Source organism: Rattus norvegicus, chromosome 3 (genome assembly GCF_036323735.1).
Source record: "Rattus norvegicus strain BN/NHsdMcwi chromosome 3, GRCr8, whole genome shotgun sequence".
Taxonomy (NCBI): Eukaryota; Metazoa; Chordata; class Mammalia; order Rodentia; family Muridae; genus Rattus; species Rattus norvegicus.
Window position 1 is genome coordinate 182280073 of NC_086021.1, and position 70506 is coordinate 182350578.

Here is a 70506-nt window from a genome sequence, read left to right on the forward strand (position 1 = left end):
AATAATTCTCTCCCCACCTCTCTTTCTCTCTGTTCTGGATAGATAACAGACACCTTATCTGACTACATAGTTCCTTTCCATCTGGTTCTCCACGTCGTCAACATTCACAGACACGCTGAATATTGAACGGCACAGCCCCCAGTTAGGGAAAGGACTTTACTCCGCCAAGAGCTTCAAAGGTCAAGGAGCCTCCAGGGAAGACCTAGGCCCCTCCCATTGCTTACTGGTTCTGGTTCTTATGGTCGCTGATGCTGGGGACGGGCTAAGCTAAGCAGGCACACTTTACCGTTGAGCTGTCCACACTCCCAGCCCCACTTTTCATAGTCCGGGCCTTAGAATATAATCACAGTTTGAGAAATCTTCATCCCGTGTGGATTGTTCTGCATGCTTATAGCCATTAACGAGAAATGACAAGCACAGCAGGCTACCCTCTAAGCCCAGGCTGCCCCTAAGAGAACTATTTTATTTTTGTTTTATGTGTGTGTCTTTCTTTTCCTTTCTTTTCTTTTCTTTTCTTTTCTTTTTTTTCGGAGCTGGGGACAGAACCCAGGGCCTTGTGCTTGCTAGGCAAGCACTCTACCACTGAGCCAAATCCCCAACCCCTTATGTGTGTGTCTTACTCGCCCTGATGTCTAGTCACTACACGGGTGCCTGGTGCTCGTGGAAGTCAGAGGAGGGCTTCAGATCCCATGGAACTGGGGTTACAGGCAGTTGTGAGCTGCTATGTGGGTGCTGAGAATTGAACTTGGGTCCTCTGCTCTTAACAATGGGGACATCGCTCCAGCCCCAAGGCAGCTATTTCACCAGAGCTGTTTTCATGACGTCTCTTGTTTCAGTTCCTCCTGCCCGCAGGAGACTTTTGTGGCCAGCGCAGTGAGCCCCCTGTTCTGCCCTCTGCCCAGGGTGGAAGTGGAGGCAGGGACACCGTTTGAAACACTAGGTTGTGCAGGGTTTCAGAGATGATCGGTGGTGACCATGTTTGTGACCGCCACGCCTTGGGAATGATGGGGCGGCTGGTGGGAGCATGTTTTGCTAGCAGTTAACAGTGGTCTTAGAGACAACAATGGGACCGCTGATAGGGCCAGTCTCGAGGCCTGTCATGGGCATCGGAAGAGCCGAATGTTTGCCCTGGAGACAAGACCTAGAAAAAAAAAGCCACTGTTCTTACCACTTTCCAAAAGTGAGCCATCACAGCGTAGATGCCCACAGCACCACCTGCCAGGCACAGAGGTTGTCACAATATAAGCATGCTTCCTGTAGCTCGCTCTCTCTGTGTGCCTCTCTGCCTCTCTGCCTCTCTGCCTCTCTGTCTCTCTCTCTCTCCCTGGCTCTCTCTCTCTCCCCCTCTCTGTCTCTCCCTGTCTCTCTCTGTTTCTCTCTCTCTCTCTCTCCCTGTCTCTCTCTCTCTCCCTCTCTCTGTCTCTCTCCCTCTCTCTGTCTCTCTCCCTGACTCTCTGTCTCTGTCTCTCTCTGTCTGTCTCTCTCTCCCTCTCTCTCTGTCTCTAACTGTCTCTCTCTCCCTCTCTCTCTCCCCCTCTCTCCCTCTTTCCCTCTCTCTCCTGTCTTTGTAGGAGAGAACTGCCATCAACCTAAGTCGAAACCCTCACCACGCAGAGATGACACCCTGTGTGTGCATGGCTCTGTACGTGCGTGAGTGTGGAGGTCGGAGGTTGACACTGAGTGCCTAACCCAACCTCTCCATACCTTATGTTTTCAACACAGGATCTAGTACTGAACCTGGGACCCACAGATTCACCAACAGAGGCAGAGGTGTCCTCCAGTCACCCTGCTGAATCTCCAAGTCTCTAAACTGTCTTAGGAGAAGTCCTTCCCAGGCAAGTCCCCCACCTACCACCTTCACCGGCAAGTTCTCCAAACGTCCTTAAGCTTAGCAGCCATATTCCTGTTTCTCTTTTGCTCTCTCTTTGGGTAAGGCACAAAGTAAGCTTCCAAGATTGAGTTAGGACTTTGTGCACTCCGTATCACCGGGACCAGCGTTTGAGAAGGAGACGGCTGCCCTCTGGCGGCCACTCGGTGCACTGCAGCAGTCTTAGAGCCCAGCGCTGGAATCCTCCGCCCTTCAGCCTGCGTGATCTCGCCTCCAGGATGGGGATTGGAACAGAGTCAACATTCCAGCCAAGCTTTGCTGACTGATCCAAGTCTGTTTATAGGGAGATTCTGACTGCTCTTTAGAGAACTAACAGGCTTGTTTTATTTTTTAAGACAAGGTCTTATACAGTTCAAGTTGGCTTTGAATTCACTATGTATTTATTTCTGTTTTATTGGTTCTTTTTTTTTTTTTTTTTTTTTTTTTTTGGACCTGGGGACCGAACCCAGGGCCTTGCGCTTCCTAGGTAAGCACTCTACCACTGAGCTAAATCCCCAGCCCCTTATTTCTGTTTTATGTGTGAGTGTTTTGCCTGCATGTATGTCTGTATACAACATCCCTGGTGGCAGGAAGAGGGGTGTCAGATCCCCTGGAACTGGAGTTCCTAACAGTTGTGAGCTGCCGTGTGCCTGCTGGAAACTGGACCTGGGTCCTCTGCATAAGCAGACAGTGCTCTGTAACCACTGAGCAAACTCTCCAGCCTTATTTGTTCTTAAACTGAGAAGATTAAACTGCTGGCAAGTACACAGGAGAGTTCCCACTGTGGTACCTCTCCTTTTTTAAAGATTGATTTATTTATTTAATGTGTGTGAATTCACTGTTGCTGTCTTCAGACACAGCAGAAGAGGGCATCAGACCCCATCACAGATGAGTGTGAGCCACCATGTGGTTGCTGGGAATTGAACTCAGGACCTCTGGAAGAGCAGTCGGTGCTCTACCCACTGAGCCATCTCTCCAGCTCCTACGGTACTTCTTTAAAATTACAATTATTTGTGCACACAAACACACACATTCATGTGTGTCGAGGTCTGCACATGGAGCCCAGTGGACAACTTGCAGAATGGTGTTAGTTCTCTCCTGGGATCGAACTTGTCATTGAGACTTGGCAGCAAGCACCTTTACCTGCTGAACCATCTTGCTGGCCCCACGATGGCTAAATACAGAGTTTAGAGACGTTCAGAGAGTCGCATGGTTGGGTAGCCTTCATGGCCATTCTAAAAGTCTTCATACTGAAAAACTGTTCAATGGCTGTTTAGATGCCCCATTAAACACCGTTTCCCTATGCTGGTGCCCCTGCTGACCACCATTCTCCTGTCCTTCCTTCCCCAGGATGCTGACTTCCCGGGAGCTCCCATCACACCACTCAGCAGAGCCCAGTGTTCGCCTAGGTTGGAGCATACTTGCTTTTTCAGGACTTCGTAGTGGGCCCTTGCACGTAGGGACCGCATTCTGTTTTTCTCTTCACCCACGGATGGGATCCTGCTTCAGTGTGGGCGTACGCATCTCTCTCGGAAAGCCCAGTCCAGTTCATTTGGTTGGGAGCGCAGCAGTGAGCTGTGGAACCACGCTGGAATTTAACGTTCTGGGAAAGCACCCATAGTCTTTATAAGGCAAAGCCTAGATGTTTCCACCCACAGAACGCAGGACATCTCTGAATCCCCCGAATCCTCACCACCCTGTGTATGCATGCCTTTGTTCACGCGTGAGTGTGGAGGTCAGAGGTCGACACTGAGTGCCTAACCCAACCTTATATTTCAACTCAGGATCTAGTACTGAACCTGGGACTCACAGAGTCAGCTATGTCAGATCTGCCCCGAGCTACAGATTACAGATGCCTGCTGCTGCACCTTGCCTTCCACTTGGGTACCGGGGAGCCAAGGTCCTCAGACTTGTGCAGCAGATACCTTACCTCCTGAGCCACCTCCACCCTCCTCACTCAAGATATTAAAGCAGATATTAAAGTTAAAAAAAACCCTGTAAACCTGTGTGTGTGAGTGTGTATGTGTACACGTGTGTGGTGTGTATGAATGTGTGTATGAGTGCATGTGTGTGGCATGTATGAGTGTGTGTGACTGCAAGTGTGTAGTGTGTATGAATATGTGTGTGAGTACACATGTATGAATGTGTGTGAGTGCATGTATGTCGTGTGTAGGAATGTTTATGGGAGGGGCTGGAGAGATGCTCAGAGGTTAAGAGCACTGACTGCTCTTCCAGAGGTCCTGAGTTCAAATCCCAGCAACCACATGATGACTCACAACTATCTGTCATGGGATCTGATGCCCTCTTCTGGTGTGTCTGAAGATGGCCACAGCGTACTTATGTACATAAAATAAATAAATCTTTAAAACAAATGAATGTGTATGTGAGTGCATATGTGTGTATGAGTGTGTGTGTGTGTCTGTGTGTGTGTGTGTAACACCACCATGAACTTATCAGAAGTTCATTATTTTCTTTCACAATGTGGGTTGTGGGGATTGAACTCAGGTTGTCTGGCTTGCCAGGAGAGCCTTCACTCACTGAGCCATCTTACCGGCCCAACAAGGCACTAAAAACAAAGGGTTTGTTTTGTTTTGTTTTATTGTTTTGCTTTGTTTTTGTTTTGTAATAGCTGGTCGTGATAGCACACATTTTTAATCTTGGCACTCAGGAAGCAGAGGCAGGTGGATCTCTTGAGTTTGAGGCTAACCTGGTGTACAGAGTGAGTTCCAGCACAGCCAGAGCTACCTAAATCCTGCCTTAAAAAGCAATAATAGTAATGATGATGATGATGATGATGATGTATGACAACAGCAATAATAAATTAAACTGTGTTTATGTGTATGTCTAGGTAGTGGGTTTACATGCAGCTGTGGTACCTGACGCCAGAAGAGGGTGTTGGATCTCCTGGACTTTGAGTTGGTTGTGAGCTGCTCAACACGTGTGCTGGGAACCTAATCAGGGTCCTCTGCAAGAGTGGTTTGTACTCTTAACTGCAGAGCTGTCTTGCCAGCCCCCCAGAACATTTTAAAGACCGTTATTAGCTGGGTTTCTGGTGCAGATGTAAGCGCAGTTACTCAAGGGGCTTAGGATTGACTTCCAGATCTGCCGGGCTACACAGAACGAGGTCTAGAGAACATTCTAGAAAGCAGAAAGTGTGAAGATGGCTCCTGGGTGGTGGTGCCCTGCCCCACATGCCTGAGGCCCTGAGTTTAATCTCTAGGACAGCAAGGATGAAAAACACTACCGTTTGCACGTCGTGAAGACAGGTCTTAAAAACCGTTCCACTTTTCCACTTTATTGAAATATGCGAAAGTTCTCCCAACAGTCAAAAATAAGAAAATATACAGTCGAGTCACAACGGCAACAGATGACAGACCACAGAGTGATCCTCTTTTGTGTCACTCGCGAATGGAATTCATTTTCAGCCGGAGAGAACACAGTAGCCTGTCTGCTGCTGCCGTGCCCACACCACAATGGCTTCCCGCGTGGGATGTTTTCAACACCGACATTTTAATAATTTGAGCTTGGGGCCTATGGGGGATTCAGAGACGTGGCCATGTGTGGCCCACTATGCGAAGATGGGGATTCTGGTTGCCGTAACCAGTCCTGGCTAGTCTCATCTGTACAGTGATACCTCGGGCGCCGAGTGCCAGAGCACTGGTGAGAATTACCGAAAACCCTCAAATTCTTCACAGACACATTTCATTTTCAGATTTCCAGGTCTCTTCTCGCAGCCAATCATTTAAAAAATGTAAATAAAAGACTTTTTTTTTTTTTTTAGCAAAACAAAAAGGCCAGAAACGGAAATACTGAGAAATCATATATTCTTCTTCTTTGACAGAGGCAATCTCATGTAGCCCAGGCTGGCCTGGAGTTTGCTATGTAGCTGAGGATGACCTCGAACTCCCCACCCTCCTGTCTCTGCCTTCTGAGTTCTGGGAAGACAGGTGTGACCCATGCACTTGGCTAAGGAACAAAGCCAATGCTAGTGACCGCATGAGGGCAAAGTCGCAGCTGGCAAAGACTGTAATCAACGAGAGGACAAGCCCAGCCTGGTGGCAAAGGCTAGTCATTCCAGCTACCTGCAAGTCTGAGGCAGGAGGATGAACAGTTCAAAATGCATCTGGGCTACAAAATGAGTTCAAATCCAGCCTGGACAATTTAATATATATATATTTTTAAAACAAAGTTGTGTGGGGTTTGGGGGTAGAGCCTGGTGGTAAGGAGCACTTGTCTAACTTGTGCCTGACCCTCCCTGGGTTCAACCCACAGGCCTTAAAAAGGGTGTGTGGGGGAGGGGCAAAAAACTAAATGTGAGCCTTGCTCTATGCCAAAGTAAAATCTATGATACACGCTTTTCTCAGGTTAAATGAGCGAATCGTCGTTTCTACTACTCCATCTTTCCGCGGCATTAAGACCCTCGGGTTGAGTTTAGAACTCATTAAAAAGCATCGCGGTAGCTTTAAATGTCATGGGAAAAATTCATTGGCAAGAAAAAAAAAAAGAGATGTGCAATTCATTTTAGTGTTTTACAATCATAGTATCAGAAATACCATGGGTGAGGGCTGGAGAGGTGGCTCAGCGGTTAAGAGCACCGACTGCTCTCCCAGAGGTCCTGAGTTCAAATCCCAGCAACCACATGGTGGCTCACAGCCATCAGTGATGGGACCCGATGCCTTCTTCTGGTGTGTCTGAAGACAGCGACAGTGTACTTACATATATAAGAAATGTCAAGGGTGGATACAACTAAAGGTTTTCTGTTCTAACCACCTAGGTCTTAACTGGTCTGAGCTCCTGTGGAAATAAGTGTTACCTAGAATCTGTCACTGGTTCACGTCGGGCTACCTGCTAGTGCCCAGAGAATACGCCCTGCCCAGAGAGTACGCCCACGTTGCAGAAGTGTGCCTTCACTCCGAGCTCTGACTCTAGTCTTTAGGAAAAACCTGCAGGGTCTTTTTTGTTTCTTCAAACATTTCTACACACTACCTCAAACTCTGGGAACACGCGATAGCCGCGGCTGGGAACTTCTTTCTAACTTGTTTCTCCCCCAGAGGCTGCAGCACGGATCAGCGGCTGCTCACTTATCCATCATGTTGAAGATCATCTCACAGGTAAGGCCTTGATCTGGGCTCGGGCTCCCAGCTGCGCTTTCTCCTTGGTGGCCCAGAGCCTGCTCTTCAGGGGGCCGAGGTTCTCCAGAGGTGGCGCTCTCCTGGGTGGCAACATCTTGGGGGAAAAGGGACACACACAGAGAGAGAATGTGGCAGGAAGCCAAGACAGATTGGGAGACCAGAAATTATATATCACAAACAGTTGCTGTGGTTTGCGCCGAGCTGCAGCCATGTCGGAAACGCAACCTGATTCTCAAACGCTGGCCACCATGTCTCCCTGATTCTAGGTAGGGCTCCTCAGCCTGGCAACTGGGGTGGGGCTCCTTTGGGGGGGGGCACTGCGGGTACTAAAGATCAGCAGCTTCTTATCTACGAGATGCCTGTGGCGCCCTTCTTTTCAGATGTGGCGAGCAAAAAATATCACCAGACACAACCCAGGAAGTGGCTAAGTCAGCGAGTACTTGATCAGAGTTTGAGGGGTGAGTATGTAACCGTCATGAAGCCATTTTGATTAAGGTGCCAGCCACCCCCACCCAATTCTCACTGATTCTCTGGCTGGGGTTAACACTGGGGAGTGGGGTGGGGGGATGGGGGATGGGGGGGCACACGGCCAGATTAAAGCAAAGTGTTCCGAAAGGACATACCTTTGTCATGTTCTGCTCCTTCCTCAGAGGCCTGAGCCCTTGTCACTGGTCTTCCATTTCTGGAGGGGGCTGACTTCTCATGCTCTGGGTCACACTTCTTTCTGTGTCTCTGCAGGTTGCTCTGTGGAAGATGATACAGGCCCCTCGTGAACACCAGTGTCTTCGTGTACAAGTTTGCACGGGGCAACTCAATAGGTGGAGAGAGGTAACTTGTCTGCTGGCCTGGGGACCCCTGTAAGTCCTGCTCTGAGCTCTGCATGTGCGCTCTGGTACATCACAGGACACATCAGAAATAATGTATATTTTAAAAGGTGGCCTTCAGAAAGATAACAGGCAGTGTGCACCTTTTAGATTTGGGTCCCAAAACAAAAGAGAAATCCAAACAGAATGACCTTTAAAGTGTGTGTGTGTGTGTGTGTGTGTGTGTGTGTGTGTGTATATGTGTGTGTATGTGTATGTGTGTGTATGTATGTATGTGTGTGTATGTGTATGTGTGTGTGTATGTGTATGTGTGTGTATGTGTGTGTGTATGTATGTATGTGTGTGTATGTATGTATGTGTGTGTGTATGTGTATGTGTGTGTATGTATGTATGTGTGTGTGTGTGTGTGTGTAGGTGTCTGCCCCTGGGTGAAGGTCTCTCTGGAGGCCCAAAGTAGGCATTGGATCACTTGGAGCTGGAGCTGGAGTAGTATATGGTTGCGGGCCATCTCAGGTGGCTACTGGGAACCAGAATTAGGTCCCTTAAAAAGTAACACACGCTCTTCACTGATCAGCTGTCTCTCCAGCCTCCCTGAGTGACTTTAAAAAAAAGATATTAGAATTTTTTTGTGTGTGTGCACTGGTGTTTTGCCTGCATGCACGTCTGTAAAAATGCCAGGGTGCCTGATCCCCTGGAATTGGAGGTCCAGTCCGCTGTGAGCTTCCACGGGGGTGCTGGGAATTGAACTTGGGTCCTCTGGAAGAATAGTCAGGGCTCCTAACCACTGGGTCATCCCCAAACACTCCACCTCCCCCAATGGTTTCTTTTTAAGAGGCCCTCCCTCTTATAATGAACTCTAGCTGGAAGCTGGCTTGTTTTAAGTTTTAGAAAAATAGCTGTCAAAGAGAAGACAGAATTTATCCTTGCACGATGCTTACACTCAGTAAAGTGAGGCCCAACAGTAAACTAGCCACTCAACGCCCCATCGATTTCTAGGCCATGGAGGACCCTCCCCTGGCTGCTTTCCTGAAACCTGGGTGCAGGACACAGGCACCACCAGGACACAGAAGGGGAGGCTGGGTGTGGTGATGGATCACGTCTGGAATCCCAGCTGAGGGGGAGCCAGAGCTAAGACAGTCAGGTATAAAAGACAGACCCCATTTTGGCGGAATGTACTCGCTAGCCCGGTTTGGGTTCAGGTTCATCCTTTGTACAAAAGAACGCACCCTGCCAAGCTCCGTCCAGTACGTGTGTCCCTTTGTGTGACACGGAGAACGATTTGCTGGCTCACCTAGGACTTGGGATCTACCTGGGAGAGTGTCTAGACCCCCACCTTGGGGAAGGTTCACCCCCAACAACACTCTTTCAGACAACGATCTCAGGACAGAAAATTAGCCAGCAACAGATGGAGGGCAGGAGGAAATACCATGGTGACCAGGACACTCTTATCCCCAAGACCCAGGTAGGAATCGAAAAGAGTGTCGAAGTGCTCCGTGGCGGCTGGGGTGGGTGGCCCTTGGGGTTGAGTAAGAGAGTGAATGGGATTCAGCGTTGACACACTGGAGTGGGAAAGTTGAGTTCTCAGCTCCACGGAAGCACCTAAGACAGGCGCTGCCCTGTCGGGGAGTTAGGTGAAGAAGATATCAAAAGAAGACGACAAGGGGCCTCCGTCACCAGGGGCTGATATGCAAGGAGCCTCTATCTGTGGGGTTGAAACAAGCTCAGGAACCCAGGAGGGGAAACAGTTAGGTTAAATAAGGCTTGGGCTGGAGAGATGGCTCAGTGGTTAAGAGCACTGGCTGCTCTTCCAGAGGTCCTGAGTTCAAATCCCAGCAACCACATGGCGGCTCACGACCATCTGTAAAGAGATCCGATGCCCTCTTCTGGTGTGTCTGAAGACAGCTACCGTGTACTTATATATAATAAATTTTAAAAGAAGGCTCTAAGGAAGCACATCCCCCAGAGGTTCCTCTGCTTGTTCAGTAGTCTCAGATCCATCTGATCCAGCTCATGCCAAGGTCACCTCTCTTTCCGTGTTTCTCCGTGTGCTTCCTATAGACTCTGGGGCACATGTCCCTTCTCCCCACTTCTTCACGAGCTCCTTTCCCACCACCAGCCGTGTCTAAGAGCTGGAGGAGGGTTAGAACAAGGTCCAAGGCCCGGAGAACACTAGCCTAGCATTCATTCAGTTACAGTTTGCGCCGAGACACACAGACTCCCGATTCTTGCTGTGAGAGCACGGAATGCCGTCTTTGCTTAATTGCTTTTTTTTCTCCCTCAATGCCGGGGCCCCATGTACTGCCACCCCCTAAATCCATGCTGTCCTAACTTGGTATCTGTCTTAGGGTTTCTATTGCTGTCGTAAATAACATGAACAAAAGCAACTTGTGGAACTTTGCTCAAATGTTCCTCTGCGGGGGAGGGGGGACAGCGCCAAGGATGCTCAGTGCAGCATATTTAGACACTTCACGACACAGAGACGGTGGCATGGGACAAATCCTTGAGCTGGGATAGGAGGAGTATCAGAGACGTCACCTGGGTCAGCCTTAGGTCCTCCACAGGAAGGAGAGACATGCTGCTGGCCGGTGACATTCAGATACAGAGACAAACTGGTGTGTGTGTGTGTGTGTGTGTGTGTGTGTGTGTGTGTGTGTGTGTTAGTGAGCAGACGCTTGTGAATAGAATTTGTGACTGAAGCTCGGGATGAGTCAGGACACGATTGCCTGCAGTCTCCCGCCCCGACCAGCTTCCTGCCAGACAGCACACGTGTGCCCCTGTAACAGGCTCCTGAGGCCAGGACTCTGGAAAGGAAACTTAGATCCCGGATCAGGCCGTGGCCTAAGTTGTCCACCTACAGTCTGGTCATCCTCTTAGTTGATCCTGAAACTCCTTGCTGCCACAGAGGCAGACACCCTACAGAGAGTCTGTAGGGTCCCCAGTGGTGGGGCAACACCTTGAAGACACACCCTTCCCTCTACTTTAGAGAAATCTGGTCACAGGCTCCTGCTGTGAAACCTCCCCTCCCTCTGAGACTATAAAGGGCCCCATTCTTCCTTATCGGATCCCAGACCAGGCTGCTGTCTGTCTGTCCATGGTATTGATGACTCTTTCAACAGAACTTCTTATCCCGAATCCATTCCTGCATCGCACACACCTGAGACTTTTCTCTTAACCTAAAAGTTAAATTGGATTCAAGCATCCGGCTGCACGTTAGATTTTAACAGCCAGAACCATCCAGCCACCCCGCCCCACAGTCCCAGGCTCACACACGTTGCGATGTGATGCACGTTTGGTTAAGCCCTGACATCCGGAAGGAATTTGTTATGCAGAAGTGGAAAATGAATGCACCAACCGACAGAATCTACAATGAGCTGGAATCCGTAGCCTGATCTCACACCCTCTGTGGAATCGTCCTGCGTTCAGCTCACAGGCAATTGTCAACTACTTTAAAAGCTAGGCTGCGCCCAGCATGGGACACACAAACCTTCAATCCCTACACACAGGAGGCAGAAGCAGGTGGCTCTCCATGAGTTTGAAGCTGGCCAAGTCTACACAGAAGCCAGCCAGGGCTACACAGGGAGGTCCTATTTCAAAAAAGAAAAAAAAAAGAAAGAAAGAAAGAAAGAAAGAAAGAAAGAAAGAAAGAAAGAAAGAAAGAAAGCAAGCAAGCTAAAGAACTCCGTTCTCTCAGGAGTCAGAGAGCTCCCTGGACTGTTTCCAGTCTGTGTGGACAATCTACCCCAGGCTCTCCCAGGCTCCCCCAGAGCTGAGCCTGGTGGAGCAGTAGTTTCGGCACAAGGAAAGAGGTTAGAAACAGAACACTAATAAGTAACCATGGGGGTGCGGACGTGGGCTGGAGGGATGGCTCACTGGTTAAGAGCATTGACTGCTCTTCCAGAGGTCCCGAGTTCAATTCCCAGCAGCCACATGGTGGTTCACAACCATCTGTAATGGGATCTGATGCCCTCTTCTGGTGTCTGAAGACAGCTACAGTATCCTCACATTCATTAAATAAATAATAAAAAAAAAAAGTAACCATGGGGTACTATCACTCCCCCCCAAAGAACATGACTAAAAAGACCATGTGTTCCTGGACTGGAGCTCCAGTCCTGCCATCCCAGCTCCTCAGGAGACTTATCTGTGAGGAACGGACGTTTAAGGCCAGAATAGACAATTTGGCTAGAGCCGGTCTCAAAAAATCGGGGGCCCGGTGGAGGCAGTGCTTGCCCGGTACGCACCTAGTTGGGGTCCCATCCCCTGAAGGCTGTGTGTATGGGGTTCCCTTTTGCCCTTGTGGGGAGAGTGTGTATTTCCAAAATGTGTGAGTTTTTGAATCCAAGGACTAGTGGAAGAGGAGGTGGTCCCCGAAGTCCTGGCAGCCTTTGACGCAGACGGATGCTTACCCAGCGGGAAAAACCTTTACCACACTTGAGGCACAGGTGGACACTGGGGACGAAGCTCGGGTCATGGTACTTCCTCAGGTGCACGGTGAGCAGTTGCTTCTGCCGGAAATGTTTGTTGCAGGTCAGGCAGGAGAAAGGCCTCTCTCCCGTGTGCGTGCGCATGTGCGCGGTCAAGCATCGCTCCTGAGGGAAGGCAGGGGACATAGCTGACACAGTGTGGAAGAGTTCCTTAGAACCGTTCGTCCTCACGCCATCCACCCTCAAGAGTGTCGTGGCCCTCATCAGAGCCAGGGCCTGCTATGTGCTAGGGGACCAGGGTCATCCCTTGCTACACATGCTGTTGGAAGCCAGCCTGGTTTACAAGAGACCTGCTCAGGAAACCAAAAGAAAAGCAAACAAAAATTCTCTAGGGTCCGCACTTTGAAGATTTATTTCCTAATTAATCAATTGTGCGTGTGTGTGTGTGTGTGTGTGTGTGTGTGTGTGTGCATGTGTGAGTGGGATTGTGTATGCATGTACACCTGCATGGGGCTACCGGAGGAGGCTAGAAGAAGTTGTCAGACCCCCCCACTCCCCGAAGCTAGAATTATGGGCAACTGTGAGTCTCGTAGCCTACACTTGGGAAGATGGTGACTGGGAAATCCCGCCGCTGGTGTCCCCTGGTGAGATAGTCACCAGGCATCGAGGCACACTGAGATCACCACACACTCCAAAGCGCTTTTGGGTATGTGGGCGGCTTGTAGCAGTGTTTACGGTGAGAAATCTGAAGCGAAGAGTTAACCAACATTCTGAAAACTCAAAAGAGAATCAGTACGCTTAAAAATAACTCTACATCCTAAAGTTCCGTTGTGGGCTGGAGTGTTTGGGGCTCTATACTCTCCCTGCTGGCTCTGAAACCCTCTTCAGGGAACTCAGGAGAAGCCTGCCTCTGTTCTCCCCGATCTGTGGGGCGTTTGTTCAGTATTTGAGGAGAACCCAGGAGTGCAGACATGTTTAAAAAAAAAAAAAACAAAAACAAAACAGAACCAGAGGCAGCTGGGGAGCTGGCTCAGTGGGTAAAATACTTTCTATCTAAGCATAAGACTCCGGTGTTCCTATCCCTGTTACACCTTTGTAAAAGCTGGGTGTGGTGGTGTAACGTCAGCTCTGGGAGGAGAGAGACAGGTGCTTGGGGCACCTCATCTAATCACAGAACTACAGGATCCATGAGTCTACCTCAGAATGTACAGTGGGAAAAGCCATGAGAAGGGGACCCGGTGCTGAGCTCTGGACATGGGTACGGTTCATCCCATGGTCAGATGAGACCCTGCTTCCTAAACATCGCCCGATGTGATTGGAAGCACCGAGGCTCAGGAGGCTGCAAAGTTCAGCGGGGTGATGATGACGTTCCCAAAATCTGAACTCTAGTCTTCTTTTGAGAGGTGAAGTTTTATCGGTGGCCACGTGTGCCCCCTGAACTTCCCACTGTGCCATCCAGTTGTCAAGAAAATGTCCCCCCAAACCCTGAGTGGTTATCACCGCATACAGAGTCTGTCTGCAGAACACTCCTTCAAATGAAAACGGCAACCACGAAAAAGTGGCTGAACCTGGGAATTCAAACTCTCCTACTCCCTGGGCTGCAGAGGGCAGGGGAGGCACCGTTGACAGCCTCATCCTCCTCCCACAGGACATTAAAGGCTGTTGGGTCAAGATTTACCAAGGTTTACCACCTTGACTGCAACGCTGAGGACATTCGAAGTTATTTATCACTGTGCGTGTATGGCGTGCGGGGGGGGGGGGAAGTGCGTGTGTGGACAGCTATCTCTGTAGAGCTGGCTCTCTCTCCCTTTCCACCTTCACAAGGGTTTGGGGGACGGAACACAAGACATCAAGCTTGCTGGCGTATCTCACTTGCTGAGCCTTCTCGAGGCCCTTCAGACATTCCTGAGTGACATCCCCTTTGATTTGGCTTCCGGGCAATGAAGATCCCATCCATACCCAGTCTGATCTTGTAGGGTGTCACCATCAGAGTTAGGGCAAAGCTGTACCACCGCCCTGACAACTGATGCTCATTGGGGAGGAAGTGGACCACTCTGGCACCTCTTTGATGCCGGCCTGGCTTGTGTGGGGCCCTCTGTGCAGTTCCAGCTGATGGCCGGTGGTGTGTGTGTGTGTGTGTGTGTGTGTGTGTGTGTGTGTGTGTGTGTGTGTAAGCTCACAGAGCTCTGAGGATACACTGGATCCTCTGAAGCTGGAGTTATGGATGGCTGACTGACACCCAACATGGGTGCTGACATCCAAAATGCTGCCCTCATGGTGGACTAGCAATCATTCTTAACTCCCGAGCCAGCTCGCCAGCCTTTACCTACCTTCCTTCCTTCCTTCCTTCCTTCCTTCCTTCCTTCCTTTTTAAAAATCCACACTACTTATATTTTACTTTAATACGTATGAGCATTTTGCTCGCTTGCACGTACGTGCACCGCGCGTGTACCTGGTACCCAAGGAAGTCAGATGAGAATATCAGGTACCCTAGAACTGGGGTGACCTCGAGTTATGGGGAGTTGTAAACCACCGTGTGGGTTCCGGGAGTCAAACTCGGGTCCTTTGCAAGAGCGACAGCTGCTCTTAAGAGCCGAGCATCTCTGCAGTCCCCCCAGCCTCTTTCTTACCGATGGCTGCTTCCTAGATCCCCTATCCACTCACACGCCTGCCTCCCACAGCTCACCCGCCCGTGTGAGCAGTCACGGTGACGCAGTACCTGCTTGCACGCGTAATCGCACTGTTTGCACTTGAACTTCTTCTCATTCTTGTGGGTCCTCTGGTGCTGAAGGAGGGCATAGCGTTCGTGGAAGGCGGCAGGGCAGTATCTGCACTTGATCTCCTCCGGGCTGTGGCCGTGCAGGTTGCGCAGATGGACACCTGTAAGAGGCGCAGGAGACACCGTGCTGGGCTGTGGCAGCGTGGGTATTCAGGGACTTACTTCTCTGGTGTGGCGGGAAGTTCTGGGCAGACTGTCTTCAGCACCTCAGACCCCACCACCCTAGCTCGCATCCCTCAGAGATGGCAGACCGCCTCCATGTCCAGGTGAATGTCCCCTAATGGCATGAATGCCCCCCCCCCCCCCCCCCGTGAGCACCACTGCTGGGAAGGAGCTAAGGAGAGGGCTTGGGCCCGAGATCTGTTCAACAGGGAGGTCAAAGCTACAGAAGGTTGGTCATGACTGATGAGAACCTTAGCACAGTGAAGGGGGCTCGGAGCATGGCTGAGGGGTTTTCTGTAACGGAACCGTGACTGTTGTCCTGCTGAGAGACTAAGCACCCTCGTCCCATGATCTGAGTAATACTGGGCACACCGTCTAGGAGGCTCTTTATGAGGCTAACACTCAGGCCTGGCGTGCGTGTGGCCCTATGTGGGGCTGATCAAAGGACTCTGGGATGCTGGTGGAGCAGCCTGTACCTCCTGGCTCAGAAGTGGCCGACCACCTTAGTCTTACAAAGAGTCAGGGTCTCCACAGCACCCCTGCAGGGGCTGCAGAGGCTGCCTCTGGCCTGGGACAAACAGGCAACTGGCTGACAGACCCCAGGGGACACTGCTTCGTGGTACCTCAGGAGCCACAGAGCCACTGATGGAATATTCCAGATGCTAGGAACAGGTCAGATACCTATTCTAAGATTGGTCAGATACCTTTACCCTTGCGGGAGTAATTGCAAAAGCTCTGGAATTTTCCAAGTGGACTGTTTGGACTTTTACTTTTGCTGACACTTTTACAGTCTCTCGCAACATAATTTTAGAGAGAGAGAGAGAGAGAGAGAGGAGAGCAGGGGAGGAGGAGAGGGAGACAGAGAGAGCAAGAGACATGGGGGGGGGAGAGAGATACAGATAGACAGACAGACAGATAGACAGACGCCACAGAGACCTTGCCAACTCTCTGCCCTTGACAGCTCCTTGCCCTAAATAAATTCTGCCCTCCCTCCATAGCTCCCTGCCCTCCCCTCCCTGTCCCCACTAGCTTCCTCCTGCAAGTCCCAACAAGGGTATCTTGTGTCACAAGGACTTGCCACAGGAGAAGGTAGACTTTGTGTCACAGGCTGTCTCTTACCGAAGTGAGTTTCTCAGGGAGAACCCTGTCTCAGTTTCTCCTCTATATCCCCAGCTCCCAGCAGTGTGTACAAGGGGCAGACTGAGGAGGGGACGGGGCAGAGCTGAACTTCTAACGCGGTTGCACTCTAACACTCAGATCATTAGGACCGCTACCCCTAGCAGGAAAAGCCTCCGTGTCTTTCAGTCTCTGTGTCTTTATCTGTAAGAGCGGGGGATAAAACACCACCCGTGGATTTGATCAGACCTTCTGTGGTCGGCCCATACCAGGACTAGGCTGGCCAGCTTCTGACCTGCACTTACTAAGATCAGCCACCAGAGGGCGGTATAGGACCTCTGTAAGAACATTGCTAGAGAAGTTTCCTAGGCCCAGTGAGGGAGGGCAGCAGGCACTGGAGGTTTTCAGACTGAGGGGACACGGTTAAAGTAGATACTCACGCAGGTCACTCTTCCTCGCAATGATGGTGGCACAGTGGGGACACTCGTGTTTGGGCACATTCTCGCCATGCTTCTGCGCTATGTGGATTTTCATGGTCCCACTCTGGGTGAACCGGGCATGGCAGGTGGGGCATTCGTACGGCTTCTCACCTGTGACACAGAACAGCAAGTGACTCTCTGGAGAACCGATTCCCCAGGAGCCCTGGCCAGTCCCAAGGGATGCGTACGCTGGGGCCCAAGGGATGCGTACGCTGGGGCCTCTTTCCCAGGCAACACCTTCCTGTAGGTTTAGCCTCAGTGACATAGGAACAGGAAGGCCAGCCAAGATGGCAGAGTCACAGGGCCCCAGACATGGGGTTCCCTGACACTGGCGGCCCCTCGCCAGCTCTGAGTGGGTGCACGAGGTTGTATGTGGGGACGAGAATGTTCACGCCTGGTCTTCAGATAATAAACCAACCGAGTGGGTGCCTGGCTCTCACCTGAGTGTGTCCGCATGTGGCGTTTCAGTTTGTAGGTGTCCTTGCTGGCATAAGCACACTGGCTGCACTGGAAGGGACGCTCGCCCGTGTGTGAGCGGATATGACGCTTCAGCTTGCTTGCCTAGGGCATGCGGAAGAGGGTCATCGTGACGGGAACCCGTGGGTGGGCAGGCCTTCAGCTAACCGGCTTCATAGGAGAGATGAGAAGCTCGAGGAGCAGCTCATGCCTGCAACCATGGCACTCAGGAAGCTGAGGCAGGAGGATTGCTATGGCCCAAGCCCCACTTAAGGCTACATCAGGAGACCTTGTCTCAGAACCTGTCCCCTCAAAATATGCAGAAAGGAGACCTAGGTGTGGAGAGTACACGCCTGCAATTCCAATGTCAGGGAAGCTAAGGCAGGAGGATTGCTACAAGTTTGAGGACACCTTGGGTTATATGCTGATCCCAGGGCTAACCTGGACCTCAGAGATTCCCCCATCTCAAAGGAGCAAAGAAGCAAAAGAAAAAATGTAAGCTAATCACACCTCAGTATCAGGGTGTCCCATAAAACAGAACTGCCCAGTCTTCTGGTGATTAGCTCTGTCACTGGCCGTGTGCACAGGTCGGGGTTAATGAGCAACGGCTGAAAGACCTCCACGCTAGATATCACTTTTACAAACGGAAGCAGAGCTCTCTGCTCTGTCAGCACTGCGTGTGGTTCTATCTTTATTCCCAAGGCCTGGTCTGCTCACGGCAGTAAAGTTTAAACCACCTGTAAACACACAAGCCGGAAAAGCCTTCCCAAGTGGAAACCTGAACCATTAACTAAATGGAGAATGACCTGTGAAGTGCCTAGAGACCAGCCCCTCGCCAGGGAGCGTGGCTCTGTGGGCTACCAGCTTCTTTTAACATGCTTCTGAGACAGAAACTCACTTCGTGGTTCTGGCCGACCTCAGAAGTGCGTCCAGCAACCCTGCTGAATTTGAGGCCAGCCTGGTCTACCTAGTGAACTCCAGGCCAGCCAAGGCTACAGTGCGAGTGCCGGACCGGCCAGGGCCACATTGTGAGATGCTGCCGCCTCAAACACAAAAGTGACAGAGGGGGAAGCTTTAAGTGAAAGAGGATGAACCGTTAAGCTTTGGAGGCCATTAAGGAGGAATCGGCACAAACCTCCCCATTCATCACGGCAGCAGGCCTCACCATCTTCTAGGACATTCTGATGCCACACTCCCACTGCAGACCCTTTTGGTGTTCCCGGGCAGCAAGGCCATCAGCCACACTGGGCTGGAGGCTCGGGAAGCAACATGAACCCTGCTTACACTCAGAGAGAGTCTATGGACCTGCCTCTCTGGAATCCAGGAGGCACACCCAGGCCAGAAGACTGCCCAGGAACAGAAGAAGGTTTCCAGAGAAACACGAGATTCGAGAGGAACAACTCAGTTTGGATTTTTTTTTTTTTTAAGGAGGAATATGGAAGCCAGGCTGTTGAGGTGCTTGTCTTTAATCCCAGCTCTCGGGGCAGGTGAATCTCTGTGAATTCGAGGACAGCCTGGTCTACAAAGTTACTTCTGGGACAGCCAGAGCTACATAAAGAAACCCTATCTCAAACCAAACGGAACAAAGCAAAGTCAAGACAAACCAAACCAAACCAAACCAAGCCAAACCAAACCAAACCAGACCAGACCAATCCAAACCAAAGAAAACCCCAAACCAAAACCAGACAACCACCACCACCACAACCACCACCACCAAAACTAAAAAACAAAGGAGGAGGAGAAATAATATAATAATATGGGAATTGTAGGAAGAAAAGAAAAAGAGTTTTTAACACTGCAGCTTGGGAGGGTTCAGGGTTCAGGGTTCAGTGAGGCGCACAGTAGGAGGGCAGAGGTGGCAAAACAGGACATCCCTGCCTGGCTTCTTGAGGTAAGCAAGTGCTCTACCACTGAGCGATGTCTCCAGCCCTCTTCCTACTTTTTTTTTGGTTCTTTTTTCCGGAGCTGGGGACCGAACCCAGCTCCTTGCGCTTCCTAGGCAAGCGCTCTACCACTGAGCTAAATCCCCAACCCCCTCTTCCTACTTTTTATTTTGAGACCATGTCTAAGTTGTGCAGGCGGGTTTTAAGCTCACGACGTAGTCCCAGGCAGGCCTTGAACTTGCCTCCAAGGGGGGCTAAAGAGAGTGCAACAGTGTAAGAAATGGTTGTGCCTGACCCAGTTTCTTGCTCACGAGCCAAGGGTAGGCCAGGAAGGGTATAGCTGGTCACCCTATTTCAACGTTAGCCGGCAAGCACCAGCAGATGGGGGTGGTAGTATAGTGGTTAGTGCCCCCGTGGGCCATCCCTGGGCTGCATGGACCACGGACCCTCGGCCATTGAGCAGGATGGTGGAGCCTCGGTGTCTCCCTGTTGGACACCTTCCGAAACCTCACACTGCGGCCACAACCTTTGCCTCAGAGAGGAGAGCTCTTTTTAAAAATAGCCACGGCAGAAAGTGGTTCTTGGAATCGCGCTCTGACCCGTCTGCGAAATCCCCCAATTTATGAAACACTTGCGTCATAGCTGGGTTTAAGCTTTCCCTGTCCCCTTTAGCTTAGTTCCTGTAGAAGCCTCCACTTAACCCTCCTCTGCCAAGCCCACCACGGTGCAGCCAGCTTCCTCACACGACATGGAACCCTGGGCACGGGCTGTTGGGAAACGGACCTGACCCGGAGACGCTCACCACACACAGCCTTTGTTTTTCTGAGGGAACCGATGGTGGGCAGCACAAGCCATCATCCCCACTACTCAGGAAGCTGAAGTAGGTGGGTTTCAAGTTCAAGGCCTGCCTGGGATGCAGAGTGAGTTCAAAGTCAGCCTGAGCGACTCACTGAGACCCTGTTGCAAAATAAAATACACAGCTGAGGACACAGCTGAGAGGTAGAGCAGTTTAAGGCCCTGGACCCAAACCCTAGCACCACATGCAGCACATGCACACACATGCATATACACACACACGTGCATGTGAACACACGCGTGTGCACACACGAACATGGGTGCACACACGGACCACACCTATTTGCCATGAGCAGGAAGCATGCAGCTAAATTCCATCTGAGATGTTGATAGGCAGTGTGTGCATTGTCAGGGTTATATCACCAAGCCAGTCACCTGTCCGTCTGTCTGTCCGTCTGTTCGTCTGTCCAGGTGGTGTTGGGGGCAAGGCTCAAAATCTTCAGGTAAAATTCCCAAGTTCTGGGCAAGGGGAGACATTCTGATTCGTGGCCCCAACTGCGATGTCAGATACTAAAAAGGACTTTTCAGCAGGTCTGAGAGTTCTCTCCTTAGCTTCTACACTTTCATTTTGTGCACACGAGTGTTCTGCCTGCGTGTATGTCTGTGCACCACATGCATGCCTGGTGCCTGGAGGCCAGAGAGAGCATAGATCCTCTGGAACTGGCGTTACAGACAACTGGTTGTCAGCAACCACGTGGGTGTTGGGAATGAAACCCAGGTCCTCTGCAAGAGCAGCCAGTCCTGACCGTCTCTTCAGCTCTAGCAGCTAAGAGCATGCAAAACCATGCAGAGGACCTAGGTTCTATTCCCAGCACTCCTGTCTAATGGCTTCTAACCGCTGTCCCTCCAGCTGCAGAGAATCTGATATTTCTCATGTTTCTCCTCAGAAACCTGCATTCGCATGGACTTACCACTCCCCACCCTCGGTTAAAAAAAAATAACAGAAATAAATACAGATAAATCTCGTTTGAGAGGAAGCAAGATGACTCGGCCGGTAAAAGCACATGCTGCCCACCGAGGTCTAAGCATAATCGTCAGCAAGGAGAGAACCGATTCCACCAAATTGTCTTCTGATGCTCACCGTGTAGACCAGGCTGACCCTGAACTCACAGCAATCCTCCTGCCACAGGGCTGGTATTATTATTATGAGTTGCCATACGGGGCACTAGTTGGATGATCACGCCTGTAGCTTCTAGTACAGATTTTAGAATGTGTCTTTGGTGAATAGTTGGGGACCGGGTTAGCGTCCCTCGGGGTGCGCAGGGCTGACCGCACGGCCCTCAGGGTGGCGACAGCAGGGGAGCTCACCTCGACGCTGGCGTACTTGCACAGGGAGCACTTGAAGGGTTTCTCGTGCGTGTGTTTGTAACGTCTGTGCCTGACGAGCTCTCCGCTGGTGACAAACGCCATGTCACAGTCCCCGCACTTGTAGGGCCTGGTCCCTGGAACGATCGATGATCTCACGGTTTACACTTTTCAAACAAGACTTAACTGTGAAACTTCCAGTGACTTTCTAGTTTTGAAACGGCAGTCTGAAAGGCTTCAGCAATTAAGAAGTTCTTTGAACTATAAATATCATAGATGCGCGGAGACAGAACTGTGGGTAACAGTCAGTGCTTTTAGTTGAAATTCAGGAGGCGTTGGGGCTGGGGGTGGGGCAAAACTAGGCTGGGGATGGTGCGGCAGGCTTGTAACCCCAGCACTCAAAAGGCTAAGGCAGGGGGATTGCTGGTTAGAAATCAACCTGTGCTACAAGAGAAACCCTATTTCCAAAACAAAAACAAAACAGAAAAAAAAAAAAAAAAGCAAAACTAAGCATAAATGAACGCATGTGTAATGGAACCCCCTTCTTGGAGAGCAAGGCCCAAGGGCTCCCTGAATGCTTATGATAAGGTTTAACTAATAAATTGGCATTAAAAAGCAGAACCAGCAACGATAAGAAACGGACAGAATGATGAGTTGGGCCCATCCCCAAGTCCATAATCTAACTTTCTCAGGGAGCTGAGGCTGCTGAAGGATCACAAGTTTCAGGCTAGCCTGGGCGACTTAGACCCCTCAAAATAAAAAGAAAAGGGCTGGGGACACAGGCCAGTGGTGGTGCCCCTGCCTAGCATGCGCGGGACCCCTTGGTTGGCCCTCAGTGCAAAGGAAAGTGTGTTTAGCAGATGCTGAGAGAATACAGACAAAAGCTGTCTAAATCCCGCACCGAGAAGGAAATTATTCAAACGTCTGAGGTGCTTCTTCTGCAAGTTTCCCGTATATTTTTGCTGCGCGGAGGATGGGACCCTGGGAATTTTCACGGACAGTGAAGTCCCCGGTGAAGAGAGATCTCTCTGGGTTTCCCTGCACCTCACTGAGGTTTACGGTGCGTCCGTGACAGAAGGTCATCCGGGCGACTCACCTGTATGGGTGTTGACATGGTTCCGGAGGAGAGTGACGGTCCGGAAAGACTTCAGGCACAGGTGGCACAGGTGCGGCCTCTCGTCGCTGTGAATTTTGATGTGACGGTTGAAAGTTGAGAGTTTGGAAGAAGTGAACGGGCAGGTGTCGCACTGGAAAGTCCGGGGTCTTCCTGTGCAGAGAAGACACACGGTGACGTGATTTGATTATGAGATGCGGTTCTTGAGAAAGAGCATATGGTTAGGAAGTACTCAGGTTCTGTTCCCTGCTACGGGGCTGTCCAGGTCCCTAACCCCTCCTCCCTGTTGTTCACAATAAACAACAGTGGAGCCCATGAACTCCGGTTTCAGATGATCTGATGCCCTCTCTGGCCACCATGGGAACTGCACACAGGTGGTGCACAGAAACACATAGATACACATAGATTTAAAATAAATCAAACTTAGCCATGCGGTGGTGGCGCACACCTTTGATCCCAGCACTCAAGAAGCAGAGTTTGAGGTCAGCCTGGCCTACTCGAGTTACAGAACAGCCAAGGCTACCCAGAGAACCCCTCTCTTGTAAAACAAGAAATGAGAGATGGCTCAGTGGTTAAGAGCACCGACTGCTCTTCCAGAGGTCCTGAGTTCAACTCCCAGCAACCACATGGTGGCTCACAAACATCTGTCATGGGATCTGATGCCCTCTTCTGGTGTGTCTGAAGACAGCTGCAGTGTACTCATATAAATAAATAAATCTTTAAAAAAAAGAAAAACAAGAAGTGAACAAACAAATCAGTCTTATTGAACTGTAATTTAGAGTGTAATGTAGCTTGTGGAGGACAGAACAAATGTCTTTTCAAAGCAGGGAGTCCAGAAGAAAGTCTCCCATAAACATGGACTCTGTTGGGTAAAATGAAGATCCCCAGTGCCTTCCCAGAATCCTCCACCCAAGTCAGGGGAGCTCTGAACAAAGCCACAGCCCACAACCACATACTCGTAGTGGCCACTGTCCTGGAAAGATTTCTTCTCTGTACTTCTGATGCTGTACTTGGCAGAGCCAGGACATACAGACAAGTGAGGGCATCCTACCTCAGAAGAGAGCCATGGTGCAGCCTCAGCTAACACTTCCTGACAGAGCTCATGGGGAGCTGGCTGAGGGCAGTTTCTAGCTTCCAGTGTTATGGGGGTGGGTGGGTGTCACACCTGCTGTTTGAAGACACTGAACTTGCTGGCAATAATCACAGGAGACTCACACAAGTAGTCAAGGCTGTGAAGGTGTTTCTCCACAGAGGACACCTAGGTGGCCAATACAGGCTTGGAGAAACACCCATGAGAAAGACATAAATAAAAGCAGAGAAACTCCCTTTCACATCTGGTACCTGCAGAACAATGAACTCGGTCAGGGTGCCCAGACATGAGCCTCTGACACTGAGGGTGGCTATGAAGATCATTTGGCAGTTCCTCAGAAAGTTAAGGAGAGATAGTGTGGAAGAGTGCTTCCTAAGCAAGCATGAGGACCTGAGTTCAAATCCCCAGGTTCTCTCTGCAACTCTCTCTGTAAGAAGCCAGGCATGGCCATTCATGCCTTTAATTCTAGTGCTGTGGCAGTTGAAGGCAGAGGATCGCTGGAGCTTGCTGGCCTTCAGCCTAGTCAGAGAGAGATGGTGGGAAGAGAGTGAAGCAGAGAGCGATACAGCAGACTATTCTATGACCTCTTCCTATGGGGTCTCCACACTCGTTCATGGGCATGCACACATCTGACAAACACACACACACACACACACACACACACACACACACACGCACACAAGTTAAATATGGAACAAAGATATAATCCAGCAATCCCACTCTCTATATATACATTCCCCTAAATTAAAGTACAGAACCAGCCATAGCAAAACCATTCACGATAGCCAAGGGGCGGGAACCCCCTCAATCTCCAGCAAAGGAGGAATGGATAAATAATTGTGGTATGTCCATACAATAGAATACTAGGCAGCTGTGAAAAAGGAAATGCTACCATAGGCTACTATACAGTTGAACCCTGAAACTATACTAAACAAAAGAATAAAGAGCCAGAGGGCACATGGTTTCAAAGTATTATGGACATATTTATTCCATGTGTCCATATAAAAAAAAAGGATATGGATCGTTCCCAGGGTGTGGGAGCTAGGGATGGAAAGTGAGAAGATGAAGGAGATAGGGTGATAAAAATGCTCTGGAGGGCTGGAGAGATGACTCAGCAGTTGAGAGCACTGGCTGCTCTTCTAGAGGTCCTGAATTCAATCCTAGCAACCACATGGTGGCTCACAACCATCTGTAATGAGATCTGATGCCCTCTTCTGCTGTGTCTAAAGAAAGCTATGGTATACTCATCATATACATAAAATAGACAAATAAAATCTTTTAAAAAGTGCTCTGGAATTTAGAGTGCTAATGGTTGCGTGGGATTGCAAATGTATTAAGTCATTAATATAATAAATACATATTAAAAAGCAGAAAATAAGTTAAGAGGGAAATTTAGGGCTTCAGCTTCATGATTGACTGTATGAGCCATTACCACGAGGCAAAGAGTCAAATCTCCACTTCCAGAGGCCGAAACCTACAGGAGGACTCTGGCTACGTTTGGGGAATTGAAATGTTGCCATGGTGGCTGGTCCCTGTGATCCGAGTCGCCTCCTTCCCTACCTTTGGCTACTAGAATAGAAAAAGTTCTGTGCTATCATAGAATGGCTTTTTAGTGGTGGTTTTTGTTTGTTCTGTTTTTTTTTTCTTTTTATTGTGGCTGGACTGGAGAAGGAAACCAAGGTCTCATGCACGCTCAGAACCTTGTGCTGAGATCCACATCACAGTCAGACAGAACCTTTAAAAAGTCAGCTAGAGGGGGCTGGGGATTTAGCTCAGTGGTAGAGCGCTTACCTAGGAAGCGCAAGGCCCTGGGTTCGGTCCCCAGCTCCGAAAAAAAGAACCAAAAAAAAAAAAAAGTCAGCTAGAAATTGAGATAATGGGACAGGATGTCTCCATTTAAATAAGTGGGAAATTACTTTGAGAGAGCAGCCCACTAAACCACCGTGAGTCAAATGCTTCCTGTGGGTTGCTCGGATGCTGTCCATTGCACTATTAGGATGGGGACTCCACAGAGCCTCCCAGGCCCTTCCCTGCCTCTGAGTGTCCATCACCGAGATTCCCTGACAGGGCTGCGGATGTCCGTCCACAGACAAAGGTCACTCTGCTGCCAAATCCTAGGCTGCCTTCGTTCTCCGAGGTGGTCTCCAGCCTGGCTCTCCTTCCTGACCTTCGGTCTCATTCTGTCTTTCTTTCTTTCTTTTTTTTTTTTTTCCGGAGCTGGGGACCGAACCCAGGACCTTGTGCTCACTAGGCAAGCGCTCTACCGCTGAGCTAAATCCCCAACCCCTGTCTGTCTTTCTGACCCCCGTGTTTGCTGGTCCCTTTTTCTAGCCTTCTGCAAGAAGGACACTCTGGTCTTATTCCCTAAGCCCCAACTCACTGCCCTGGTCTGTAATTACCTCACAGAACAACTCCCGAGGAATCTCAAGCCAGAAAGCAGGGCCAGAGCCCAGCCTGCGACTTATGTGTGAAATGCTTTCTGGAACGTTTAAAAACGGCTTTTTAAATGTCTGAGTGTAAAATGGGGGGAGGGGGCACTTCTGGGATTTGGTTTACAATATAGAACACCAGTTTAAAAGTTCTTCCACTTCCTGATGTTCTGAAAGAAGCGTTTAGAAGTGAGCACTTCAGACTTTGATAATTGCCGCCCTCCCACAAGAGAAATGAGGGTTTCTCAGCGCGTCTCGGGGGTTGGCCAGCCTACCCTTGGTCTGCCTTTGAGGTTTTGGTTTTGCGGCCTTGGCTCCCGGCGCACTGGTGTGCTTTGCAGCTGGTGGATCTTGTTGTTCCTCCAGGCTGAGGTGGGAAATGGTCAGAACGATTTCGTCTTTCCCTTCTCTTGGTTTCATTTCCACAAAGAGGAATCTCTCTTCTTTCTTATCTGTCCCTCCCTGGGGCAAGAGCTGGTCCTTTTCATCTTCTTCTGGCTAATAAGTCAAAATAAGAAATCGGAGGCAACCACCGTTAGTTACAACCTGATAAAAGTTCTTCTTTCTGGCAAACGACGCAACACAGAAGGGAAGGCAAGCACGTAAGACCACGCATGGGCATCAAACGCTTGCTGGAAAGCCATGGGTAATTAATTCAGCGTCCAGGGCTCTGAGGGGACTCCTGTCTTCATGGTTGTTTTGTTTTTGTTTTCATTTGTTTTTTTGCCTTTTGTCAGGGAGTGGGGGCAGGGTCTCAGGCCGTTAAGCCAGCCTCAGACTTGCCATACACCTAAGGATGAACGTAAGCATCTAATCCCCTCCACCCCCTGAATGCCAGAATCACAGAGGACCACCAAGCCAGCTTTATAAGGTGCTGGGAATGAAATCCAGGTTCCTGCATGCCAGGCAAACACCATATCAACTGAGCTATATCTCAAGGCCGTAATATTTCATTTTTAAAAACTCAATGTACCTTACATTAGTAGCATCATCTCCTATAACTTTTAAGTCTTTAAAAATACACATATCTTTATGGATATATATGTATATATATATGTGTGTGTGTATATATATATGGAAGTGTCTTGGGTCTTGTTATTTTACTGTATTTTATTTTCCAACTTCAAATATATCGTCTATACATAATATCGCTCAAAGCCTCAATCTAAGAAAACTCAGCGTTCGGGGTTGGGGATTTAGCTCAGTGGTAGAGCACTTGCCTAGCAAGCTCAAGGCCCTGGGTTCGGTCCCCAGCTCCGGAAAAAAAAAAGAAAAAAAAAAAAAAAGAAAAAAAAAGAAAAAAAAAAAAACCAAAACTCAGCGTTCGTTTTCTCTATCCCACAAGGCATCAGCGTGTAAGAGCGAGCCGTACCTTCTTCGGGGCTGTGCTTTCCTCCAAGTTCGACGTTGACTCTTGGTTCTCCTCGTCATCCTCCGGCACGTTCTCGCGCAGCAGGTGAAAATGTCTCAGCTCCAGCATCTCTGGTGGGTACAGCTCTTCGGGGATGCTGACGGTCACGCAGTGCTGAAGGCTGAGCGGGGGCTCTGGGTCCAGCCACAGCACAGACGGCAGCTGCAGTATGCTTTCGGCCTGAGGTACCGTCATTGAAAGCTCCTCCGAGTGTGGCACGCTCAGCCATCCCAGCCCCTGTAGGTGCACATCTTGGGACGTCAGGTGCAGGGTTTGCAGGGTCAGGATCCGCCTATCGCTCTCCACTGGGGCCCTCGAAGGCAGTTCCTGGGGCTCGGCTTCGGCCTCCTCGACAGCTCCCTCCTGGGCTTCCCCTCTTTGTACCCCACCCTCCTCTTTTTCCTCTTCCAGGTCTCCAGGCTTCAACTTCTGCTCTTTGATCTGGGTGAAGTGCCCAGAAGCAACAGGGACCTCAGCAGCAGCCATGGTGATGTCCCCTGATGGAAAGAGAGCATGCAAACTTTATGGGGGCGGAGGGGCTAGGGACTAGTGGACATGGATCAAGGTGCACAAGATGCGACCAACATTCCAGGCCAGTTTGGACTCCGCAGTAAGATCGTGTCTCACTACGCTACAAAAGTCTCTAGCGGGACTTAGGTGATATTCCAACATTCTAAGTTCCAGGATGGGCTCGGGATGGTGAAGGATGGTGGTTTGCGCTGGCATGGTCTAGAGCCGAGCAAAACCGGGATCAGACCCCCAACTTCGTGGGGCACTTGAGGTCTTTAGGGCAGAGCAACCTCCCTTTGGGCCTTGTGGCTCTTGGCAGCCATGTGCACACGGCCCACCAGCCTCCATGCTTGCCTCCCAAGCTCGAGCCCCGCCCGTCCTGCCCCGCCCAGCCTCACCCCACCCATGCCCACGCCCCCTGGTGCACCTCCCACCCCCAGGCAAAAGCACCCCAGGGCCTCACCGCGGAGGCAGGGCCTGGACTGTTGACCGCGTGGCTGTCACCTTGCCACCTCGTGCTAAGTTGCTCTTCGTGCAGAGGCAGCTGCCACCACCTTCCTCGAAGACGACGAGAGCCCTGCGCAGGTGCTGGCGGGAAAGGGGTGGAGCCAAGGAGAGGAAGATGGTGGAGATGGAGTAGAGTAAGGGACACAGGACCCCAAGGGGGCGCTGGAGTCCTTGGGGGGGTATGATGGACAGAGAAGAAAAAATGGAATCCTGGGAGGGGGTGGAGTCTTGGGGGCGATGATGGACAGATAGGGAGAGATGGAGTCCTGAGGGGGCGCTGGAGTCCTACAGGAGGATGATGGACAGTGAGGAGTGGTCCTGGAGGAAGAACTGGAGGCATGGCAGCGGATGATGGACAGGAAGGTCAAGGAGAGGTCCAGAGGGGGCGCTGGAGTAACTTAAGGACGAAGTGGAGGGGAACCGACCTGGAGACTATGGGTGGACCAACAAGGCAAGAGTGCTGGGAGAGGAAGGTCCTGCAAGAGTCGAGGAAGCCTGTGTGTAGGGAGTGCTGGATGGTCGAATGGGGTCTGAGAAGACCCTCCTGATGCAAACTGGAGGGCCACAAACCTCAAGGGCGCAGTGGTAAAGGAGCTGTAAGGGGACAGGGGAGACAGAAGGGGCAAGGAGCCCAGAGGGAACCCGATGGAAAACAAAATTACATTGGCATTTTAGAATATTGGAAAGTTATAAAACATACCTAAAAATATATTAGCGGGCCTCAAGTGTGTTGCCTTCGACCTTGTGTTTAGCTTCAAACCACCTTCAGCCTTTATCACACAGCCCCTGGGTGCCATCCGATGGGTGGAGTCAGGGCAGAGGTGCGGAGATGGAGGACAGGGAACCTGGACCTCCGTGGCCTCCGTAGGTCTCCTTCAGCTCTTTCCACTCGGTCATGTTCTCAGCAGAAGCATTCTTTGTGGGCAGGCGGGGGTGTGTGTGAAGTGACAAAGTGGATGGGAAAAGGGAGTGGGAATTGGGGGGACCGTGGAAGACACGAAGGTCAACAGGACCTTTTCTTCCCTTGGAACCCTTCCCAGTCGTCCGAGGTCTTTTCTTGAAGTTCCACCACTAGGTGTTTTGGTTTTGCCTCTCTAAAGGTATGGCTTATAATTCTCAACATTTAACACATCCCCAAAATGGACAGCAATCTTGTTCGCGGGTTTCGAGGAAACATGTTTGTTTGGTGGGGCGAGTCTCAAAGGACAGCGCACAGTTTGAGGAATAGGCTTTTAAAAAATTAAAGTGACCTAGCCGGTTTTTGAACAGTCTTGATTCAGACACACTCCCCAATACCCTGGTGTGGATCCCCCTCCTATCTGTAGCTGGGGAAGTTTTCGATATCCGCACGGATGCTTCTTCTTCTAGCCTAGTCTCCTCATACTTTCTCAAATTATTTGTCTCTTATTTGCGGATAGTATATACATAAAGATAAAAAAAAATCAATAGTGCAACAGATAGAACTCGTCAAATTTAACAGAAACTCTCGTGCATTCGTTAGAGTATTGGGTCACTGCCTCTCTTCTCACGTCTGAGATTTGTGTGTTGTCTGTGCGCGCGCACACATGCGCATGCGCAGGTGCATCTCCGTGCTGAAACTTGATCTGGGAAGATAACTATTTAGAGGTCCCAGTGAAACCAGTGCTATAATAACTTTTCTTTTTTCTTTTCTTGCTCCATTCAATGGGAGCGGACTTCATTTGGTCCTGGGGTCCCGGGCCAGGTACAGCCCCAGCTTTCTTGGGGACCGTCTTCTTGGGGCGCAGGTTGTTGATGTGGCTGCATTTTTTGCGGCAGCTGACTGCATGAGGGTGCAGGCGTGCGTAGCACTTGCGGCAGATCATCTTGTCACAGTTGTACTCTTGGGCAAGCTGATGAAGGCTCGATGATGTCACAGCGCAGACGCAGCACCGGATCCAAGGACTACACTGGATGCTGTAGTCCGATCCGGTGCGACGTCCTCCAGATGCTTGCCGGTGAGTCGCAGCTTCTGCTCGGCAGGTAGGATGCTTTCCTTGTCTTGGATTTTGGCCTTGACCTTCTCAATGGTACTGGACTCTACCTCAAGAAGGATGATGGTCTTGCCTGTCAGAGTCTTCACGAAGCTCTGTGTGTTGGCCCCTGCTTGGCTTCCTTGGGGAAGAGAAAGAGCTATAACTTTAAAAAAAATCATACAAATGACCTTTTCTGCTTGAACAATAACCACCTGTCCAGTGTCTTTGTGGGTAATTTTGCAGCTACAGGATTTTCTCAGGATATATAGATCGGTGGGCCAGGTACAGCCCACCTGTAGATTGGTGTAGGAAACTTTCAAAAAACAGTTAACCCCACTTCATCTCCTCTCTCTCTCTCTCTCTCTCTCTCTCTCTCTCTCTCTCTCTCTCTCTCTCTCTCTCTCTTTCTCGTTGTAGCCCAGGCTAGAAAAGCCTGGAACTCACTATGTAGTCCAGGCTGGACTATTTTTTCTTTGCATTCTTTCTTTTTTTTTAATATCCTCAATGTTTAAAGTTTTTATTTATTTATTTTTGAGTCAGGGTCTCCTAGTGAAGGGAAGGGCCGGCGGTGGCCTCCTCCCTTTTCTCTGTAGCTCACTCAGGGTTTTCTCTTTGTCTGATTGTTGTTTTGAGACAGAGTCTCATGTAGCCCAGGCTGGCCTAAATCCTATTTCAATCTCCCTGGTTCAGGGATTACTACGTAGTTCAGGCTAGTCTGGAATTCTCTTTCTTCCTGTGTCAGTTCCCTGGTCCTAGGATTACAGTCATTTTCCACCTGGCCTAGCTCGACTTCAGTTTTTTAAAATGTCTCCAGGGGGCAGCGAAATGGCCCAGCAGAAAAAGGGGCTTGCTACCAAGCCTGCCTGTGGAAGTTTGATCCCAGGAATCTACATGGTGAAAACAGAAAAGCTCTTTTTTTTCTTCTTTCTTTTTTCTTCCTTAAAAAAAAGTTGTATTCATTTTATTTATTTTGTGTGCACATTTTGTCTGCTTGTATGTTTGTGCACCTGGATGTGCCTGGTCACTGAGGAGGTCAGAGTAGGGCATCAGAATCCCTGAGCCAGAGTTTGGGATGCTTGCAAGCTGCTGTGTGGGTGTCAAAGATAGATTCTCAACAGCAAGTGTTCCTGGATGAAAAGCTAGTTCTGCCTCCCTCCCTCTTTTTGTAGACACATTTTCATGGAGCCCAGAATGGCCCATGTGTTTGGGGATGACCTTGAGCTGCTGCTGATCTTGTCCCCAATTCTTGAGTGCTGAAATTACCAGCTTGTGTCAGTATTCCCAGCTCAAGTGCAGATGTAGGTATAGGTGTTTGTATAGGTATGTGGACATAGATATAGATGTACAGACAGACATAGATATAGACATTGTATAGATAATATTGATTATAGATATGGATGATATAGATTCTATAGATATAGATGTATAGATTCTAGATATAGATGTATAGATTCTAGATATAGATGCATAGATTATAGATATGGATGATATAGATTATATAGATATAGATGTATGGATTATAGATATAGATGCATAGATTATAGATATGGATGTATAGGTTATAGATATAGATCATAGATTATATATATAGATGTATGGATTATAGGTATAGATGTATAGATTATAGATATAGATGTATAGATTATAGATATAGATGTATGGATTATAGGTATAGATGTATGGATTATAGATATAGATGTATAGATTATAGGTATGGATGTATGGATTATAGATATGGATGTATGGATTATAGGTATAGATGTATGGATTATAGATATAGATGTATGGATTATAGGTATAGATGTATAGATTATAGATAGAGATGTATATAGACATAGATGATATAGGTTATAGATGTAGAGGTATAGATTATAGATATAGATGTATAGATTATAGGTATAGATGTATAGATTATAGATAGAGATGTATAGATTATAGACATAGATGATATAGAGCTAGACATACACCAAGATGATATAGATATATGAATGAGACATAGGCCAGTGAAATGAGGGACACGGGAGGGGAAACTGAGGCAGACTTGGAGGAGCAGAGTTTCATGAAAGGAGACAGCTGGGCTGGGAAGGCGGACCTGGAGAGGGTCTGTGAGGCAGATGTGGGAAGTCTTCCCTGTTGTGATTTTGCTTGTGGTCCTGGAGACGATATCTGGAGGGAGGCACCTCTTACAGCTGTCCTAGTTTCCTGCTGGCAGGCCTAAGAACTCAAGCCATTCAGCGCAGTGGGCTGTGACCCTGGTTTATACTCGCACACCTGTGTAGCCCTGGCTGTCCTGGAACTGCTCTGTAGACCAGGCTGGCCTCGAACTCACAGAGGTCTGCCTGCCTCTGCCTCCCGAGTGCTGAGACTAAAGGTGTGCGCCACCACTGACTGGCTCATAGTCCCCTCTTACCACCTCCCTTAGACACCCCATAGTGTCTTTGTCTTAAACACTGAGTGATATTTACTCATTTCTTGTTGTGGAGAATATTACAAATATTTTGATGTCTAAACATTATATTTAACTTAACATGCTCATTTTAATATACATTATAATTAAGATACAACGTGAAAAAATATACACATGACAGGCAAACATAGCTGCACATGCTATGCAAATGTATATCTGCCTGTGAAAAATTCAAATGTGTATTTGCATAGGATATGCCAATATATGCATTTGCACGTGATAACCATATGTATGCATGCATGCCAGGTCCCCATCTATGCCGTGTGGGGTGGGTGGAAAGTTCTAGGTGGGCAGGGATCTCTCTCCCTTTTACTGGACTGACCCTGACAGCTGTTGGTGGAAAGTTTCACACAGAGTCAGTCCTTTAGCCCTTTGTGATTCTTTCTTGCCACCCTGTTAACACGTATGAAGAGCACACATGATTTACATATAATCTGCACAGCCTACAAGTTTACAGGATGCCATGGTGGGCATGCTTTTATTACCCTATAGCGGTGGAACCTTCCAGTGCTTACACTTAGAGAGTTCATGCTCTAGGTGGTTGTAGTGACCCTGGGCTGTGCTTTAAGGACCTTTATCATTTGAAAGTGGGTACCTAGGAGGCTTTTATGAGGTGAGTTCCGGCACCCAGCACCTCCAGCTTGCAGCTTGTTTTCCAAGATGGAATACGTGCACATTTTACTGAGAGAGGAGGCAGCTGTCAGGGCTGGGGTTCATTTGTGCTGCCTAGGCTGCGTATGCAGCCTCCGTCACCTGCTGGTGTCCACAGGAAGGGTTGTCACACTGGCCGCTGCTTTGTCACACATGGGACCTGGAGATCAAATGGCCCAATCTTCTTCTTCATAGTTAGTCACTTCTATTTCCGTCTCCTGTTGCCCTGAAGCTGGATGAGCAATGGGTTGTGTGGATTATTAATTAATCTGCATTTACATGGAAAGTTTGGTCCTTCTAAGTGCTGGAGATAATTTGTACCCAAAAAAAGCAAATAGCCTTTGTCCAAAATGTTCCTGAGGTCACTCTGACTTCAGCCCTAGGCGGCCCAGGACTGGCTGTGTTGGCACGTGTCAGCAGCCTGTTGGGCAAGCACTGTTGTTGTATCCTGTCACTATACTTTGAACTTTGACCTGAACATGGAGGGAATGTTCTGACTTCCCGAGAAGCTCGGCACTGCCTTGGACTTGGACACTCATGGAGACTTGGGGGACCAACAAGGCAAAAGATTCTCAAAGCTGGAAAGTTCGTGTTTCAGAGAGGCGGCACATTAGAGGAGTTGTTACATAAAAGTGTCCTCGGTTTCCAGAACTCTCCAGAACTTTATTGGGAAAGCCTCCATGTTATTCTGTTTGTCAGTTGGAGAGCTAGCTAGTCAATGAAGAGAGCCTCTGTTACATTCAGTCTATAGACCCTGATGGCCAGCAGCCTTGAAGGGGGTTTTACAGCCTAGACCTGGCAGACGGTCCCAGTATTGGGGTTGCTGAAGGTAGCTCACGTTGTGTGCTGAAGGGGTCCCCACTTTCCTTTGCATAGACTGGTGCAAATGTGTGTTCTGTAAGGGCTTTGAGATGAGATTACCCTGAACTGGTCTGCTGTCTTTGGGAGGACCTTGTTGGGATGGGGTGTCATGATCAGAAGACGTAGTCACGGAAATTGACAGAGAGTCAACAGAATGTGCTCCAGGCTTTGGAAGTGGAGAGATACTGGAAACAAGGAAGGAGGAGGACTCCAGAAACCTTTTACAAAAGGCAAAGGAAGGGACTGTCCTCAGAGCCTGGAGAGAGAGGACCCTGCTCACCAACTCTATAATGCCAAGGTCCGGAAGACATGTGCGTGCCCCCAGAGCCACCCGGTCTGAGCTGGAAGGACACAAGTGCAACTTTCATCTGGATGTCCAATATCCCTGGCTCTCCCCTTGGGGGCTATCTCAGTCTCCCATCAGCTTCCTGCTTTCCTTGCTAGCCCCGCCCCCCAGGACTAGGCTGGGCCCAAGGTTTGCTCCTTGGATTGACCTCTACAACCTCTCCCTTGGGGATTTCAGTGTCTTAGTGCTTTCAGTGAACCACATGGATGGGTCCTGTCGGGTGCTTCTCACTCCCTGTCCAAAGCAGAATTCTTCATACCCCACTGCACCCCAAATTCTGCCTTCTTCAGGCTTCTACTGTACTCAGTGAAAACCCTTATTGGTGTTTCTAGATGCTTCTGGAAAACATTGTAGAGACTGTCCCCTCTCTTACAACAGCATCCGTTCCTTCAGCAAACAGACTTACCTCACGAATCTCTCCAGAGTCCCCTAATGCTGTCTCTGTAGCCCCCACCGAGACCTGGCCAGTACCATGCTATACCCCCACATTCCATTATGCCCCAGGCAGAGCCCCTAAGAGAGCTGATGCCTAACCCCCTCTTCTCCAGTTGGACTCCATGATTGTCACACAGTCTGCCCTGCTCTTCCACACGGCCCCTTGTTTCTCCCGAAGTCCTCAGGCCTACTGTTCCCTGGAGGATTCTGCTCCTGATTTTCCTTCCACCATGAAAGTTTCTGGTCCTCAGAGTATCAAAACTGGCTCCTTTGGGCTGGAGAGATGACTCAGTGGTTAAGAGCACTGACTGCTCTTTCACAGGTCTTGAGTTCAATTCCCAGCAACCACATGGTGGCTCGAAACCATCAGTAATGGGATCCGATGCCCTCTACTGGTGTGTCTGAAGACAGCTACAGTGTACTCATATACATAAGATAAATAAATAATGTTGCTGGGATTGAACTCAGGACCTCTGGAAGAGCAGTCAGTGCTCTTAACCACTGAGCCATCTCTCCAGCCCATAAATAAATCTTAAAAAAAAAAAAGGACTGGCCCTTTTATCTTCTGCAAATCTTTGAGGGCCTTGTTAAAGTCCCCTGAGGTAAAGTTGAAACCCCCTTTCTGTTGTGGGCGGCCTCAGTGCTTCAGAGCTGGAAAGTGGCCTTTCTCGGGAAGGTGGAATTTTCCAACTCTGCTGGCGGTAACACCCAGGTGACATGTGTGCCTAGGTCACTGTCCAAGCACAGGTGCAATCCTCGGATGTTTGCTGACGGAGCAAGTCCAGGAATAGAGAAGCACAATCACAATCCACCTCCCCCCCCCCTTTTTTTTGGTTTCGTTTTGTTTTCTTGAGACAGGAGCCTGCTCTGTAGTCCAGGCTGGCCTTGAACATCTGCTGAGGCCTCCCTCATGCTGGGCTCACAAGCACATACCCAGCTCAGTGAGGCAGACATTTGCAGTCATTCAACTTGGTTCTGAGCAGTTTTCCCCACCCCCTCAGTATGAGGGATCAAGTCTAGGACTTTTAACATGGTTGGTTAAGTGGTCAACGGGTAAACTACTCCACTAGTTCTTCCCAGTTCGGAGGCTTCAAGGTTATGAGAACCGTGTGGTGGTCTGGCTTATCTTCACTCACAGTTGTGTATATTGTATCAGTCAAGTGTAATGCACATCTTAAAATGTTAACTGCCAGACTTGTAAAAGTTATAAGGCTGTATACTGTAATCAAACAGTGTGAAATCCAGTTCCCAGGGAGAAGCTGCCAGAAAATTCCTGGCTAACTTCTCTTGCTGAAAGCACCCTTTGCTTTAAAAACAAAACAAAACAAAACAAAACAAAACAAAACAAAACAAAACAAAACAAAAAAACAAAAAACCTCCAGCAACCTTTTAACTGTTCATGGGTGCTTTGCCTGCGTGTGTGTCTTTGAACCATGTGTGCGCCTGCTCATGGGGGCTAGGAGAGGGCGTGGGGTCCCAAGAAAGTGGGGTTACAGACAGTCAGGTGAAATCATGGATGCTGGGAATCGAACCCAGACCCTCTGAAAGAACAGCCAGTGTCACATCGAGCCATTGTCACAGTCCCTGAAAACACTCTTGGCTTTATATGGACATGGGTTCCAAAGCTGAGGAGAATCCCAAGCCTGGAAAGGTGGGAAGAGAATCCACCTCTTGCCCAGGATGTATTCGGGGAATGAGGGGCTGAGGGACAGCATTCTTTCTGACAGCCAATAGCTTTTGGTCTGGCTTGTTCTCATGAGAGTTTGCTAGGAAGTTGGGAAGAAGGGAAAGAGCAAGCAGCAGCCAGCAGTCAGGAAGCCGGAAGAGCGGGAGGGAGGTGAACCTGGCTCTGTGCTGCTGAGTTCTGCCTCACCCTTCAAGGAGAGAGGCGGCTCACTTCAGCCTGCTTCAGTACTGTCCTTGGCAGAGTGATTGACCTGGATTAGGGAGATGCCCAGAGGAGCTCCTAGGGGTTGGGAGGGGACCCTGATGGGTGCCGGGAAGCTGTGACTCTCCTCCGTTAGAGAAGAGGTGGGCTTGGGATGTGGCTCAGTTAGTGAAGTAATTTCACTCAGCTTGCTTGGCTGGCACAAACCCCTGGCTCCCATTGCTAGCACTGTGTGAGCTAGGTGTGGTGGGTACCACAGGACTCTAATCCCAGCACTCGGGAGGTGGAGACAGGAGGATCTGAAGTTCAAGGTCAGCCCATGGTACGGAGTGAGTTCTAGGCCAGCCTGGGCTACTTGAGGATCCATCTCAAAAACAAAAAGAAGAGGAGGGGGAAGAACATATCAGGTTACTTCTCTGTGTGTCTTACTTAGTCTGTATTTGTTTGTCTCTGTCTCTTTGACTCTCTGTCTCTCTTTCTGTGTGTCTGTCTGTCTGCCTGTCTCTTTCTCTCTTTGTGTCTGTCTGTGTGTCTGTCTGTGTGTCTGTCTGTCTCGTTCTCTCTGTGTCTGTCTGTCTGTGTGTCTGTCTGTGTGTGTCTGTCTGTCTGTTTTTCTCTCTGTGTGTCTGTCTGTGTGTCTGTTTGTCTGTCTCTTTTTCTCTCTTTTGTCTGTGTGTGCAGACAGACACAGATGAGGGGAGAGAGGCCGGGGCAAGGAGTGGCAGGCAGCTCTGCACAGACAGACAGCTGCCCCACCACTTTGGTTGGCTTTGGATACAGTGGCCCTCTGCTGACACACTGGCTTGGGGGAGTGCTGTAAGGTCTGCATGTGTCCACATGCCCTTGTGTGCAAGGTTCTCACAGCCATATGCAGAAGGTTCCCCCTAAACCATACCTCATGTTGCACTATACCACCTTCTTATCCTCAACTCCAGTGGAGGACACAAGGATCTGACCCTTTGGAGACCTTCCTGGGTCTGGGGAGGAACACTGCCTGTTTCCACAGACTCACAAGGGAGGCCTGCACCTGTCTTATCGGGACCAGAGGGCCTGGGGCGACAGTACTATTACCCTGGCACATGCTGGTGCTGCCCGAGACGGCGCTGATTTTAATCCTGAGGAGACTTGCTCCAAAGTCCTCTTGCTCCACATCACTGGGGCCCCAGCTTCTGCAGGGGGAACAGATATTATCTGAGGTGTCATTTAGAGGCTCAAGCCCAGGGTGTCTGTAGCGAAGCCAACTCATGTGGTAGAGAAGCCCTGGACCTCTCTGGTCTGATCTCATCGTACCACAGGGACCCCCCAAACCCCTCAGTGTTCAGTTGCTTGGTTAGAGTGACCCCACAAGAAGCCTGTGTGGTGTGTGGATAAAGATGTATTTCTCAATCTAAGATAAAAGTTTCAAAGTAGCTTCCCTGGGGGGACCAGACAAGTCACTGCCTTTGGAAGGAGGGGGCCAGGGTCTTGCTCGCCGTAACAGTTGTACTTGGGTCCAATAGACCGCAGCAGGGGAGGAGTTTCTCAGGTGTTTACGGGTGCACAAGTCAAGTCAGCCCAGTTTAAAAGTGGAAACAAGTTCAAAGATCATCAAGTGTTCTTGCCAACCAAGTAGAAGAGATGTGTGGAGCAGATCTGGTGTGGGCCGGCGGCGGATGACCTGTGTTCGAGATACCTGTCCGCTGACCCTCGCTTTTTTTCCTTTTAGGTCCCAGAACAAGAAGAGCTGGAGGAAGCTAGTTGGTGAGACTAGGGAGCACTTTAGTCATTCATTAAATTGTTGCTTTTCTCAAGTGCGAGTTCTGGAAACCTTAATGATTAACATTGTCCTGTGCTCTGCAGCCTACCAGCGGGATGCTGGGGTCTACTTCCCTGGTTTCCCCCCTGGGGATATGGGAGGGGCATAGTGTGGTCAAGGTCTGGAGCCTGGGTAGCATATGGCATTGCCTGGACTCAGCCCAGAGTAACTTCAGAGTTTAGTGCTGGTGCAGGACTCCAGAAGGGTCAGTCAGCCTTTGTGATTTCTACCCACCTTGATCAACCCTGACATGGAGAATCCAGGTCTCTGTCCCACTAACCACCCACTCTCGGCCAAGCACACTTTTAGAGGCACAGTCTCTGGCAACTTCAGTTCCATGTAGGTGGTGGTTGTGCTGTTCTTAGGGGCACGTGTGTGTGTGTGTGTGTGTGTGTGTGTGGCAGAGCACAAGCCTGATGTCCGCAGGAACACTTGCCACATAAGACTCTCACTGGCTGGGCGTGGTGTAGGTAGGGGACTCACAGAGCCCAGGGATCTACTTGTCTACCTACCCTGAGCTGAGAGCTGAGATGACAATGATGCGGCCGTGCCTGGCTTTTTAAATGTGGCTGTGGGTTTGAACTAGGGTTTTCCTGCTTGGGTGGCAAACATTGCATTAACTGAGACATCGCTCCAGCCTCCCACAAGAAATATTCTATTCTAATTCCCTAACACATCCGATTGTAGCTACCTTCCCCTATACTCAGAGATAGACATTGGTATGTATGTGAGTACACAAACACACAAGTACTCTCTCACACACACATGCGCACACATATACATATGCACACACTCATGCACATACACATATGCACATACACATTCACACACATTCACACACATACACACATATACTCACACACATACACGATCACACATACACACATACACACATACACACATACACACATACACACATATACACATATACACATACACACATATACACATACACACATATACACACATATACACACACATACACACACATACACACACATACACACATACACACACATACTTACACACATACACACACAATCACACATACACATACACACACATACTTACACACACATACACACAATCACACATATACAAACATACACACACATACTCACACACATACACACACAATCACACACACACACACACACACACACACACACATACACACACAATCACACCGGTGGGGAGAGGAGAACTTTACTTGGATAACTGCCTCTCTCTATTTATGACCCAACCTCTAAAAGTACTTTAAAGAACCGCTGTAAACCTCCCTCCCATGTCCACCTGGCCACCCGAGGGTGCTGCATACATGCCCCTGTCTTTTCCCATCCTCAACCCTGTGGGAGGTTGGAGAAGACACAAGTCCTAGCTCCTGCAAGCTGGATACAGACGTTAGGAAAGGCCCTGGGCTTGGCAGGAGAACACTGGAGGAACGAAAGCCAGGGTAGCATTTAGAAACGTCTTTCGTCAGAAGAGGTGAGTCTGAGGTTAGGGGTATGAACTTTTCTCCCAAAGATCCTAGTGTTTGGTTTGGGATGGAAGTGGAGAAGACTCACTTCAGGTACGGAAGCTTAAATATGAAAGCTTTGTTTTCTGACTGCTAGGAAGGAGGACAGTTGGGGATCTGAACCACATCCCCAAAGAGAGAGTGTAACATTCTTTAAAAGAATGAGAACACAGAGGCTGGGGATTTAGCTCAGTGGTAGAGCGCTTACCTAGGAAGCGCAAGGCCCTGGGTTCGGTCCCCAGCTCCGAAAAAAAAGAACCAAAAAAAAAAAAAAAGAAAAAAAAAGAATGAGAACATGAAGTGAGCTGGGGGAGCTGCAGTGTTATCTGGTTGAATTTTGACATTACAGGTTAAGTCAGGGGGTACCTGCTGGGGACGTCTGTATCCAGGTACCTGGCTTCCAGTTCCTTAATTCATCCTCCTAGACATTAGGTCCAGAGTTCAGAGTGACAAGGGGACAAAGGGACGGATCAGCACCATGTAGTTAACTCAGGCATAACAGGCAGTCAATGTTTACAACGTATGCGCCTTGGATAAGATGATAGCAGTTTCTATATTCTTAACCAGTTAACAGACAATTAAGAAGACACTTGGCGAAGTGAGGTGGGAGGTGTTTGTTCCTAGGCCTGGGAACATGAACTTGTTTGATCCTGCCGGCAAGACAGAGAAGTCGTTCCTGGTGTCTGGACCCAGACAGCTGTTTACAGCAGAAGCTGTTCAGCTGTAGGGAAGTCCCCTGTCGGCGCCAGCACCGACACGGTACCGAGAATCGGGCGAAAGCCTGTGGGATGAAAGAAGCACACACACACAGGTTATTCGTGTCAAGCCAGAAGAGGAAGAGAGCGCGCTTCTGGTTTCTTTATTGACCAAACTATATATCCAAAGAACACCACTTAGCAGGTATCTGTCAAGCACAGTGGGGAACCCTGGCTGAGACTTCGGTAACAAAGGACCGACTATGTGGCCTGAATAAATTAGGGAAATAACCAGGAAGGCCAGCCTAATTCTGACTCAGGTGAGAAGTACCTGGCCAGACTGTTCCCAGTTGGGGACAAAAGGCTTCCACATGCAAGGGCAGGGCTCAGCAGGGGTCAAACCTTGTTGGAGACCCAGAAGGGTCTTGTTCAGGCTGACAACATTCTGTGAATGTTAACTTCTTGTGCCACACAGTGACAAAGCAACCAGGCCCAAATCCAATACAGCTCCCACAACTCCTCCGTATTTCTTTTATAAAAGACCATTAGGTGGAAGTAGTGGTCTGAGAGAGATCAGACATGCCTCACAGAGTGCCCAGCTCGGCCATGGCGAGCCACTCTTGCAGTTAGGACTGTACCCCAATGGCTAGGAATGAAATTATGTTGTAACACACCGTTCTGGGCTAACTGTGTGTGTTGTTAAGGAGGGAGAAACTGGGCAGAGGAGCATTTGACCGGCCCGTACATTTAAACGGGGCGTAGTCACCTCTGTCTTAGGATCGACCTCTCGAACCCCAGCCTCTCTGACATAGGATCACCTTGTCGCCCTCAAGGGTCCGTGTCTAGATTGGTCAAGGGTCAGAGGAAGTTGCCCGTCGCTGAGGAAAACTACATCAGGTCATCTTCTCATTCCTCTTACTTGAGCCCAGGGGCGAAAGAGTAGGAGCCAGATGATAATAATTTAGGAGATTGTGGAAGTTGAGCCTCTCCTGATAAGTAGTGGGCACCTAATCAAGTACATTGTCTTACTGGTTCTCCTCAGCATGTGAAAAGAAGCACAAGGACCGTTGTTGAGCGGCTCCTGTAATAAAATTTAGACCTGTAATAAAATTTAGAATTCCCAATTGTAAACAACTACTCCAGAAAGTTCACCCACTGTGTTTGTCTAACAATAGAATGGGGGGAGGGTAACTTCAGACACTGTAGACACAATGTCTGCAGCAGTAAATGGCTGCTACAATAGCAGCGAAAATAACGTATAGCCAGGACAGTTCAGGATCAGCCATTCTTCTCTGAACAACCAGCAGGCAAGGGAACCATGTCTGAGATCTGTACAAACAGGGCAGAGTTCTCCAGTCTATAGCAGCTTCACGCAGATGGCATTCTTGTGAAGCTATAGACTGTAAGATGACCACACCAGTTAAGGCAGCAAGAGTGACCAGGGGAATGAGAGGACAGGGGTAACAGCTGGAGTCCAGTCTTCTCCAGGAAGCAGCAGTGTACAGAGTCTGAGCGTAGGCCACAATGGGACGGGAACACACGCAGCGGTAACACTGACTGCAGCAACAGCAAAATCTCTGTGATGACAAAGGATGAAGGGGAATCTTCTATCTTCCTCTCAGGGCGGAGGAATGACTCTAGGGACCCGAATCACGAGAGCTGAATCTTCATGTAACCAGGATCAGCAAGTCTCAGCAACCACCTCTGGCAGCTGGCACACTCTTGTAGCATCCTGTAGAAAAAACACAAACATTCCCTCTTCCCCATAAAAATACCTGAACAGGATCATGCCAATATGTGAATCTTTCTATTTCACCTAGTCAGAAATATGTCTAGTTGTAGGGTGTCATAAACACTCAGAGTGTTCCTTGGCACCCAAATTTTAAAATTGGAAATAAAAGGAGTATTATTAAATAATTGTATAGCATACAGGGATAACTCCCCCTTTTTATTTATTAAGATATAAACTGTCTAGTATCATTGTCCTCCCTTGTTAAGGGGTCTAGGCAATCTAGTTTGAGTTCTAAAATGTCCTATAAGGTAACAGCTTAGTGTTCTTAACCACTAAGCCATCTTTCTAGCACCTCACAAACTTTATTTACCTAAACATAAGCATTAATTAGAAATGTCAAATCTTGTAAATATTGTCCAGATTTAGTCATATTAGAAATCCCTGAGCTCGCAGGGCGAGGCTGGGAATTGAAAGTAAGCAAATGGAGTCTTTCTCTTTTCATATCAACTCAATTATCATTTTCAAAGAGCTGGGTCTATGGTTTTGTTTAGTTGTCTGAGCCAGAGCACTGAAAGGACAGTGAGTTGTCAGACAATTTACACTGAAATCACTCACTGATTTCATGTAGAAAACTTGCCTCTAATAAAGCATTAAGTAATTGAAATCAATTGTAAACCACAAGCCACACATTGGCTATCAGTATGTGAATTGAAACTTGATTTTTTTTAACATTATAAAAACAGTGGCTAAAGCCCGGAATTTAATAATCTGTGCTGAAGCAGCAGAAACTCGAGAATAAACAAGTGATCTAATCATACATGTAGCCTTTTCATTAGATGAACCACCTATAAATACAGTAAGCGCATTTCCTATGGGTTGTATGCACAAATATATAGGAAGTACAAAAGCATGTAAAGAGTAAAATTATCAATTTTGTCTGAAAATTTGTATATGTGATAGGCCAAATATCAGTATTTTGTAATAACCAATTTAATTGCTGTTTGGAATAAGATATGTTTTACCAGGTTTCTTTTTTTAAAAAACTTCCATGACTCTAGTCTACAGTTCTGTATTAACACATCTGAAGCTTTATCTCCAATGAGGATAACAAAGACCTAAGTCCTCTGGTAAGGTGAGGTACTTAGCCAACTAACATATCCTTAGAAGCTTAAAATTAGCTTCAAATATTCTTTTCTGGAGTAGTGTAACAGCTACTCCCCAAATATTAAAGCTCATTTTGAGAGCAAAGGTTTGTAGTAAAAATTTTCATATATACTTAAAGATTAAAGTTCTAACTTCTTACATTGAAGAAGCGACAAAATTTCATAATATAAGGCTATTAGCCATTCTTTAGTAAAAATTTTAATGATATCACTTTATGGGCTCTCTAAAATTATAAGCAAGCTCACAAAATGAAAACTCACAATCGCCAGGACGTAAACAAATTGTATAAAAATAATCCTCTAAATCTATCTTGGAATGGCCGTTGGAGTAAGCAAACTGGCTGTAATGTTCTCACAAGTTCTAAAACCTCATCAATCCTTCATAAATCTTGTAACAATCTCTACCTGTTTGATTTTTTTAAAAATTATAAATAAGTTTGAGTTAGTCAATGTAACACTGACAATCTTTAATCACAATCTTTAAGATCTCTTTGTAACACCAGAGCACAGCCACAACTTTGGAATGTCACCTGAATTCTGAGTATGTGACTAGGCAGCTGTTCTTGGGGCAGTGGAATTATCATCAGAATATAGATACAAAGTTTGACTGTCAATTCTTATATATGAATTCTTATATATGAATAGACAATGTCCTAAATTCTTTTAGAAGCCTGGTTTCTAGCATAAGAATTCCATAAAAACATTACCTCAATTTAGACCTGTTTCCCTAGGTTGGCCCATGTCACACGCTATCTAAAATGACTCCATCCAGATTACTAGCTTTATGTCAACTTTCTGTTACCAATATTATACCCTTTTAACCATATCCAATAACTTGAAAGCCAATAGTCCACAACCAAGGCAAGTAGAGCATATTTATACATATAAAACCAATAAGAAACAAAATTGAAATGGCTACACCTATCTTTAATATTTAGACCAAACACCATTTTTACCCTTTTGTTATGATTTTAGGAGAAGCACCTTGTCACCTGTTGAGTCAAGTAATAAGTCAGGGATTTTTTTTTTAAGAGAAACAGCTATCAACTCTTGTATGAAGAAGCTGTTGGCGCTTTTAAGATCAGCTCGTGTAGACGCTTAGCTTCTGGTCAGCTTCTCCAGCTAATCTAGACACCTGGCTCTAGGCACAGGGCTTCAAAAACCTGATTGAAACTGTTTTTTATTCATTTGTTCCTTTTTGAAACGAGTTAAAACCAAGTCAAGGTGTGCACGACCAGCAGATAAAGTTTTTACCATTTTTTTCTTTTGACCACGAAACATAAAACATTTAAGCAACGAGAAACAAAAACCACAGACATAAACTGACAGACATGGACAGCCTGGTGCACCAGGGACAGACAATAGACAAAGAGGGAAAATTCTAGATGGTGTCCCTCCGAAGGGACCCACATATCCTACCTATGGAACCCAGAACCAGAAATAAGCATTTCTCCAATAGGAGCCAGCAGAGAGGCAGGACGTCTCCTGCCTTTCTTCTGTTCCCAGGAGAGCTCTGAGAAGTTTTTCTCTTTATCCAAAGCATCTGCAAAGAGTCCGGTAGGACTGTTTTTCTAAGCCCATTCTCTCTCATGTCTAGGGTGTAAACTATCTCTAGTCGGGGTCCAAAGACTAAAACATAACTCTAAAAGAACGCATATGTAAAAACGCTTTACTATTACCTTGTCCCATTTATATGACAAGTTTTACTCAGGCTAGCCCAAATCATCTAGGCCTTTTCTGGCCCATCTTACCCCAATCCGTCCCTGCTTCTATGCCGGCCGGGCTCCCGGGACGTCCCAACAGTACTCCTTTCTTCTCCGATCTCGGTGGAACCTCCATTTGTCGGCGCCAGCACCGACACGGTACCGAGAATCGGGCGAAAGCCTGTGGGATGAAAGAAGCACACACACACAGGTTATTCGTGTCAAGCCAGAAGAGGAAGAGAGCGCGCTTCTGGTTTCTTTATTGACCAAACTATATATCCAAAGAACACCACTTAGCAGGTATCTGTCAAGCACAGTGGGGAACCCTGGCTGAGACTTCGGTAACAAAGGACCGACTATGTGGCCTGAATAAATTAGGGAAATAACCAGGAAGGCCAGCCTAATTCTGACTCAGGTGAGAAGTACCTGGCCAGACTGTTCCCAGTTGGGGACAAAAGGCTTCCACATGCAAGGGCAGGGCTCAGCAGGGGTCAAACCTTGTTGGAGACCCAGAAGGGTCTTGTTCAGGCTGACAACATTCTGTGAATGTTAACTTCTTGTGCCACACAGTGACAAAGCAACCAGGCCCAAATCCAATACAGCTCCCACAGTCCCCAGCTCCCCTAGGACCTGGGACCTTGGATTCGGTTTCTCCCTATGGTTAGATGGAGTTTGAAAACAAAATGGTAGTACCTAGGGTAAGTGTCTTTTACTTGTTCCCAACACTAGGCTGTGTGTTGGGTCCTCATAACCATCTGTATATGTAACTCCTGCACCGGGGGACCCAACGCCCTCTTTTGGACTCTGTGAGTACCTGCACTCATGTGTGTATCTTCTCACACAGACACTCTTTAAAAAAAGAACTTGGAGGGAGACTGCGGCCAGCCTAGGCGGTGCAGTGAGTTCAAAGCCAGCTGGCCTTCATCGTTGGACACGGCCAAGGCTGATGTGAAGGAAACCATTCTTCGCGTGTTGGATTTGAAAACCTGATGTGTGAGGAGGTCAAACCCCGCTGTCCTACTGTGTCCTTTCACACTGGTTCCCACATGTAACCCAGCCCTGTCCTGCAGCTTAGGGGTCTTGCTCTCTCTCTTGCCACTGTAGTCCTCTGACCCTTTTCCTTGCTCAGAGATGGAACCGACCTTCCCTCAGGTGCTGGCCAAGGACTCGATCGCCCATGCCTTCCCTCCCAGGACCCCCGCTACACCTGACTTCTTAGCTTCCCTAGGGTCAAGAAGACAAGGCCTGATTATTGTCTCAATCCCCAACCCCCAGCTTTGAAAGATGTCTGACTGACATTCATCAGTGGGATAGACTCAGAAGTTCAAATGTCAAGGACGCTAGGCAGCTTCCAGCAACCATGGAGCAACACACTTGAAATCTGGCTTCCTAATGCAAGTCCCCCTGCCATTGGCTGGGCACTTTATGACACTACCTGTCCCAGAAGTTCTGTGGGACAGACATGAAGAGGACTCTGGACATTGCCGATGCACTCCCACACACCTTTGATCTTCTCTAGAACCTTCTATCAGGTCTGCTTCCTCCCCGGGATTAGTCTCTGGATTCTTGCCAGCAATCTGTCTCGATGCCGTGGGCTAAACTGCCCATCAGCAATTAGCCTGGACTTTAGTTGTTTTTAAGATGAATTGAGATGTAATTTTCTAATTAACAGTGGTTGTCAAATAAAGGGGGACAAAGTCTCTGTCTGGGCCTAGACAAGCCACAGCGTGGCAGGCCGGAGCCTCTTGAGGGTAAATGCAAGGGGCTGGTGGCTCAGAAAGCAGTTAGCTTGTGGCTTCTGTTGCTAATGGGGGAACAGCGCAGAGCCGAGGGGGCCTGCTCGGGAGTGGAGTTCAGACGGGGTGAGCTATGGTGGTTGACCTAGCAGAACTGATGCGGGGACATGCTCTAAGGACTCCCTCGCTCTCACTGCCATAGAACTTGTTCATCTCTGTGTGGTGGAACACTTCAGAGTTCCCATCGTTGGTGCCTGGGTTAAAGATGTAATAACTACCAATGGCTGTTCTAGAGGATAAGGCCTGAAGGCACCGAGAGTGAGGGGGTATTTGTCACAAGGCTTACAGCCACAGGGGGACACATTTTCAGAGTGGTTACTCGCTGCAAGGCTGTCTCTCTCAAGCCTGGTTACATTTATAAGGCATATTTTGTGTTATTCTATGCGTGACCCTTGGCTCCTTCCCCCTCCCCCGACTGAACCTAGTTGCTCAAATGAGACAGGCAAGCCTTCTGCCACCCAGCTACTTCTCTTAACGTGTGTTTTGAAACAGGAGCTCACAGGTCATGAAGTCATGATCCTTCTGCCTCAGCTTCCCAGGTAGCTTGGGGACAGGCCTGTGCCACTGGAGCTGGCTGTGACTCTGCTTCCTGTTCCTTAATGGTCTCCTTCGGTCATGTGTTGATGCCACAGGGCAACCAATGTCTCAGAGGGCCTGGGGGAGGGGGTCCTCTCACTTTTGACTCTTGGCTCGGGTCTGGCTGGCAGCTCAGGCCTCCAGATGTCTGCTTCTTTCAGATCTCTGTGGGGAGCTGACCAGACACAGAGGGCACTGGGGCATCCAGAAAGGGCCAGTTCCTTACTTGACAACAAAAAGCACCATGTCTCTAAGGAGATAGCTGTCAATCTGCCACCCAAGATGCCCTGTCTCTTGCAGTTATTGCTAAAGATTCTTTCAAAACAGTCCCACAATGGCTGGGCTGTGAGGTCAAGTCTGGAAGGCTTGTCTCAACTCTACTACAACCTTGAGACTGGGGATATCCCTTGGGTCTTTCCTCCCTGAGGAAAGGGAGGAAAGGGTTTCTGAGATCTTGAGATAGGGTTTCTGTGTAGTTCTAGGACTAAAGTCATGTGCCACCACCACATAGGCTGTATCTTTTGGTTCTTGTCCCCTTGAAGAAAATAATTCAGTTAAGTCAAGAGACCTTGATTAAACAGAAGTTTACTGCTTCCCTGAGGCACAGAGGACCCAGTGAGTTATTAAGCAGTTATCAAGCAACAAGTTATTAAGTCGTGAATTGCAAAGAAGTTTTTAGGAGTATTTTTGAGGTGGGTGACATCTTCTGGGGGTGAAGTATTGATCATAACTAGGCAAATTCTTCCCTGTCTCCTGTTCTTTAGTTTTCCCTTCTCCAGACTCAACCTAAACTCTTTTTTTTTCTTTTCTTTTTTTCGGAGCTGGTGACTGAACCCAGAGCCTTGCACTTGCTAGGCAAGCGCTCTACCACTGAGCTAAATCCCCAACCCCTCAACCTAAACTCTTTATTCAACTTGATACGTAACTCTTTTCTGGAGAGATGTGAAAATTTAAATGTCCCCTCACCCCAGATACAGGATTTAGATAAGTCAAAGAAAAGATTCCAATCATGTACAACTCAGTGAGGCAATGAGTTTAATCAGGGTGGCTTATGGAGTATGGGTGAGGGGTGATTTACGGGATCATGGATAACTCAAAGACACTCGTGTAAGTTGCAAGTCTGGAGCTTTTCTTCACAGGAGTCCTTACTCTTATATAATTTTGGGGGGGAGAGGGAGCCTCGTGGACCTCTTGTGAGTTGTTTATTTCAGATTCTAAAGGAGCCTCCCTCAGAATGGAAATCTTTCAACTTGGAGAATACTGCTACATATCACCATCTAGCCCTCTCTAGTGTTCTTTCCTCTTTTATACATTTGACATTTGTGTGTATATGTATGGTGCTTTTGTGCACATGAGTGTGTAAATGCATGTGTGCACCTACAGCACAAGAGCTTTGGCATACATGTAAAGGTCAGAGGACAGCTTAGAAGAGTTGGTTCTATCCTTCCACCATGTGGATTCTTGGGATGGAAATAGGTTATCAAGCTTGATAGCAAGTGCCTTTATCTGATGGGCCATCTCATTGACTCCTAGTATCCCCCTTAATTGTGTGGGCACAGTGCCACAGAATGGAGAGAATCTTCTGGCCAGGTGTGGTCTATAGCAGGGCGCTGGTTGGACATTGTGTAAAAAGACATCTAATGGAGTCCGCACCTTGGGGGAGCAAGGGGTGAATGAGTCCCTCTGGACCTCAGCTTCCTGTGCAGATGAACGTGGTGACATTCCCTGAAGTGGTACCAGGTGGAACCCTGACCTAGTCCTATTCGTTTCTGTTCCCTCAGTGACAACCTGATCCTACGCTTAGAGGCACCTCTCAGAATTCGCCCAAGAGCGTTTGAAGGACAGCTCTTTCCCGCCCGTGTATGTCTAGACTCAAGGTTTTCGCTCCAGTGGCTCGGCCGCTATATCTGTCTGCATTATTGTCCAATTTGAAATGTTGAGTTCTTCACCAACAGAGTTCAGCAGCCCGGAAAGCGCCTCATCACGACAGACTGCTCGTTTCATTTCCTTATCATTTGGAATGACGCCTGAGAAGGCTTAGCTGACTGTATAAGAAGGTTAAGTGACTTTTCCAATAAACAACAAGGGCAGGGGGGCGTCTGATTACTCTCAGAGCCGATAAGAACAGGGCTAGGAAAATGACTCCAGGAGATGGGAAGTTGACAGTATAGGACAGTTCAGAACTGTTTTTTCAAGGTCAGTATTGATCATCTCCTGGACAATCCTCACTGATTTTCTGTAGCTCTAATCTGGGCCCCATTTGATCCACTTGAAAACATCCCGTGCTTTCTAAAGTACCTTCATCAGGCACCAGAAATCTTGTTGACAGCGTTAATTTGCTTAGGAAAGCCTTTCTTGAAGATCTGAAAGGGTAAACTTTAACCTGATCTCTATCAGGCTGGCTCTAAATTGGAGGCCTCCGGAATCGATGAAGTTCGCTTGGCTCACACCCGTTGTGTCTTGTTGATGGACGCATAGGCACAACTGGGTAGCTGGCTCCGTTGGTAAGGTGTACAGACACGAGGAAATCCCAGAACCCATGTAAAAACTAGGGTATGAGGACAGTATGTGCCTAAGATCTCAGAGTATGACCATATGTGCCTAAGATCCCAGCACGGAGGACGCACAGACAGGAGGATCTCTGAGACTCATGGGCCAGCCAGCCTGGCTAAACTGGTGAGCTGTGGGTTCAGTGAGAGTCAAAAAATTATAAAAGTTTAAAAAGGTCAAGAGTGACTGAGGAAGATACTTAAGCTAATTTCTGGATTCTGCATGCACTCACAGAGACACATATACAGACAGACAAATGGAAAAACACTGTAAGAGCCGTGAATGCCGAGAGGAGCAGTCACATGTGACATGGTTTGTTTACCTGTTTCTTCTTCTTCTTCTTCTTCTTCTTCTTCTTCTTCTTCTTCTTCTTCTTCTTCTTCTTCTTCTTCTTCTTCTTCTTCTTCTTCTTCTTCTTCTTCTTCTCCTCCTCCTCCTCCTCCTCCTCCTCCTCCTCCTCCTCCTCCTCCTCCTTCTTCTTTTCTCTTTCTCCTCCTCTTCTTCCTCCTTTTTCTAGACAAGGTTTCTCTGTGTAGTCCTAGATGATTTGCTCTGTAGACCAGGCTATCCTCAAACTCTGCCTTTGCCTCTGCCTCCCCAGTGCTGGGACCTCCCTGCTATAACATGGTTTCTATAGGTGCCTCATGTTATTGATTTAGGAACATTGGGTTTTACATTTTCTTTAAAGATTTATTTACTTTATGTACATGACTACACTGTAACTGTCATCAGACACACCAGAAGTAGGCAACAGATCTCATTACAGATGGTTGTGAGCCACCATGTGGTTGCTGGGAATTGAACTCAGGACCTCTGGATCTCTGGAAGAGCAGTCAGTGCTCTTAAAAGCTGAGCCATCTCTTATCTGTTTACTTATTGTACTGTGTGTGTGTGTGTGTGTGTGTGTGTGTGTGTGCTCACACACATGCACACCTGCCTTACATGTGGTAGTCAGAGGATACCTTGGTGGAATCTATTCCCCTTTTCACTCTGGATCTTAAGCTGAAACTCCTGGCTGGGAAGCAGAGACCCTTTCCCACAGGGTCATCTCTCTGGCCAGACATCTGATTCTAATTGCCTTGTTTACTTGTGCATTTTCTACTGGTTGACCAATGATTCCTACCTGAGCTGGTGCAGACGGTGCCAGATGAGGCGGTGACAGATCTGTATTCTCTCTGGCTTTGCTTCTGACAGGAAGTGTCTGTTTCTCTGGTGCTTGGCCTCATTTTTCTTGGAGTAATCCTCCATTTTCTCACCTCTCAGAACTGCAGAGACTGAATTTTGGGAGCTTGGAGGGACCAAAGAGAGACTAGCAGATACACTTCACGTGGAAACTGAACCGCAAACTCTCTTCGATCTGAGCATGAAGAGTGATGGATCGGTTAATCAGAAATCTGAAGGCTCGAGACGGGGTACAGGGAAGGAGACACAGAGAAAATTGGAAATGTCGTAGAGACATTTGGCATGACAGGCTGCCACCGAGATAGTGTCAGGGTTCAGGCAGGACACCGGGCTCCTAAGGAAGATGGATTGCTCAGCAAAGTTTGCTTTCGACTAGTCCATTGCAGGGCTTTTACTCGGGCAAGAGGAATTTGGGCAAACATGAGTTGGCGGCAGCTACCAGCTGAGTGGTATCCACCAAGGGCCAGAAACACTTTTACACAAACACCCAAATGGAGACAACCCAAGTGCTTATTAACTAATGAGCAGAAAAGGCACAACCTAGCCACATGGTGGAACATCATTCGGCCATGAAAAACTCCCGAGGCGTGTTGCAGTGTGAGAGAACCAAATGAGAGGTGCCAGTCACAAAAGTCCACAGAGCAACTGTATGATTCCACATCGATGGAACCTCATAAAGGGCGAGCATACGGGCGTGGAGAGGGCTGGTGCTTGCCAAGGGGTTGCAGGGGTGCTGGTGTGTCTGGAGGGGAATGTGCTGTTAGGGGAGAGATGATGAGGTGTGCTGAAGGAGCCAGAGGGGTGGCTGCACACGTCTGTGACCGCAATGGAAGCTTCCGAACCGTCCATCTTAAAAGGTGAACTCGACCAACCATTAATGAGATCTGGAGAGAGAAGCCTCGACCAGGAGGGGAGACGAGATTGAAGAGTGTACTAGCGGGAGGCTCTGATCACAAGCTGGGGAACTGAGTGTCTACATATCTATATAATTACGTTTGTGTTTGTATGTGGGTATGTGCATGGTGCACATAGTATGCCTTCAGAAGAGGGCATGCGATTCCCCTGGAGCTGGAGTTCCAGACAATTGTGCTTCCTGACATGGGTGCTGGGAGCTCAACTTGGCTCTTCTGCAAGAGCAGGTCACACCCGTAACCCCTAAGCCATCTCTCCAGCCCCAGGCAGAGCACCCTTAACTCCTGACTTCTCATCCCTAAGGCTTCGCTCCAGGGACTGTGGCTACCGGGTGTCCAGGTCTTAGTTGGGCATTTCATACTTTTTCATATTCATATTCATGACTAGTTGATTGGCGGTGTGTGTGTGTGTGTGTGTGTGTGTGTGTGTGTGTGTGTGTGAGAGAGAGAGAGAGAGAGAGAGAGCATGAATGTGTATATGTGTGTATGACCATGAGTGTGTGTGTGTGTGTGACAGTGTGTGTGTGTGTGACCGTGAGGATGTCTAGCTAGCCTAATCTTGCCTGTCTCAGTCCCCATGTGTGTGTGCTTCAGAACCTTTCTCTGATCTGCATTCTTCCCTTAACTTCAGGTAACATAGGTGCTGGGAAGGACTTGGTGTCTAGAGCTTAAAGTCTGTTCCCCAGTCTTGGCCAAATCTGTTTCCTTCTGTAAATATTAATGTCTGGCAAGAGACCCAAGGGTTTCTCCAGCTCTTATGCCCTCATCCTCAAGATTCTCCTTCCCATGTCCCTTCTCAGCATCTTTAGAGACAACTCCATGCCAGCCGCGACACGGAGAGCTTCAGACTTAACTCTTAGATATTTTCAAAACGGCACACCTAGGCCAGTGAGACGACTCAGACTGTAAAGACTCCACCACCAATCCTGAAGACCCAAGTTCAATCCCCGGGACCCATGTCCTCCCAGAGAGAGAGAGAGGGTGAGTGCTACAATTTGCTCTTTGACCTCCACATGTACTCACCCCTCTCCCCGGAAAATAAATTAAAATAATTTTAAAATAAAAATATTATAAAAACTGCCTCTGTTCTCTTAGGATAGTTACTTAAAAACACCCAGGAGCTTCATGCCTTGCTGTCCGGAGCTGGATGTTAGCCTGATCTCTGTGATCTGTCAATGCAGTCGTGTTGTGAAGTCCAGGTTACAGAGAGGAGTGTCCTGACTTGTCTTGGTCCAAGATCTGCCCGTGGGACCAAGGTACCACTGTCCTGTCCTTTCTTGAGTCCTGTTTACCACATTCCTGTTTTGTTCCCAAGGGACTTGAAAATACAGAGCACAGCACTTCCTTTGTTCAGACCGACTGCTTGGGTGGAAGGAAGGCAAGGCCACGGGCTCAGAGCCACAGATAAGCCTGTCCCATCTCGCCGCAGGGTGACATGGGTTTGAACAGATACTGACTTCTGAAAGTTGAGGGGTGAGGAGGCTGTCGGGGAGGAGGGAAGGTAGAAAGAGGAGTTTGTTACAGCAAGAAAGGTTAGGGCATGACTCACCAGCTCTGGGTGGGAAACTAGGTAATAAAATAAGTGTGTAATTGTGGGCTGCCAGGCAGACAGTGGGCTAATACCAGAGTGACAGTTGAATACAAGTGGGGAGACTGAGCCACAGGGTAGAGTGGGCGAGAGGGAAAAATAAAGAAAGAAAGAATAAAAGCCAACACAGAGGGGGAGCGGTCGGGAGTCTGTCACTTCGTCTTCGGAGGAATTAGGCAGCCAGACAAATTGCCAGTGTACTTTGTTTGGGAAACACGATCAGACAGTCTGGGAACAGAGCTCTGGGGAGGGGGACCATGGCTGGACCTCGCACTGACTCGGCCTGGGAATATGGGCACTTGCAGGTTTGCAGGTGTGGCTGGAGCTCGGGGAGGCCATGCTGGGAGCTGTGCCCCTGTCTCCTAGATGCCGGGTGTTCAGAAAGAGAACCGAGGGTTAGAATATGCTACCAAGAGACCTCTGGTTCCAGTGGGGGGAACAGAGGTGCTTGTTCCCTGTCAGACCCGTGATGTGACCCTTGCTTCTCTCTGACCGGCGGCCTCCTCCCAAGCCGCTGTGCGGATTCACGAACCCAGGCCCACGCTATAGTTCCAGGGAGGGGTTTCATGGCACCTGCATGTAGAAAGCGGGCACTGTGTCTTCGAGATCCCGTGACTTTCTTTCCTCTCCTTTAGAAGGCTCCACTGGGCCCTCACTCACCGCCCAAGCAAAGCCTGTGTTACCATGCATTGCAAGAATGGAGCAAGTTCAGATGCCGGTGAACTTGATTCAGAGGGGCATCAAGTTCACAGGGCACCTCACCTATTGGGTCATGGAGGGAGAAAGAGAGGAAGGGACAGGGAGAGAGGGAAGGGTTAGGGGGAAGGGGAGGGGAGGGGCAGAGAGAAGGAGAGGGAGAAGGGGAGGGGAGGGGGAAGGAGAGAAAGATCTTGAAGACGGTCTTCCTGCCCCAGATCTGCTATCTTGTGCCCATCATAGGACCTCCTTAGCCACAGTAATGTCCTTTGTGTGTTGTGGACATTTTTTCTTCTAGAAGGTTCTATACATGTTTCAGAGGTTCTGAGCAAATGAAAAAAAAAAGGAGAGCCGTTTCCTTTGAAACAAACAATTGGAGAGGGGCTAACACAGTGGAGGATGGTCTCTAATCTTCCTGGATAGCGGACCCTGAAGCCTCTTGTCCCTCTGACCTGCCAGAAACAAGGGTTGGAGGGCAAGCAGGCCCAGCAGCCTCTGGGCAATTCTCCAACGAAAGGAACACCTGGCAAAACAAAGGTTTCCAGCACGCGCAGTCCAGGCCTCGATAGTGCTTCACGAAGACAAAAGAAGGTATAATTTCTTTCCAGAGAGTAATTTTATTATCTCTTAATGCAAAAAAAAGGTAAGATAAATTCCCTATTATTTTATAATAACCATATCAATTTTATAATACCACACTGGTAATCACCCCTTCAGAGCAAGCGAAGAAGCATAATTGCCCTTCTTACGGATTAGCATATTGTAATTTACCGCCACAATTGTGGTGGCTTCTTTTTCTTCCTTCGTTTTGGTACTTTCAATATTGAAAAAACTTTGTCTAAAGTGGCTCGTTCAGGCTTTCACTGCAGAGTTTAGCTGCAAGCCCGCGATCCCGCCGTCACCTCTCTTTTCAAATGGTAAATTACCCTGAAAGGTTTAATGAATAAATGAATAAATTAATTAATAATGACCAGGGAGGATGCTCAGCTGGCACCTGGTGAGTGGCGACTGAGCAGCTTTTATGGAAGACGTTCTTACACAGTCCCCACCCCGGCACACCCCCTCACGACTCCTGAAGAGATCTTCTGGCACGGACAAGCAGGAAATATTAATCTCAAACACGGAAATGAGTCACAATGTGAGCTGCACCCACATTATGTGTTCGGTGTTGGAGGTGACCAGTGGCAGAGTTGGGTGACATTACATAGCCGGTGGAGTCAAACGGACACAGGATGCCCATCTGTGGGCAGCTCTCCCGGCATCCCTCAAAAGTTTCAAACACACGCAGAAACTTCCGGAGGCCCTATGTGCTGGGGACAGCTTTTTTATGGCCAGTCCCATCTCTGCAGGGGTCAGCTCATCCTTGACCTTTGCCCTCTAAAGACCCACAGCAGCTCCTCTGTTTCCATAACAACTCCAGAATCATGGGCGGGGTGTGTGTGTGTGTGTGTGTGTGTGTGTGTGTGTGTGTGTGTGTGCAAGGTGGCTAGCCATCATTTAAGCTAGTGCTGTTAGTAAACCGAACAAGAAGCTAATGTCAGGGCTGGGGAGATGGCTCAGTGGGTAGAGGCACTTGCCGCCAAGCCTGGCAGTCTGAGATGGAAGCCTGGGACCCACATAGTAGAAGAGAACTGACTCTCAAGTTGTCCTCTGACCTCCACATCCATCTCTCTCTCTCTCTCTCTCTCTCTCTCTCTCTCTCTCTCTCTCTCTCACACACACACACACACACACACACATGCACGCACACATGCATGCACACAGTAGAAGTTGAATGCAGTATGTCAGAGGGGCTGGGAAAGCCGGAAATGGCGGTGCTCCACCTTGCAAAAACCAAGAACTGTGCTCCAGGTGGAAGGCAGGGCAGATGCAAAGACCCTGAGAATGCACAAGGCTGGCTCAAAGATGGCCAACTCATAAGGGGGATGTTGATCTTGAAGTTCTGAGCTCTCCGAAGCTCCGAAGCGATGGATGGCAGTCATCTGATACAAAGGAAACATTATCTCCAAGCTGTACTGAGACAGAGCCAATCGTTTGGACAGTCTGAGAGCTGACTCTTCCGTGGTTGTCTCAACCTGAGGAGCCTCGTGGCCTGAACGCAGAATGAACCGGTAAGTAGTCAGGGTTCTGTAGGGATCGACTGATGGCAGCATCCGTGGCCAGCCTGTTCTGTACCAGGACGACGTGGTCCCCACGTTTACCAACCCTCATGGCTTGAACTCCCTGCACAAAGTTGGAGTTCGTCTTCAAACTTACTTTTTTTTCCCCTTTCAGGAACAACATGTGTCACCAAAAACTTTCTTTGACAAGCCCGTAACTAGAATAATTAGATACATAGCGAACAATGGAGAGCGAAGAGACTCTAAGCATATTTTGAGCACGGCGTCCCCACCACCCGTTCCCTGAAAATGTCACTTGTAGAACATTCGTCTGTTTGTCTTGAAGCACAAAACTTTTCTCCCCCGTTCTTTTTCAGAGTGGCTGGGAGTGTTCTCAGTCTCTGTGCCGAACCGCGCAGCAAGTCACTCCCAAATTAAAGTGCTCGAAAACCTTTATTTTTAAAGCCCGAACGGCGCCCATCAAAGCTGTGCAGAGAACATATCTTTTCAGTTTCTACCGAGCACATTCATCTGCAAATGTCATCCAGGCTCTCATTTAAATAATGTGACAGCTCCGAGAAGCTGCTGGGTGAAGATGACTCCTGATTGTTAAAAGTAACAGAGAAAGTCCAAAAAGTCCCCCCCTCCCCGCAGAGAATTTATCATTAATAACTCACAGGTGGCACTTTAGATGGGGTCCCCGACAAAGGAACTACTGCATGTGCTTTCTCCCCTTCTCCCTCTTCCTAAGTGGGGACTGTGAGTATCTTGCAAGGACGTCTGGGACTTTTACCTGAAAGGGAAGGGGGACAGAAAGCTCTAAGTACACGGGCTTATTATGTGTCGATCAAAACCTAAAATAAAGAACTTAAAAATAAATCAATCTCAGGAAAACGAGATCCTAGATGGACCTAGGAAACTTATTAAGCTGAACACTGAGATAAAGAAGTAGAGATAAGGCTATGCATGGCGGCTCACATCTTCAGTCCCAGCACTCGGGAGGCAGAGGCAGGCGGAACTCTTGAGTTTGAGGCCAGCCTGCGTTCTACTTAGTTAACTCCAAGCTTACCAGAGCTACTCGGTGAGATTGTGCCTAAAACCGAACCAAATCAGATTGGACTGAACGGAAACAAGACAAAATCAAACAGATTCCTCCGACCAACCACCAAGGCACACCAAAGAGTGGAAAGGCAGAGACTCCTTTTAAAGCTTGCTTCTCACATTTCCCGGGCGTGCAGAAATGGCCACACACAACTTGGATGCATACGGCTTTGAAAAGCATTTATTTATACACAGGTCTTGACGCAAACACTAGAACTTTCCAACTGCCAGTGTGGAGTAACTCCAGTCTCCCTTGCTTTGTGGCTCTGTGTGTGTGTGTGTGTGTGTGTGTGTGTGTGTGTGTGTGTGTGTGTGTGTGTGTTTATATGCAGTTGTGCCTGTGAGATGGGGCTAGAAGTTAGCACTGGGTGTCTTTATCTTTGTCTATTGCTCCCCACCTTTTCCTGTTTGATTTATCAAGACAGGGTTTCTTCGTGTAGCCCTGGCTGTCCTGGAACTCCTTCTGTAGCCCACGCTGGCCTTGAACTCACAGAGATCCACCTGCGTCTGCCTCCTCAGTGCTGGGGTTAAAGGCATGTATCACCGCCATCTGGATTTCCACTTTAATTTATAAAACCAGAGTCTCTTAGATAATCCTGGAGTTTATAAACTGGACTAGACCGGCTGGCCACTGAGCCTTATCGATCCCGTAGCCTCCTGGTCTCCTGTGTTAAGGATACAGGTGTGTGCTTCTGTGTCCTGCTTTTCCATGAAGGCTGGGGCATTGGGATCAGGCCCTCATGCTTGTGTGACAAGCACTTTTCCCGACTGAGCCCCGACCCCTTCATCCCATATCTAAAGAGAAGTCTCAAATTGCTGATGTACCCCCGTTTGAGCTGGAAGGAGGGTCGTTGGCCTGTAGGCTGGGGGTTGGAGTTGTTAGAACAAAAGCTTGGCTCTGGGCCCAGCACCCTGGCTGGACAGGCACAAAGGAGGCGGCCTCTTGCCTCAAGTCTTCTTTGGACCAAGCCCATTTTCTGCAGATATAATGTAATGGAACGTGGAGGAGAAGTATTACAGAACGGAGGTGGAGGAGACCAAGCAAGGACCCTGAGCCCAGAGTTCCCCTTGCTGTCTGAAACACCAGATAAAGGAGGAGACCCACACCCTCGTCTGTCCTGCGGGCTGCAGGTTCAGCTGCTTTCCCACTTTTTGTGCAAAATGCAAGTTTCCTTCTTTCTTTTTCGTTGCTCTCATCTGACTGCCTCTTCCCAGCAATGCAGCTGCTTAGGGGAATGGACCCTTGGTTGTCATGATTTCCCAGCAGACTCTGGTTGTCTTCAGGACAAATAGGGAATGTGTTTGCATGTGTGAACAGTCTGTTTCGGTCTCCAGCTGTGAACACAGCAATCCCTAGATAACTCATTTTTTTCTGTATCCAACTGGGAAACATCTCAGATTTCTAAGCTCCAAGCCCCAGTCAGTATCTACCCAATCTTGATGGCCAAATCTCCAGGCTGGGCCATGTATCCCTCAGCCTGGACTGTGCAAAATCTGCCCTTGTCAGTAGATGAGCTGACGGTGCAATCGATTTATTGAGTTTTAGACATTCTTCCTGGCGTGGATCAGAACAGATATTTTTGTTCTGAGCGGCAGGTCCCAGGCAAGCAGGGAGAGTGCCTCTTTGCGAGGGAGCTCAGGGAAGGGGTACACTTGGTTCCCGAGTAATTATCATCCTCCAACAGAGCTAAATACACCCCAAAGCGATCCATTTTCTCACCGCGAAGTAAAAAGCACTGGATTGGTTTTTGTGGTAACTATGCAATTAGTTCTTCCTGGTTCTGCGGTGGCTTCTTGGGGGAGTGTGCTTGCCACGGTGCACAGTGACAACTGATTGTGGTCTAACATTTCAGAAAGTGGACTCTTATTTCATATCCGTGGAGTCAAGGGAGGCTTCCATCCGAAGCAGCTAACTGAATGAGGAAAGCGAGAAGACCAGGAGAGCTGCCCATGCTGGTCTGTCTACTGAGACTGTCTGTGCTCTCCTGGTCCCGCCTCTTCAAAGACCCCGTGGGGCCTGTACCACACCGCTCTCCTGTACATCCTTGACTTTGGGTATCCTGACCTTGTGCAGCGAGAGGCGTTCCAAGTGATAGGTGGTTCATACAGAGTCTGCAGGAGAAGCCACGTGCAAACCAAGGCTCAGAATAATCGGGAACTGGGGGATTTTAGGTGAAGAAACTCTACCTCCTTTTGTGTGGAGCAGGCAAACAGACAGAGCGAGCGAGGTGGGGCTGGGCTAATTAGCACAGCGTTGAACTTTTCGTTTTTGCTCTTTTTCACTCTCGCGATTATCGAAGCTGCAGAAGCCTGATGTCGCAGGAAGGGTCCTGCAGTGCCCTGTGCACTCCAAACTAACCCTGGCTGGGTTTGGTGGTTCACATCTTGCTTGGCAGGTGAAAAGCACTCCTGTCAATCCTGACAGACAAGTTCTATCCTTGCACCCCACTTTTAGCCAGCTGAATGCTAGTAGCCATCTAGAGTCCTGGCACTCCTGCAGAGTGATAGTAGGCAGAGACAAAATCCAAAACCGACAGGCTGGCTGACTTTCCCCTTGCTTGAGAAACTGAGGCAGGAGGACTGCTGTTAATGTAAGGCTAGCCTGGCTTCTAAAATGAAATCTTATCTCAAAAGGGGGGTGGGGTGGGGAAGTGACATAAAGACATCAAGACATAGACATACTTTCCCAAGTATCAAAAGAGGAAGCATGCAGACCAGCTGTGCTATGCAGGGGGGAGAGAAGCTGAGTCCTGGGGATCGGGATGGTGTGCTCTGTGAGAAGGGACAGGGCTTTACAGACGGCAATGACCTTGGAATTTGTCTCCCCTCTCCATACTGCATGGTTCTGCTAAGCAGAAGGGGGCACAGACAGGCTTCTGAGAGAGCTAAGGATCTGGGGAGACTGCCCTAGGTTTTGGGGTCTTGCTCCTTGCAGACGACAGGTTTCATCTGCACTGGACTGCTTCATCTGCACGTGGAAAGGCCAGGGTCACGGCCTTAAGACAAGACATGTGGGGATCTCAAAACGAAACCCCGTGTCTGCCCACTTATCCCTGAGCTGAAAGAGAGTCATCTGAGCCCAAGTGGCCATATTATCTGTCAGAACCATGTGGAGGTGGCATCGAGCTCTGGAGGGCCAGGTTGTTCATGGGCTGGGGTGACGTGATGTTGAGCTCCCAACCATCGCCATCTCACAAGTCAGGGAGCTGCCATCCACCCTGCCACCCTGACGAAGAAACCACAAGGAAATTAACAAGAGCGGTTGTGGCGCACACCCCTGTAATCCCTGCGCACAGGAGTCGGAGGCAGGAGGATTGTGGGTTCCAGACCAGCTTGGGCTATAGAAGAGTCTGAAAGAAGAACTCGTCAGGAACTGGAGGTATGAGTCAGATGTCCTGTGGTCCTGTGCTTCTCTGACATTTAAGAAGCCCGGGCTTCACCCCTCGGCACTGACAGAGTCAAGCAAAGCAGGGCTTTGCGACTCCCCCTTTCACGGTCGGCAATGCCTGCGGTGGAGAGAACACGACGTCCTCAGGAGGCCCAAACAGCTGAATGCCTGCACATCTCAATTGCATCTTCTGAGTCCACCGTCGTAGCAAAATTCACACCTCATATCTGAGCCCCAGATTAGGGGCTTCAGTCTTGGATTATTTTTATTTTTTATTTCTCTGTTCTAGAATATATGCAAGTAGACCTGGTGACTTAACCGAGGAAAGGCATGGTGTCCTGGGCCATGTGCATGTGCAGGAGCACCGAGAGGAGCACTGAGGGGTATCCTGGAGATGGGCAGACACTGGAGACCCTTCTGCACCCCAAAGTAGGCTTTGGATCTCTCTTGTCATGCTGCCCCAACTTTTCCCAACATTTTCTAGAAAGGGACTGGACTACAAGGCCAGGTCTTTGCTTTCTTGTTACCCCGGCCCCTACCCCCCAAACCCCTAAGACAAGGTTTTTACTTTGTAGCCCTGGCTGTCCTGGGACGCTCCTTGTAGACCAGGCTGGCCTCGAAATTCACAGAGATCTGCTTGCCTCTGTTTCCTGAGTGCTGGGATTAAAGGTGTGAGCCACCGCTGCTTTTTCTTTTTCTTTTTTTTTTTTTCTTCTTTTAAGAGGTGAAATCCTGGGCTAGAGAGATGACTCAATTGTTAAGAGCACTGACTGCTCTTCCAGATGTCATGGGTTCAATTCCCAGCGACCACATGATAGGTCCAAACTGTCTACATTCCAGGATCCAACACCCTCACACAGACATACACATAGGCAAGATATCAATGTGCCTAAAATTAAAAAAAAATTTAATGAAGGTCGAAACCCATGCAACATGAACAAACCATTCAACAGTTTAGCGGCTTGGGTACATCATATCTAACCACCCCTCCTCATAGTTTCAAAACAGATAGAGGGACCCAAGAAGAGGTGTTAAGGACCTTTTAATTCACCATTCATTCAACCGAAAGGCCCCTCCCTCCAGGCTGCAGGGAGAACATCTAAATATTTGTCCGGGACAAACATCGTTGGGGTGGATGACCCAAATCGCCCTGGTGACGATTCTAGGCTGCAGTGTTTTCCTGCTGTCGGGAACTTCCAGGGAGAGGTCAGCCAGGTGGCCCTTCCAGTAGCCCATCCTCAACAGAGAGTCCAGAGTGACTTGTGAAAATGTCTTCGGCTCTAGCCTGTTGTTTCTTGCTTCCTTCTAGAAAAACTTAGCCACCCTTTGCTTTGCTGGTAGGAGTCCCTATAGGTTCAGATCCCTACACAGAGAGGCCTCTCCACAGACATCTTACCTTGGAACGGACTCTCCACAGATGTCTTACCTTATTGCCATTGTATGGAGGGACTCCTCCATCCATGGCTGAGGTGGCCTGGGGAGGTTGTGGTCTGGGAGTGAGAGGTGCAGTTTGGGGGGATGGAGGACAGGGTTTGATCTCTGGTGATGAGTAGACTTCCTGGCTGTGACATTCTTTTACACACTAAGATCGAGTATGGAGGCCTGAGGCTCACATTGGGGGAGTTGGGCTCTGTGGATGAAGGGAACTCTGGGTACATCTCTCTGGTTCTTCATTTTAGTCTGGAGGAGGCTTGCTTGGTAGGATACCCCGGCCCTGAGTCACCATCTCAAACCCACAGACCTGGCTTCTGTTGTTTCCAGAGACCAAGGCTCAGCTGTGGAGTGGAAGCTCTGTCAGTGGCTTCCAGGCCACCAAAGCTCACTAAGGCATGTCCCAACCACTCATCAGTCTTCAGAATTCACCATGAAGTCCAGGGTGTTTCTTATGTTTACCTGGTCTGTAGCCTCTGTCTGTGTCCACCAACCCATCCATGTATGACAACTCTTGCATCATGATGAGGCCTGGCCAGGGCTAGGTGGCCTTTTTCGGGAGGTAGGGACTTGAGCTGATCTGTCTGACCTTGAATTTATTATGTAGCCAAGGATGACCTTGAAAGTCTAATCCTCCTGTTTCCACCTCCTGAATGCTAGGAAGCTTCCTATCTGCTCTATTCTGTTTGGGGTTCCTAGAGCCCTGGAGACAGCCTATCTGAAGAGACAATCGGGCTGCTGCGTTACCCAGTACTCTTCCCGTCTTCCTGCTCAGGAACATCAGGAGAGCCTCCTGGCTGGGAGGCTCAGGAACCTGGGTTTAAAAGACTCCTTAAATGTGTGGCTCATCCCTGTCTCTTTGTCCCGTGGCTTCTGAGGACAAGTGTAAACATGTCTGGGAAGGAACTTGTGACCGTAGAACCCACAGTCTCTGTCTACGTCATCATTATCGATCCTGGTCTGTATGTAAACACAGGTGTCGATGTCCTCACAGGACTTGAGCTATGGGCATGGGGGATAGACCAGGTGTGTGTAGCGTCTTTCTATAGGACCACTGAATGAGTCAAATTCACTATCCTCCTTTCTCTGCCTCCTCGTTGCTAGATTACACGATACCTGGCAGGGATTCTCTCTTTCTCTCTCTCTCTCTCTCTCTCTCTCTCTCTCTCTCTCTCTCTCTCTCTCTCTCTCCCCCTCTGTCTCCCTCTCCCTCTCTCTCTCTCTCTCTCTCTCTCTCTCTCTCACACACACACACACACACACACACACACACACACACACACACCTCTCTTTTTTAAGACAAGGTTTCTCTGTTTAGCCCTGGCTGCCCTGGAACTTACTCTGTAAACCAGGCTGGCCTCGAACTCACAGAAATCCACCTGCCTCTGCCTCCTGAGTGCTTAAAGGCATAAGGCTAAAGGTGTGTGCCACCACCACCCAGTTCAGGGATTTTCTTAAAACATCCAGCACCACATGTACGGGCTGGCTGTGTGATTTGCAGGGTCAAGTACAGAACAAAAGTAAAGGACCCTTCCTTTGCTTTCTCCACGTGCATGGCGCTCACAACTTGCTAGTTAAATGTCACACTTCTTCAGGCTCTTGGATACTGACAGACATTGGAAGATGCCCAAAGATGCCTGGACTCAACCTACCTCGCTCTGCTGAAGCAAGGTCCTTTTCAGGGATAGAGTGTGATTGGTCACTCGGTAGGGTAGCCACAAAGGCCCAAGAACAGAGAATATATTCTTCCAAGAGACAGCCATGCCCATAATATTTTGAGTCTTCCTGGGGCTGAGTATGTAGGAGGTATTGGCTATGTGTGCCTGAAGACGAAGTCCTGGAGGCATTAGAGGTAATCAAAGTCCTAGGCTCACAGTTTGTAGAACCTCCATTCTGCTCAAGAATACCAACATCCAGCCAGCCAGTGTTTGCTGAGTGAATGCGTGTGATTCCTTTCTTGAGCCTCAATTTCCTAAACTCTGAGTGGAGAAGACTATGATGATCAGAGGGGACCATGGGAAGTCGGCCTTTAGGAAGTTCTTTCTTCACAGGGCTGGGACCTAGTGGGCGCCGGAGAGAATATGGTTAGCAAACAGGACTTTAAATAGTTCTTTTTTTTTTTTCTGGAGCCGAGGACAGAACCCAGGGCCTTGCGCTTGCTAGGCAAGCGCTCTACCACTGAGCTAAATCCCCAACCCCGGGTTTAAATAGTTCTTTGTCTTGTCAGAGTTGTTATCTTTCTCAAGGTTACAGCCGATGAGACTGAGGCTGAGGTAACACATACATAGGTTCTGAAGGAGCACGGAGGAAGATAGTTGTGATGGCTGTTCTTGGTTGTCACCTTTACTACACTGGGAATGAACCACAATCCAGAAAGGCAGGGCACACCTGGGAGAGACGCGTGTGCTTGGTTTGAAGTGGGCGAATCCACTTCTAGTCTGGATCTTTGGGTTTCGTTGTTGTTGTGTTGTTTTGCCTTTTTTTTTTTTTTTTGGTTCTTTTTTTCGGAGCTGGGGACCGAACCCAGGGCCTTGCGCTTCCTAGGCAAGCGCTCTACCACTGAGCTAAATCCCCAGCCCCTGTTTTGCCTTTTTTGAGATAAAGTTTCTTCATAAGCCCTGGCTGTCCTGGTCCTAGCTCTGTAGACCAGGCTGGCCCCGACTCATAGAAATCCGCCTGCCTCTGACTCCTGAGTACTGGGAGACACTCATCTTCAATCCAGATCTTCAGGCAGGAAGACACACCTTTAATCTGGGCCACACCTTGTGCTGGAAGTCTATATTAGGACATGGAAGAAGGAAACTTTTGCTCTTTGCCTGCTTGCCCTCCTGTTGCCAGCACATTGGAGCCTACTTCTTCAGGGTCCCAGCCTATGCCGAAGATCAGCAGAGACGTCCAGCCTTGTGGGGCAAGCAGCTACTGGGTTCTTGGACCTTCTGTTCACAGCCAGACATTGTTGGGTTAGCTGGACTGTAGCCTGTAAATTATTCCAAAAAACTTACACACACACACACACACACACACACACACACACACACACACACATGTTTGTGTGTGAGAAAGGATATATATGTGTGTGTATATATATACATATATACATAAAACATACATATATTATATATACATATATATAATACTTTCACATGTATATACATAAAACACATACATATATTATACACATAGATACAGATGGATGGATAGATAGATCTATAAGTTTTGTCACTCTAGAAATCCTTGACTAATATAACAGTATAATTTTGAACCTGTTTCTGAGTGCCTGGTCTTCCTCTCTTCCTCTCCAAAGCGGCTTCACATTCATAAACAACTGTTTACAGGCTTGACAGAAAGCCTCCCTGACCTAAGGGAACATGAGCCCAGTAGCCCCTGAGAGTCTAGGGGGTCTCCCTATGTCTGGGTGAGAAACCATGTGGGAAACTCCCACTCGGTGGGAATCCCTGGCCCTCTGCTTGCCCTGTACGAGCGCTGAACATCACACAAGGTGGGCTGGGAGCTCTTTGGGGAGTCCTAAGAGGGCAGCTGGCAATGGACACCTAGCAGTCCCTTTGAGACTTATTTCAGATGGAGCTGTAGAAAGATGCCATGGCTCACAGTGCCTCCCTGGGAAGGGGGCAGAGGGCTGCCCAGTGAGGCCTCTTGCGAGCAGGAAATCACCAGAGACAAGGAAAGACCAGACCCCAGGATGACCTCAGTTAGGCCTTGCCCGACTGTCCTCAGAGTCCCATTCTCTGTGTCCTGGTTCTTTTAGAAGATCATGGACCTCCAGGTCATTTCGTAACCGGAATCTGCCTTGCGGGGGGTTTTGACAAGCTATGGTATAGTGTATGTGGGGGTACTGACGAATTGGAAGATCATGGAGACCCCTTCTCCTCCTCCATCATTGGTCTGCCACATCCCTCCCAGGAGACTCACAGCAGAGAGACCTTGGATGTATGTAGGGTGCTTTAAAACTCCAGCTGAGTTACAGTCTCTCCTTTCTGTTTTCACCTTAACCTTCCAGGGATGCAAACCCACGACAGGTTTAGCAGCAGAGTGGAGGCTGGCCATGAATCTCAGAGAAAGTGCTCACTGGAAAGGCTGGTTTAGCCCAGGCCTGATGTGGAGGCACTGAGCTGGACGTTCTAGCGGGGTTGACACCCAACAGTTTACATAGGGGGAGGCCACCCCTCCTGAGCAGTCTCGGTGACTTGAAGAGGAAGCCGCTTCTTCTGTACCAACACAGAAGCTCCAGCGAACCCCCAGAATGCTGGCAGTGTGGGTGCTATGTAAAAGTATTTACATAGCTTTGTAGAGTGAGCCAAGCCCAGTCTGTTTGGGATGACTCTTCACAGTGCCTCGAATCTGTCACACGTCTTAGTAAGCAGAGTCACAGAGTTTCTGTCACATCATCCTCCTGCCTACAGGGAAGTAGGCCATGTCCCTGCCCCCTACTCTGAGCCCAGCTGTGGGAGCCAGCCCTGCCCAATGGGCTCTCTCTGATTGACTTCTCACTCACTTCTAAACTCCAGTGAGCAACTTCTCTCGGCTCGTTCAATTGGCGTGAAGGTCTGTGTCTTGCAGAGAAGGTTCTTCACAACTGGGATAAAGGTCTCGCTGCTCAAGTGTAGCCCAGTAGAACTGCCAAGCCCCTTCCCCTCCTCTCCCTAGACTCTTGGATGCAAGAAGAATCCAGGCAGCTCCAAGGGTGATTGTGTCCAACCTAGAATGTCTTGAAAAAGACATTAAGGGGACTAGAGAAGACAGGGGATCCAACGGTTCTCTGCAGCCCAGCCTGACTGACATGTAACTCTTCTGGTTCTCACCAGCCAGCTGGACCTGCTTAGTATTCTTTCTGCCTCAGTTTCCCAGCCTGTACCCAGGGCTGTCATAGTTCCATTTCAGGCAGTAGTAATGAATGAGCTGACATAAAACATTTAGAGCAGGGGTCAGTATGTATATAGAGTGATTATTCTATATCAGGCATTGCCTCCTCGGAATGAAGCTTACAATCACCCCTCCCTCTGCAGTTCATCTTGGGGTGGCCAGAGGATCCAGCAGACACCTAGTGGGGTAACACACCCCAGCCAACTCGGCTGTTGCAGACTTTGTCTAGAAGTTTCACGTCTCAGAGCTGAATTCCCTTCTCATGACCTTTGGCCGTGGGAGTGACACCTCACAGCTGTGGTGTTTTGACAACCAGCAGCCACTGGCACACAAAATGTGCAGCCAGCAGCATATGAAGTCCAAGAGGCGTCCCGGCCAGCCCTGTCCTTGACCCCCACCTGACAATTAAGGCAAGAGCCTATAGTTTGCATCAGCAACAGTCACGGTCAAAGTTTAGTCAATCAAACGTTGTGTAAGGACTCAACTATGGCTGACACGGGGGCCTGAGGCCTCCCAACATTCATTAACAACAGCAAGTTCAATCATTATCTCCCCAAAGTTTATTGTGTTAGGTCAGTTCCAAACCGTGCTGACCATGGCTATGATCCAAAGGCCGGCCCCTTACGTCAGAGGCGAGCCTCCAGGTCCAGCTGAGGGGCAGGGCTGTCCTCCCTTCTGTATACTATTTAAAGCGAGGAGGGCTAGCTACCAAGCACGGTTGGCCTTCCCTCTGGGAACACACCCTTGGCCAACAGGGGAAATCCGGCGAGACGCTCTGAGATCTCTGATCCAGACCTTCCAAAAGGAGGAAGAAAGGTAGGCAGGGCCATTCCACTCTCCTCTCCAAAAGTACCACTGAGGGGTCCACTCACAGTCTTTGCCCTGACAACCAAGGCCCTCTAGCCATGTGCAACTCATGCAAAGTCTACAGAAGGAACGGGAAGGGCCCATGGGTGCCGGTGTTCAAGAGCCTCTCTTTTTGTTTCAGGTGGCACCAGAGTCCCTGCCTCTCTCCACACCATTGCAAGAATGCCTCCTCAGCTGCATAATGGTCTGGACTTCTCTGCCAAGGTCATCCAGGGCAGCCTCGACAGCCTGCCCCAGGAAGTGAGGAAGTTTGTGGAAGGCAATGCCCAGCTGTGCCAGCCAGAGTATATTCACATCTGCGACGGCTCCGAGGAGGAGTACGGGCGGCTGCTGGCCCACATGCAGGAGGAGGGTGTCATCCGCAAGCTGAAGAAATATGACAACTGGTGAGTCCCTTCAGCCCAAAGTCTCTGGCCTACAGGCTCCTCAGCTCTACCTTCTCGGAGTCTGGAGAATAAAGACCCTTGCAGTAGCAAACGCCTGAGAAGCTTAGGAGATCAGTCAGAATCCAGACACCCTGTGAGGTTAGCATAGCCAGCTTCTAGATTCCAGATAGCCATGCAAGGCGGCCCCTTTCCCTAGGGCCAGCTCATGGCTTAGCAAATGTCTACCTGGTCAAGTTCCCGTTGGCTTGGCTTCCATACCTAAGTAACACGGTCAACGTCCTTGTGTCTGCAAGGCCGGGAAGAGCCTGAGGTAGGCAAGAGAGGTACATCCCCAAGGGTACCTTGCTGAAGGCATCCCTGTGACTTTTTCAGTTGGCTGGCTCTCACTGACCCCAGGGATGTGGCCAGGATCGAAAGCAAGACGGTCATCATTACCCAAGAGCAGAGAGACACCGTGCCCATCCCCAAAAGTGGGCAGAGCCAGCTGGGCCGCTGGATGTCAGAAGAGGACTTCGAGAAAGCATTCAACGCCAGGTTCCCGGGGTGCATGAAAGGTGGGTGAGGCCAGACCCCAGGCCTGACAGTGTGCTGTGTGCACAGTTCACGCTCCCGGTGGTGGCTTGAGCTGCAAAGGGTGGCCCGCGTGCGAAGCTCGCCGTCTGGTTCTGTCTCACGGAATATCAAATTGTTCTCTGAGAGTACGGGTGGCTCCGACCTGTCATCTCAGACATGGAAGCTGAGGCAGGGGCATTCAAAGTTTAAGGCCAGCCTGAGCACTTTACAGCTTGGTCTCAAAAGAAACAGTCTCCACGGTGGGGTGTTTGCCTAGAATTTCCAAGGCCCTGGCTCCAATCCTTAATGTCAAATAGATAAAGCAGAAAACACACACACACAAAATGCTTCCCATTCATGTGGACGTAAAGCAGCTAAATTCAGCCAAACAGGGGGGCTGTGAAAAGTTTAATTTCAGCATTTTGCTGTTTCTACTGGTCTCTGAAACCAGAGGCTGGTGGCCAGTAGGGCATGGTGTGGAAGACGTAGCTGGAAGATGAGTCAAGGAAGCTCAGAGGGCCTCCTTGGCTTCTTACCTATTTCTACCCATCCACCTCTGCAGGCCGCACCATGTATGTCATCCCATTCAGCATGGGGCCGCTGGGCTCACCTCTGGCCAAGATTGGTATTGAGCTGACAGACTCGCCCTATGTGGTGGCCAGCATGCGGATCATGACACGGATGGGGACCTCTGTGCTGGAGGCCCTGGGCGATGGGGAGTTTATCAAGTGCCTCCACTCCGTGGGGTGCCCTCTCCCCTTAAAAAGTAAGTACCTCCTTTCCAGATCAAAAGGGAAGAGTTCGGGGAAGGGCTTAGTGGGTAGGATGCTCACCCAGGGTGCAAGAGGCCCCGAGTTTGATGCCGGACACCAAATCAACTGATCATGCTGGGACAGGCCTATCACCCCGGCACTCA

At 48.9% G+C, this 70506-nt stretch overlaps 2 protein-coding genes, 1 long non-coding RNA gene and 1 pseudogene across 3 annotated transcripts in view; 2 read left to right on the forward strand and 2 right to left on the reverse strand.

The window, feature by feature from the left end:
• Positions 1-2744, forward strand: part of LOC134486501 (uncharacterized) — a 5043-nt gene extending 2299 nt beyond the window's left edge. Inside the window, exons 2-3 of the long non-coding RNA XR_010065539.1 lie at positions 43-179; positions 1723-2744. This is a non-coding gene — a long non-coding RNA (uncharacterized LOC134486501). The remainder of the gene's footprint in view (positions 1-42; positions 180-1722) is intronic.
• A 3820-nt stretch (positions 2745-6564) lies between these two features.
• Ctcfl1 (CCCTC-binding factor like 1) lies at positions 6565-29200 on the reverse strand. The gene is made up of 11 exons (NM_001322486.1): positions 28297-29200; positions 27285-27820; positions 26188-26410; positions 22376-22546; positions 21283-21416; positions 17221-17341; positions 16742-16891; positions 14964-15124; positions 12227-12409; positions 7623-7743; positions 6565-7093 (listed from the first exon to the last, which is right to left on the reverse strand). The coding sequence occupies exons 2-11, from the start codon at positions 27807-27809 to the stop codon at positions 6945-6947; spliced, it is 1938 nt and encodes a 645-aa protein (NP_001309415.1). The 5' UTR covers positions 27810-27820; positions 28297-29200; the 3' UTR covers positions 6565-6944.
• Positions 29201-29938: 738 nt separating this feature from the next.
• On the reverse strand, positions 29939-51756 carry LOC103691985 (ubiquitin-60S ribosomal protein L40 pseudogene; annotated as a pseudogene).
• A 16743-nt stretch (positions 51757-68499) lies between these two features.
• Positions 68500-70506, forward strand: part of Pck1 (phosphoenolpyruvate carboxykinase 1) — a 5950-nt gene continuing 3943 nt past the window's right edge. The window contains exons 1-4 of the mRNA NM_198780.3: positions 68500-68601; positions 68774-69038; positions 69411-69592; positions 70153-70356. Coding sequence (NP_942075.1) covers positions 68815-69038; positions 69411-69592; positions 70153-70356 — 610 coding nt within the window. The 5' untranslated portion in view covers positions 68500-68601; positions 68774-68814. The remainder of the gene's footprint in view (positions 68602-68773; positions 69039-69410; positions 69593-70152; positions 70357-70506) is intronic.

What these genes read in the sequence shown, in the direction of transcription:
- Ctcfl1 (NM_001322486.1), bottom strand. Translation starts at nt 27,809, where the DNA reads ATGGCTGCTGCTGAGGTCCCTGTTGCTTCTGGGCACTTCACCCAGATC. An exon ending in GCAAGTACGCCAGCGTCGAG is followed by an intron (nt 17,342 to 21,282) that starts GTGAGCTCCCCT and finishes CGCATGCCCTAG; the next exon opens with GCAAGCAAGCTGAAGCGTCA. An exon ending in GTAAAGGTTTTTCCCGCTGG is followed by an intron (nt 7,744 to 12,226) that starts GTAAGCATCCGT and finishes CATCTTCCACAG; the next exon opens with AGCAACCTGCAGAGACACAG.